Below are 71,854 nucleotides of genomic sequence, written 5' to 3'. Positions count from 1 at the left end.
TTGTTTCTAAGGTCAATCATCCTCTCTACATTTTATTTTCTGCAGAGGGAGAGGGAGGGGGATGACTAATATCCACTGGAGGTGTGAGGCCTAGTATGGGGATAGATAAGACAGTATATCTAAATTTATGGGTTCCCCAGGTGCCTCAGAATAACATTTGTGGATAACTAACAGCCACTTAATGTATGAGGCCTACACCCCTCTGAAACCTTGAGCCTAAGATAGTAGTTTTCAACTTTCCTAATGCTGAGACCCTTTAATAGAGTTCTTCATGCTATGATGACTCCCAACCATAACATTAGTTCATTGTTACTTCATAACTTTAAGTTAGCTACTGTTATGAATCACAGTGCAAATATGCAGGATATCTGATATGTGACCCATGTGAAAAGGTCATTTAACCCCCAAAGGAGTCATGACCTCATCCTTGAGCTAGGACCAAATGAACTGCAAGCTTTCCCAGAGGGATCCTGAGGGATGGCAAACACAGGGGCCATGACCATCCCTGGAGGCCTAGGATCTTCAGATGACAGGAGTCTACAGCCAGGCCAGTGTTTCAGGCCCATATTTAGCTGTATGGGTTAATATCTCTAGGGAAAGAAGTCTCTCAGCTAGGGAGGTGGGAGCAGGAAGAGTGTGTGAGGTAGAAGGAATCAGTAAGCTCAGAGAACAGAAGAAACTGAACACACCTCAGGTAACCTGAGCAACCAAAGAATTTTGCTTAAGTTTTTGTGAATTTCCTTAGTTTTGTTTATACAGCTTCCCTACTTCAGATATTAAACATTTAAGCAGTGGTGCACCTTTAAAAAAATTCAAATAAGGTCTGTGAGATGGCTTTGAGTAAAAGCAGCCATTGGCAAGGCTGATGACCTCAGTTCAGTTCCTGGGACCTACACGATGGAAGGAGAGGACAGCTCTTGAAGGTTGACCACTCATTGTTGCCCATGTGCACCCAGCCTCCCCACAATGATTAAAATATGTTAAAAAATCAAATCATGTGTAGAAGGATCCAGGAAGAAGTAGTTAGGGGTTGGCATAAATTTATTCCTAAAATGAACATGAACTTGGAATGAGCTGGCTCGCTGGCCTTTTCCAGGTGAGTCATTTGGTGAAGCTAAAGGAATTTTCCCTTTTCAACCTGAGGTGCCAGTGGAAACTCAGAGTCATTTTTGGAACCCAGAATGGATCTCACAGTATTGGGGCTTCACATTTAAGCTTGTATTTGAAACCCCACTTTGTCATCTCTCTCTATGACATCTTGACATGCATGTAAGTCACATGTGTCTCCATCATAGACCCTTGAGGGGGGTGAGGTACAAAGAGTCACCGTCAATCCCTTTGGCATGTCCTTCAGGTACCCTCCTGGTTTCCCAAAGTACATGCTGAGAATATCTCATCTGTGAGTTTAGGTCACATTATTCCAACACTGATTGCAAAGTTCAGAGAAAATATCAATTTTCTTGTGATGCAGTAACAAGGACAGTTATACTTATTGCCACAAGTTAGTGTTTTGGCAATGCATAGAATTAAAATGAGCAGGCATTATAGGGGAAGGACTTGGTCCTGCCTCAATTAAATGTGCCAGGCTGTGTTGACTCCCCATGGAAGACCTTACCCTTTCTGAGGAGTGGATGGGGGTAGGTTGGAGGTAGGTGTGGGGTCTGAGAAGAGGGCTGGGTGGGGAAACTGTAGTGGTATGTAAAATGAATAAAACATTTAAAAATGTACATTGACATACACAAAAGAATTAAAATAAGAAATAATGAAAATGATCACAGGTTCCTACTAGTCACAATGCCTGCAACTGACCCCTATGCTCCTTCACTACAAGTCTGGGTTGGGGGATGTTCTGGCAAGCAGACATGACACCATGGACTCCCTGAAGAGTTGGAGGCTTAGTTACATGATTGTTGAGGTTTTGCCACAGTAGTCACTGACCATCTCAGGCCAAGACTAGCACCAAGTATGGCCTTTAAGAATCTGAGCTAACACTGTTGGGTTACATTTAGGGAAGCTTGTTTCTAACTTCTAGACTGAGCATCCAGTAGGGAGGTCAATTTCAATTGTCAACTTGAAATAGCCTAGAATCACTTGGGATGAGAGTCTCCAGAGACAAAGTGGGCATGCCTGTGGGGGACTTTCCTGATGACTTTAATGGTGGGAGAAGACTCTACCCTGCAAGTAGAAAGTCCCAGTTCTAGTTTGGGGACCCAGACTGTATAAGAGAAGAGAACATTGGTTGAGTACTAAGAGAGCAGACATTTGTTTATCTCTGTATTTCGATGTGATGTGACTAGGTTTCTTGAGTTCCTCACAATTATTGAGTACAACCTGGAATTGTAAGTCAAATAAACCTTTCTCCCCAAAGCTGCTTTTTGTTAATATATTTTGTCACAGCCACAGAAATGAAACTATGACACGTGGCTTAGTGAGGCAGGAGTAGGGGTTGATGACTAGGGATTCTGGGATCTGAAGATGAATGTCAATGATATTTGTCTGAGAAGAGACTCTTCAGTGTTCCCACATGGCCAAGTGGCTGCCACTTGCATGATGAGAAAAACCTATTACTTCTGTGCATTGAGGGTTAGGATGACCTAAGCAGAGAAGGCGAGAGAAGAATAGAGGGGCAAGGGAGAAAGAAGGTGGAGGAAAAAGAAGCTCGCTGTAATTAATAGGTAGCCTCAGTCCTCAACTTGACCTCCATCAGATTGGTTTGTGGGTGTGTCTGTGAGGCATTTTCTAGATTTCTAATTGATTTGGGAGGGCCCAGTACACTATGGGTGGTACCATCTCTGGGCAGGTGGGCCAGAGGGAGCAAGTCAGTAAGCAATGTTCCTCCATGTCCTCTACTTCAGTTCCTGCCTCTAGGTTTCTGTCATGAGTTCCTGTCCTGACTTCCTTTCATGGTGGACTGTAAACTGTAAGCAGAAATAGACCCTTTCCTCACCTAGGTGTATTGGCTATGGTGTGTAACACACCAACAGAAAATAGACTCTACTCAGCAGGAACCAGAGGCGGCTTCACTGTCTCTCAGGAGCCATATGTCCAGGGACAAACTGACTCCCTTCAAGGTCTGCTCCCTATTATGAAATGCAGACAGATTGAGCACAGTTGGGAAATTTTAGGTCAGGTTAATTGCTTGTGTTCCCTGGGATATAAGATTTGGTTCCAGAGGATTTGGGTCTCAGGCTTTAGGCTATAGCAACACCCAATAGATGTGTATGCGGCTTGTTTCTCTGCTCCAGGCCTCAGGAGACAGGGCTTCTGTGTCTTGTTCTGAGACTTATTTCTTGTTCATTTCATCTTGTTTGGCCTGTATGTTAGGGGACTGATGGTCTGGCTTTCTACAGTTCTGCCACCACAACTACAGCCTGGTATGTTCTTTAGGATATGAATTGTTAGCACACATACACACACACACACACACACACACACACACACACTATAATCAACATTACAAAAATCTCATGGCTTAAAGCAATAATAAGCACACTGTTTCTCTATCACAATATAGAGTGGTTCCATCTTAACTATCATGAGCAGCAGCTGAGACACCAGTGGATAGGCGCCATCATCTAAAGGTTTGGCTGGGCCTCCTCACAGGGGTGTGTACTGGCTCTCTGCTGTAGGCCTTGGTTTCTCCCGGCACAGACATGTCCATAGGTCAGCTTGAGTGTCTTCATGACATGATGGATTACTTCAGAGTAGAGAATTAAAGAAAGAATGATAACAGGTTATGACCTGGCCTCAGGAATCACACTGTCACTTCACCATGTGCTGTTGGTCTTGGTCTAATGTGTTAGCCCCAGTGCATTGTGGGGATGCACAAGTCTCTGGAGCTAGGGTCCTTAGAGGCCATTGTGAGGCTGGCTATATAGGGTCATCTCAGGTATGAAAGTCTTTGATCAACTTGCTCTTTAGGATGTAAACTCCTCTTAAAGCACAGCCAAAATCATTTGCCTTTGTGTTTCATTCAGGGAACAACTCTCAACATAGTTTCTAAGTCAGGAAAAATATTAAGGTGAAGATTCAGAAAGACTTAAAAAACTTGTAGACTAGTAGAAGCAATGCCTTGCCTGAAGACTATAGGAGTAGCAATGGTGACCTTGGCAGGGCAAGAAGGGGCCAGCATAGGCAGTGACAGCTTCACAGCACACTCAGGGAAGGCTGTTTCAGAAGAGCAAGGGTCAGCAGATCACCAGATAGTGGGAAAGAGAGAAGTGGTAGAGATGGCTTCCAGGCTGGAGCAACAGAATGAGAAAAACTATAGGCCATCACCACACTGACCCTGGCTGGAGTTACCAGTCTATGACTCTAGAATCATTTTAAACAATACATTTGTCATCCTGTGAAGCCAGCCGCTGCTCTTGTCTGTTATTGCAAACCAGAAATGCATCAGAAAGTTCTGGAGTGATTCCACTGTGGTGGACCTGCCTGTCATGTTAGAACAAAAGGGAACGTCAAAAACAGTTTCCATTGTGGAAATGACAGTCTCATGCTCCTTGGCTGGAGGCAAATGTAATTCCATAATTTTGGACCCCTCCCCACTTGCTTTCAGAGAGAGAGTGCATATATGTGTATTTATAGGCCCAATAATTATTTTCCTTTGTTTTGGAAGAGGCCTCTACCTGCTGGGACCAGTGAAGGTCTGAAAAGAACACACAGGACTCCCAGGCCTGCTGGAACCAGACAGTTTAAAAGCAGTTTTGGATTCCAGCCACCTCAGAAGTGCAAATTCTACATGCCTTTGATTGGATGGGGAAATAACATGTTGCATGCTTGTTCTAATACACAATCTGTAAGCCTGCTCAAGGCTCGCCTTGTGGCCTGCTTTGTTGCTCTCTTAGCTTATACTTTCCTTCAGGGAAGTGACTCCACTGAACCTCTTCCCTCTGTCCCATGTGCTGAGGGCACTTAACACACATCTGAGATGAGATAGAAAAGGGGAAGCAAATGCAGGCCACGGTCTGCTGCCCCACACCTACTTCCCTATGGTCTGGAGCCAGCCCAACCTAACTGCTTCTCTCTCTTTCATGATTTATTTACATTGTTTTCCTCATCCTTATTCTTCACAGAATATCCATGGCCCCCAGGATGGGGAGCTGAAGAGCAGAGAGCTGAGCTCACACCTGGCAGTCCCCCAGGATAGATACTTGTTCAGGCTTGAGCCTTGGGTGGAGAAATGTGGGGACCAACCAGCAGGCCTGCACTCCTGAGGTTGGCAGAGGTAAATAATGTCAGATAACAGATGGCCTTTTTTTCCAGCCTTGCAGCATTCCCCATAGGTGCAGAGAGGCCTGATCCTGTTGCCAACCTCCATCACATTCAACTGACAGGTGAGGTTTGAAGTGCTGAGAGAGAGGCCTGGCAGGAAGAGATGAATCCAACCACAGGCAGACTGCTGCCTCATGACCTCACCATGCAGGCCTTTTACTACAGGACAGGGCTGTGTTGCTGATCTAGTCCAGTCCCAAAGGGTGCCCTTGACCTCAGTGAGATGGCTGCCTCCCTCTCCCCTCACAGGCAGGGAAGAGAAGGGAGACACAAAAGCAGACACAAAAGCCAGAACAGTTCTGTCAGAAACAGAAAGGGCACAACTCCTGTTAGACATCACTGGAGGAGGATGAAAGGGGTGAGTGTCCTCACCCAGATGGGATGCTGTTCTGAGACTCTCAGGAAACCTGTCTCCTCCCCTCCCCAGGTTGTTCTGTCCTCTATCTTGAAGAACAAGTCCAGTAGGATGATCAGTGCCTGCTGGCTGTTCTCTCAGACACTTTGCCTGGGTTAGGCCCTGGGGTTCTGATCCTTTGGACAGATTTCTTTTGGGAGCCATGAGAGGGTGAAGGCTAGGATCCAGACATCCAGGACAGGTTCAGATCACCTTTGCTGAGCACTGACACTTGGCTTCTGCCTGTAGAGCTTATGTAGTCTCATTCCAGCTTGTGAATATTAGTTGAAGGAAGTACAGACATGGTTTTTGAGTCGGGATAACTGAGTCTGAATAGACTATCTTTTGGGGGCAGAGGAGGTGGCTTAGTGGGTAAAATGTTCATTGTACAAGTATGAAGACATGAGTTCAATCCCCAACACCCATGTAAAGGGAGTGGTGGCACATGTCTGCAGTCCCAGTGCTAGAGGGGCACAGAGAGGTGATACACTGGGCTTACTGGCCACCCAGACCAGCAAGCCAGTGAGCTTCAGTGTCAATGAAAGATCATTTCTCAGAAAATAAAGTGGAGTGATAGAGGAAGACACTCGGCATCCATCTGGGGACAAGGACACACACACACACACACACACACACACACACACTCACACACACACACACAATTATGTTTCAAGAACAGGTTTATAATCACATCTGAGTTGTGTGCCAAGTATAGGGAATTCCCATATGTTCCTGCCCACATATATGCACAGCTTCCTAGGCACTATAGAAGTGATTTATCTTATTTTATTAATGTTATCTAGAGTCCATGGTTTACATGAGGGTCCATTCGATGAAGAGCGTCCCACATGCTTTGACTAATTCGACAAGTTCTATATCAACCATTGCAAATAAGTCATGTAGAACACTGTTACTGTCCTATAAATTGCCTATTCTCTGCCTAGTTCCCTTCCCTCTCCAAACAACCACTAATCTACTGTCTCCATAGTTTTGCCTCGTCTGCTGTGTGATAGAATTGAAATCTGTCAGTAACCTTTTCCAGTTGGCTTCAGGCCTCTGATATATCACACTTTATGTTCCTGTTTGTGCTTTCTTATCTTGCTAGCTTATTTCTTTTTAGTGCTGGATAATATTGTCTAGATGCCCTATAGTTTACACATTTACTCACTTCATTTGTACTGCTGTTACAAAATGCCAGAAATTGTATAATTTAGAAAGAACACAAATTTGTTTCTTATCATTCTGGTGGCTGTTGACAAAGTGCAAACAGATCTGATGCTCCAGAGGGCTGCTGTGTGCTTTCAAAGTGTCCCCACATGGGAATAAGTACATGACAGGAGTACAAAAGTGAACAACTAACTCCTTCAAACTGTGTGTGTGTGTGTGTGTGTGTGTGTGTGTTGGTCAGACGTCAACTTGGGGTATTGTTTCTCAGGAATGGTTCAGCTAATTTTACAAGGTAGACTCTTTCATTGGGCCCTGGGGATCACCAGTTAGGCCAGGCTAGCTGGCTAGTGAGCATCATGGATTCTCTTGTCTCCTCCTCCCCTCTGCTCACTCAGGTACATCACCACACATGACCTTTTTACATGGACAATGGGGATATGAACTCGGGTCTTCATGCTTGCCTGACAAGTACTTTTTTGTCTTAGCTATCTTCCCAAACTCTTATTACAAGCTTTTTTTTTTTTTTTTTTTTTTTTTTTTTTTTTTTAAATTTGGAAATTTAAGTGTTTTGCGCACGCGTGCACGCGTGCACGTGTGTGTGTGTGTGTGTGTGTGTGTGTGTGTGTGTGTTTGTGTGTGTGAGTGGATTCTCTTCTTCTACCATGATGGTCTTAGAGATCAAATTCAGGTCAGGAGTCTTTGCCCATTGAACCAGCTCTCTGGCTCATAAGCTTTTAAGTAATTATCTGAATCACCCTGTAAAGGCCATGGTTATCAAACTGGCCTTTAAGTTTTAGCACATGAATACCAAAAGATAAGTTCACAAAAGAGGACAAGAAAAGGTGCTTGGGGAGGAAGGACTCAGAATATGCGAGCACAAAAGACAAGAAAGCTTTCCACAAAGAATGCTGCTGGAAGATTGGAGCTGAGGAACTCTCTTTGGAAGCTTGTAAGCTTCTGGAGTGCGAGGCATGGTGAGATTCCACCAAGTGTAGAGGTAGCTGGAGAGTTAGAACGCAGGAGTTGGGGCACTTGGACACAGATGGGATAGCAGTATAGTTGTAAAAGCTCAAGATGGTGGGGCTGAGGGTGATGGAAGAGGAAGACACACAGATTTAGGGGGCTAACCCATTAAGTCCTGAGAGGTGGCAACAGAGAAGATGCCGGGTGGGATATGATTGTCTCTAGAGCTAGTGCCAGGATGGGGCTCACCTAATAGGCCAGTTGCTGGTTATCTATTTGGACACAGTAGAGAAGGGTTGGGAGGAGACCTCACAATGGAAACTTGCCATAGACTTCACACAGCAGGACAGGCTAGGGAGAGTGTAGGGTCTGAAAGGGTGACCAGGCAGCAGCAGAATTTTGGGGACCTAATCTTGAGAATTTGGTCTCCATCAGTGGCCAGTGTATAATGGGGCCAGAAAAACCACCTTGCCAGGCTTGTTGACTGACAGTGAAAGACTCCGAACCACTCAAATGGAGATTACGGGGTCATACTGAAAGCCTTCAATGTTTCAAAAATTTGATTTAGTTCCAGATAAGGAACTGCATTGTAATTGTTTGATGTTTTCTTCAGTCTCCGATTTACTGCCCACTTCCCCACCCACCCCATCTCTGTTTTGTTGAAGAAACCGTTTTTTAGTTTTCTTGGGACTCAACTTAGGCTCGGTCTCAGCAGGACTGCTTCGATGCTGTGCACTGTTTGCCTGTGTCTGCCCTTTATTCACAAGCTACATTGAGATCCATTACTCATGAAGATGCTAGATGGTGAGATTAACTTTACTTAGCCAGCTAGGCTCCTGCTGTGCAAATCTTCCCTGCCTTAACCATTGGTTACCTTGAGTGACAGTTTGCATAGGAAAAGCCAGGAGAGATGCTCCATTGTTTTCTTTTACTAAACCGTTGTGTTTAGTAAAAGAAACAAATAAATCGGCCCATTGAAATATTCAACATGGAATAAAACATCTAACTAAAATTTACATTTATTTTTATTGCGTGTATGTACATGTGTATGTATCTGAGCACACATGCCTTGGTGCATGTGTGGAGGTCAGATCATAACTTGTGGGAGTCAGTTCTCTCCTCACATCACATGGGTTTGAGGGATTAAAACTCAGGTTGTCAGACTTGGTGGCAGGTGCCTTTCCTCACTGGGCCATTTCCTTGGTCCCAGATTCACTTTTGAATAAATCATGAAGCCGTGGACGTTGATGTGTTCTCATCCACCATGATTTCATACTAACTGATGTTTTAAATCAGTTCCTGCTCACCACGACAGTAACTACTCTTGTTGTTGCCAGACTGTGGCTCATGGTGGCCGTGGTGAGCTTCATATCCACATTTATCACCTCCAGCAGCCTATCTGCTGCAAAAGCAGAGGGAGGACACTGGTGTCAAATTCAGTTTTACAAAATAAGAAAAATGTCTTTCTATTTTTATGTTATCTTTGAGAAAATTCTATCTAGAACAGTCAAATGTGTTACAAATGACTTAGAGGCCAGGTTTGTCTAAGGAAGATTTCAAACAATTATTAATAAAGTGAAGGTTGGACATTGCTTTGAAAACCATGGGAAAAACAAGTCCTCACTCTATAGGTTACCAGAGCCCTATCAGGACAGACATGGGCAGATCTGAATGTGAGTTCAGAGGGATTTTGGGGAATACTCAAAGCTCTTAAGTTGTGTGGGTGTGTATTTATGGCTACAGTTTTCCTGGAGGAAGGGTTAAGATAAACAGGTTCTAAGTGATTTTTAAGTTATTACTGCATTTGAGTAACCATGTGGAGGTTAGCTTCTGTCAACTTGACACAAACTAGAGTTGCCTAGTAAGAGGGAACCTCAATTGAAGAACTGTCACCATCAGATTAGCTTGTTGGGCATTTCTTGATTAATGATGGCCGTGGGAGGGCCCAGCCAACTGTGTGTGTGGTGCTACCTGAGCAGGTGGCCTGGGTTATGTAAGAAAGCAGGATGAGCAAGTCATGGAAGCAAGGCAGTAAGCAAGCAGGAGTCCTCTATGTCTTCTGCTTCAGTACCTGCTTCCAGTAGATGTGGCCTCCTGGTCTGGTTTCCCATGATAGTGGACTGTAACTTGTAAGGAACTCCAAGTTGCTTTTGATCATGGTGCTGATCATAGCGACAGAGAAGCAAACTAGAACACCATATGCACACGAGGTTTTGTTTTGTGGTTGGTTGGAGATGGCTTAGATGTGTAGACATTAAAACCCTGTATTCATAAATTCTAACCTCCTTCAGATGTAGGGAGATTCATATTCATATTCTAGAATATTGCTCTCATGGGAACTAGGTTCTTTAGACAAAGGGACAATAGGTTTGTAGGTTAAGCTATCACTTTGTTTATACATCAGAAAGTAAGTATTGTGTTGGATTTGCATACTCAAAACATTAAACACAAAATAGCCTTAGGTAGAACAAAAGTCACCCAATACCCATCAGGTCAGTAAAAAAGTCTTAATTGATTCCTGGATGACCTGGTGATGCTGTGATCACAACTGCTGCTGGGTAACTGGTTTCCATTACCATTTTGTGCCCATACCCTGACAGAGTGCTGAGCACCTAGGAAGGGGTCATTCTTACAGTAAGAGAACTCACCAGAAGCAGCTAAAAGGTAATGCAAGAGGACATATACATTGAGATATTATTTATCATTCAAGTTTAGGGGTTGGCTAGGTCATCTCAGTATCAGCATTACTAGGAGGGAACATTTGAAAACATACATGATCAGAGTGAGGTGTTGTGGCATGCACCCTTAATTCCAACACTTGGGAAACAGGCAAGAGAACAATCAGAAGCTTAAAAGCAGCATGGGTACCTATTGGGTTCTTAGCCAGCTAGGGGTACCCAGAAACACTGTCTGGGAAACAATTTCATATACTTGAAGGAAAATGGCCTTAAAATTATATAACCATAAAAATCCATGGTCAGCTCCCTCTTCTAACATCTGGATCTTGTGAAATGGTGTGAGTGAGAGCTAGAGTGAGACCTAGTCACTTTTTATTTCTGAAAGCATCCCTGAAGGTGACCTCCTGACGAATCTGAGGACCCAGATGAGGTCACTGAATGCTGCCCAACAGAGAGGCTGCTCCTGAAGAATCCTCAGCCCACATTAATACTTTCTTTCCTCCTCCAAGGGAACCAAAGCCAGACTCCTTTAGGCAAAACATCATTCCATTTACACCATTTAAACCATTTGCTTCTGTAACTCTGGAAGTAAAATCACTCTGACAGGAATTAAACTCCACAATACCCCAGATGGGACCAGTGCCTTGCTTTTGGGTGTTACAGACCACACTACAGGTATGAGAGACACTTCTGAATTTGAATTTCCAAAATGAGGAGGCTAAGATACCTGTATCAGAATTTGGTATTAACAAAATTAATGAAGACATTGGCTCTTTGCTTTACTACTATATCCAGAAGATGGGCATATGGTGATCTGCCTGCAATATTATGGTGACTTCTGGACTCTGTCCTTTAAGATCACATGATCCACAAGATTTAAACTACTGTCTTTTCTTATCAATGAATTTCAAAAGGGTAAATTATTTGGGATTTTCTTAATCATTATAAGGTTTGCATGATCTACCCACCTTAGCTAAATTCTCCAGTGGATGCCCCTGCCCCCCCATATCAACCAGGCAAGAAATGTTTTGGGTTATTATGTGTGTGCTTTTTTTTTAATTGTATAATTCATTTATACAAAGAAATCACTTGATCGATCTATTTACAGCCTTTTCCAATTTTCATTTCCACTGGAGATATATTTCACATAATGGGTAACAATTATTTGAACTGATGGCCAGTATAAATGTGGGTTGACACAGGGCCTCAGTCCTCCTCCCTCCTTTAAAGGGCATGACCCCATTTCTAACACAAACATCTTGCAGCGAAGAATCACCAGCCTTTTGTTTTAAATGAAGAAAACCAACCAGAATTAACCTAATATGTTCAAATTCCCAACACATTTACGGTTTCTTTTCAAATTCAGTATCTGCAGGTATGAGAAACCAAACAAATACAGTTCACCCTCTCTGACCTTCTACAACTTACTACACACCCTCCGGTCAGGCTTCCCGATCTCCACTCCTCTGGTTCAGCCAGACATATTTACTTCAGACAAACTCCGTTTTCCCTTCCCTTCCCTTCTGTATTCCAGTCTCCTGCCTTCTCTCGCTTTCCAGACAACACAAAAGCTTTCACCAAAGTCCTTCTTGTGGTTTCTTTCAGTAGTCTAGAAAATGCTAAGTCATTTCATGGGTCTTCACTACCCTGACATGATACACTGTAAAAACTGCAGTTTTCTTAATTGGCTCAACAGTATGGCTTGGTTTCACTTAGTAAAATTAATACGATTAACACACACACACACACACACACACACACACACACACACACACACACACACACTCTTTAATCAGGAAGAAAAACTTTAAGGACATGCCAATTAAAAAAAGGCATCAACGTAAAAAAATAAAAGCAAATACTAAAACCTACTTTACAATAAAAAAAATTAAATAGTTGGCAGAATAAATGACTGAAAAATGAGGAATGTACAGTGAAAAACCAATATAAGGCATTCCAGTTGATAAAAATGGAAAACACACCAAGCTTTATGATTGTTTTCCAAGGAAGTGGTGCTTCACTGAAAACATTGACGTCTTTCAAACTCAAAAATCTTCCGTAGATTGTAGATGTCATTATTAAAATTTCATTCATCATTTGAGGTTTAACAAGGAACACTGATAGAATTTCAGCATTTACAAAACTTTAAGTTTGGGAAATACTGCAAATATCACATTTGGTTGGAAATGGAAAATCATGGTGAACCCAATCAGGACAATGCTAGTTTCACACATATTTCCTCTGATAAAAAATACCAGTGGGTATGTTCCAAATAGTCTATGAAAATATAGCTCTTTAAAGCCTGCAATTTAACAGTAATCTGTATATCTTTAGCTGCCATTAACAACAACGACGACGATGACAATAACGGGGAGGGGAGAGGGGAGGGAGAGAATAAGAGAGAAACCCAAACCATGAACACATTACAGCTGGTACAGAGTAACCCTAGGATGCTCCCATTACAAGAAAAAAAACTGTACAAATTTATAAATAAACAGCCTCCCACCACAGAACACACATTTACACCAGAGTCTCTTTCCTGTTGCCACCTTTGTCCCTTGCTCTTCGTAAGCCAGGCTGCACTCGATGTGCCTTCGCACTCTTGGTGTCTTCTGCTGTCTGTACACTGGAGCCACACTCCACTGCACTCTCATCATCTCCCTGAGCAAACCCGGGAGCCATGGATGACCTTCGCTGGGCTCGGAGGCTCCCAGCACAGGGGTTGTTCTCATACTCTTCGTGGAGCTCTGGTAAGCCCTGCAGCTCTAGGGGGCTGGCAGCCCGCTGGAAAGGGGCGATGGCATTACGAATACAGTTGAACCACTGCTGCTTGTGGAACACGTCATTGGCTTGTAGTGTGTGTGACTGGCCTGGAGAGGGGTCTTGGAAGCGGACTCTAAAGATATTTTTAGCTGAAGGGAGATAAAAAGGAATCAAGACTAAGAAAGTGCTCATTCAGTCTCAGTATTTTTGTGACACACAAACTCTCTTAAAGACAGTCATTAGCCAGAGGTTCCTGACCAACTCAATTTTGTGCCAGCCCATGACTGGGGAGTGGTTTTATTCTTAAAATTCTTAAGGGTCAAGTCTGATTTCATTTAGGTATGCTTGTTTCTTCTCTTTGGTGTTGTTTTTGAGCTGGGGGAATCTCACTCTGTAGCCCAGGTTGGCTTCAAATGTGTGATAATTAATTCTGCTTCAACCCTTTTTCTCTCCATCTACTCTGGCTCCTTTGTGTAACTATTCTAGAATTTACATCTTACCTTTGTCTGAGTTGCCAAAAGCTCCTCGGAAGGAACCACCCATGCGCACATCCCCATCCTGCAGGTCTTCCAACACCAGCTCCTGCACTGGGATTGGCTGCCGGTAAACCTGGTAGGAGTGGCGCTCATTTCGTGTCACAGGCCGAGTCAAAACCAAGATGTCTTGAAACAGGAAAATATACAGTTTCTGCAGAAATGAAGAAAAAAAACCCCAAACTTCCTAAATAAGGACCTCGATTGTTAAAAAACTGGATTTGACATTTAGAGTTCTGACTTCTGCTTATAAATGGCATCATAAAATAATGGCTTCAAGACTATGCAGGTTTTCTTGGAACATTCAAGCTCAGGCTACCTAAGCTCTTTTCTTTCATTGGCCACACTACCAGGTTAGCAGCAGCCGAGTAAACAGGATGTATCTCGAAGACCTGAAATCAGCAGAAACAGGTTTGAAATTCCAATACTGGATTCATGCTGCTACAATGTCCACGGCTCCACTCTGTCTACACAAGCATAAGCCTTTACTTCACAGAGCAATTAGGCCCTGTGTTAGAAATCAGATAGGCTAGGTCAACTTGTTCTTAAACAACTCCCAACTTATAAATGGAACTTTTGGAAAGCACATCTAAAACAAAAATACCATTCCTGACTCCTTATCCAAAAGGTTCTTTTGTAATTAATGTTTTTAAAAAATTGCTTTTATTTAACCTGCTGCAAAATTTGAGCGGTGCTAAAACCACTACCGTCCTGAGGTGCATGTTTATGAAACATTATGTAGTGTGGACAGGAGAATCCAGCCACACACCTGGTTTACAGTTTACAACTGGACATGAGGATGACTGGCTGAGGCGTTTAGTCCTCTTATTCTGCAACTACAGAAATCAAGTGTTTACCACAGCCGGTCACATAAACAAGCAGGCTGATTGTTACAAACCTGCCTCATAATTTATGTGCAGAAATCTAAGCAGGCTGGGAAAAGGAAAGTCATGGCTCCCTTGTGGTTCACATTCAGATTCACTCACGTGGCCACTTTTATTCTTCAGCTCCCCATGGCACAGCAGCACCTTGCTTGCTTCGATCCTAGGGTCCTTCTGCTTCTCATCCAGATACTCTAGCTTGTCGATGTAATACTGACACTCGGATTCACCTTTTTTCAAGTTGATATCAGAAAGAACTCCCTGTATTATCAATACCTAAAAATGATAAAAGAAAACAAAAACAGATGAAGCAATGGCTGTATATCAACCTCCCTCTCTCCAGAGCAAACATTCACACCAAGATAGAACCTGAAGCCTGAAGGGACTAAGTCAATCCAGCCAGTCTCTTCATTATACAATGTGAGCAATCAGTCCCAGCCACACTAGGTGACTGGTCCAAGGCCAGCAGACAGAGGGAGGAACCAAATTAAAACCCAGTCTCTTGATGACGAGATCTGAGTACCATTCCATGCTTTTCTAAGGTTATTGATGCTAAACTTGAAAACCTCATTTATTACTTACTGCTTCCTCCAGCAGCTGGACATCAGGGTGGTCTTTTGGAGTATGTCTAAGGATTTCTTTTAACAGTAAAGGGTATTTGACGAGGCGACTACGAGGGATATCTAGGAAACTCCAAAGATCTAGTTTTCGACTGAAAGGAGACTCCAGACAGCGCTGAAGGAAGTCTTGGACTCTTGGATCTTGTTTCTTCTGATCCAGAAGAGCCTTGGCTGCCAGTTGGTTACTACAGTAGCCCTTGTAGGCATTCAGTCCTGGTAACTAAGAGAGTGAAGGTGACACATGGCACAATTCTGTTATGAGTGGGTATATTAACAAGTGATGAGCACAGACCATAAACGACAGTATAGCTACAAGTGTGTTTAATAGGCTGGGGACATTTTCCTGGCTCAACTGATTACCAAGTTTCACTAAGATGTTAGCTATTTTTTTCCCCAGATACCCAAGTTGCTTCTATCACACTCCTCACAATTCTGACACTCTATGGGCCTGCTCTTTCTCCTGTAAAGACATAAACGTAGAAATGGCCTTCATTACTGAGTCCCCAGGAATTCTCCTTGAATAGAGCCTGGCATATAGCAGGCACTCAAGTATGCACAGAAGAGACTGCAACAGATGATAAGCAGCACAGCATTATAGGAATCCTGCTCAATCAGGGATGTTAGTTGTAAGCAGGCCTGTAACAGTCAAGCCCTGTATGTATGTATATTTGTGTGTGTGTGTGTGTGTATATGTTTTATTTATTTGTTTGTTTGTTTGTTTATTTATTTATTTATTTGGATTATAAGATCTTACCATCCTAACTTTAATGTTGCATTGTTTTTAGAATCTAGTGGTGTGACCAAACTGCTATGAGTGACATTGTGGTTTGCAGCAGTGTCTGTTACATATGATGACTTGCTTACATACCCAGTTCACGAGAATATGACCGATCTGTTCCACTGTCCCATCAGGCTTGGTTGCTTCTCCTATTCTTGCCAACAAATCTGAAGTGTACAAGAGCAAAGAGAACAATACACTTATTGAAAAAGACCTGGTGAGTACCACATTCTTATTAATTTGAAATTACTTGTGTTGGTTTTATTCAGAGATGAACAAAAATGAAAAGCAAAGCTGACCTTCATGCAGCGGTATGTAAGCATCCAAATCACCAAATATATGTGTGAGTTCCTCTTCTGACATGATGGACAACTTTAACATGGGGTCATGGTAGGCCTATGAGAGGGGAAGAAATACATCACACAAAGATTGAGCAAAGAAAACACTCGAGCAACCTGTCGGTGAGTGCACCCTAGTAACTACACAGCAAGGACATAGATTTGAGAGAAATTACAGTTACATTCACCCTTAAAGGGTTACTAGTGGTCATACTTGAAAAGCTGTTTCATCTTGAGTCAAGGATGTGCTCATCAGTAAAATGCTTTTAATTTCTACTTCAAAGGTTTAGACACCACTCCTGAGAAGCTGTGACATGTCATTTTAAGGACTAGCAGTGACACTGACCTTTCTAGCAAGCTTGAGATCCTCGATTAAGTCCTGCTCACCTCGGGACAATTCATATATTGCCTAAAAAACATCCAGAAATGCCACAAGTCAGAAATGAAAATGACATAATTGATATTTACTTGATGTTTGGAACAACTTTTTTTTTTTTTTTTTTTAAAGAGATTTGGCCTGAAAATTCTCAAGTAAGTTTGCAATTTTTTTCTATCATTTATTTACCCACTAGACTGGTTGAACCTGATAATCACCACCCACTACGAATTGTTATAGACTAGGTGGCTTTAAATAATTGTTTAAATAAAAAAATTAGGCATTAGTTTCTATTTCTGGCAAGACATTTAAAAACTCTTTTCTTTCTCAGTATAAGTCGATGAATATGGATTGGGTACTGAATGCCAGCATACCTCCTGACGTTTGATCTCTCGAGTGGTCAAGGACTCCTTCATACTGATGTCTAGCATCTCTGACCATAGCACACTACTTCTTCTCTTGGTGGGGGTTGGGACTGTAGACCTGCTGAAAGACTTCTGGGCAGAGGCTGGGGATCTGTGGTCACCACGAAGGGTAAATGACTTTAAAGAAGCAAACAAAAGAGAAAATGAGATTTGGAGGCTAACAACAATTATCCTGTATTTGAAAAAACACATTATAACAAACTGAAACACATTTTTGAGAATTTCTCATTATGTAAAGTAATCATTTAAGTTTTAATCTAACAGGCAAAACTACTTATCAACTCCAGTTAGTTTTGGGGATTGAATCTAAGAGGAGCCCCTGACAAAGGATCCAAGTGAACAAGGCTCATGCAAATACTGCTCTGGAAAGATATTCCTTACCAGCAGATTCCAAAACCAAACACTAGTATAACAACGCAAACATGTTTGTACAGCTCAAAGGAAAACAAATTTTAGGCGTCTATAAAAAGCTTCTTAAATATACCCCTCCTTCCCTCCTTTTTACCTGTATGGTTTGACCAAAGCGCCTGACTGCTCCATTTCTGACGGGGGAGATTAAGTTTGCCAAGGATGTGACCCGAGCTAGAGGCCGAACTCTTTTATTGCTTGGCTCCTGAAAAACAAAACCAGAGTATAATAAATATGTGTTGAGGTGTAATGATTTCATACAAGCCCAGACAAAATTAAACCCTCTTACAAAACAGTGTTTGTATAACACAGGGAGACAGGCAACTACAAAAATGACTGTTGTTCCTCACATTATACTACAACAATACCAGATAACAATAGCTTAAGAAAGCCAGTGTTTCATCCCCACCCCAGCACTGTGATGATCCCACTCTTCACTGCAGAGTAACCTTCAAACATGCCTGACACTGAAATGGGTCAAAAAGTGCTCAAGCCCAGGCAGAGAGGACGTTCAGAGGACTCCGAGGCTTGGACAGGTGACAATCCTGGCTCCAGCTCTTGTAATGGCACAGCCGGAGCTCTCTTGTCTGGGCTAAGAATCAGCAGAGCTCTTAAAATAGCAATAGCATAGCAAACATACATTAATATTCATGGATTGCAAAACTTCACAAAGTTAGTGAGAGACACTTGGGACACATCATCAGATGACTTCAGTTACCAAAATAAAGAACTCTAGATAAGTGGATCTGCAGGGGAAGCATAAACTGTTTGCATCTGGTGCCTCTGCTAAGTGTCACATAGGATAAGATAATTCTGATGAGAATTCAGAAGGATATATAATTGAAAATTATATTGAGATCACCAAGCCAGGTATGGTGGTATACACCTTCAATCCTAACACCTGGGAGGCAGACTTAGGCAGATCTCTGAGTTCAAGGCAAATTTGGTCTACAAAGGGAGTTCTAGGCCAACCAGGCCTACAGAGACCCTGTCTCATCTTTAAATTCAAAAGTAACTGAAGAACACCCCCCCACCTGAAAATTCTGTGATAAGAGTAAATTATTTTCAAAGGAAGGAGAATAAAAATAAGCCTTAAAACTTAGGAACTAATTGGGAGACAAGTTCCAAAGCAGGTAGAAATGTGAATGAGCCAAACAGCCCAAGCAACACGTGGCTTCTAAGACCCTGACGCACAACTGATGCATACACCCACCAAAAAGGACCACAATGATTGGAGACTTCAAAGAGATCTCAGCGTTGGAGGCTGTAGGAGACAGAGTTGTAAACCACTCCCTTCTTCCTCCAAATAACTAACTGTGAAGCAAAACTTAAAACTACTAAACCAAGATGAGTGAAAAAGAAGCCTTTGAGGTATGTAGTAAAATGGTACACGCTGTATGACAAAGGACATGTGTGAATGCCTTCACCACACATCTGTGCAGACTGAGTGACACGAGGGTGTGCAGGGGCAGCTTGAGGCATTCCTTTCCATTTAGTAAAGACAGCACAAAGAGTCTCCTGTTTGAGTGGAGATAGAATTACCTCACAAAGCAAGATATGCCAACATTAACTAGACACAAAGCAGCTGCCACGACTCTCTTGTGCTTCCGGAAGCAGAGGTTAGCACCTCTTCCCTGTTCAAAGCATAAAAATTTCACTTCCCAGTAAATCACCAAATATTTAATTTCCATTTGAAGGTTTTTAGAAAGGTGCACCTCCCAGGGAGTTAGAAAGTAAAAGTCAGTTTAGTGAAGAGAGAGGGGATTTGGATACTATTGTACTAAATAAAACTATTGACAGATTCTTATCTTTGTAATATTAGTTATTGTAAGATTACAAATTCTTGTATGTCATGTTTAAAATGGAAAAGGAATTATTATCATCATGATTATTACTGTGCTGAGGACTAACTCCGGCCCCTGTGAGTGTCAGGCAGGCATTCTCTCACTAAAGACTCAGGTAACTAAATATTGGTTTATATAAAAACATTTTTCTAGCACTAATATAGATTTTGCTTATGCATTTCTTTAGGCTGCACTTGGTGGCTAAACACATTTCTAGTTTTTAAAATTAACTACAGTCTCACTTCTTTACAAAAGATGTCATTATTCAGTCTGTCAAGTTGGTAAAATGGTTGGTAAGAGAGTACATTAGACTTGGTGGGTTTGGACACAGGACTGCCAAGAGTCCTAGGACAGTCTGGTCTCTGAGTGACCTGAGAAACAAAACAAAATAAAATATACAAACAAAAATGGCAAATGTGGTACAACAATCATTTCAGAACTCCTATTCAAATAATGAAAAATTTTAATGACAGGTATAAAAAAGTGTAGCATTGAAATGCTACTGTCAATTTCAGGACACAGATACTATTTGAAGAAAAGATCACACATACATGTTTTTGTGGAGAAGTGAAATGGATTAGGCACTCAAGAATCACGAAAAAGGTAGGGGGAAAAAAAACCTGTATCTTTAGGAATTTGGGCGGTATAAATTACAAGCAAATGTAGTTTTTCTTTTATGGGTCCAAGTGAATCACTTTAGTTATGTGGATTAATTAGGGACAGAACATCTGTACCATAAGACTGTTGTTACACCCACATTCACCTCTCTCCATAGACAGGGCTCAGCTGGAGATGTCTGGGAAGTACACACCCACAGGCACCCACACACATCTCCAAAGGTAAGGCTTAATTATATAATGGCAGTGGTGGTGACTTGCTTAGAATGCTAGAAGCTTGTTATAGTAAACATAAACAGCTTAAAAGACACCATATACCCTTCCCTAAAGAAAAGCAGTTAATGAGGGACTCCAAGAACGCTAACAAGGCTTACCCTCAAGGAACTTCTGTAGGCAACCTTTTATGAGGGCTAAGTTCAGGTGGAAGGAAAACACAGACTCTGAAGTCTATGCTGTTTACTCAGGTTAATCTTTAATCTGACTATCTAGTTTTTAATCTGACTATCTAGTTTAGACAGCCAGTACATCCATCACCTGAGGGAACCTGCCTGACCCTGAATTTTCACAATTCGCTTCCACTCATTTTATGCCCTAAAATATTTTCTGAATTTCTATAAAAAGAAAATTAAGTCTACTTTGAAGCTGGGATGTATCTCATTAACAAACAAAACAGCCTGGATGAAACTGTCTGGTAAATTTAGCTTTTTGTGAAGTTTTTTCCTAATGATGCCATTATAGGGCATATTTTAGAGGCAATCAAATAATATGTGTCTTAGCCAGGTGGTGGTGGCACATGCCTTCCACCTTTAATCCCAGCACTAGGGAGACAGAGGCAGGTGGATCTCTGTGAGTTCGAGGCCAGCCTGGTCTACAGAGTGAGTTCCAGGACAGCCAAGGCTACTCAGAGAAACCCTGTCTCAAAAAACAACAAAACAAAAAGTATGTGTCTCCGGCTTATTCCTTTTGAATTGTTTATACATATTTTCTCATTTGACAAGAACTTTAAAACTAGAAAAACAAGAATAAAAAGGTTTCTTCTTTTTTCTTTCTCTTGAGAAAGACAAGTTTTGATCACACAGTATTCTCTTTTACACTCAAGCCATTAAGGCTGTGTTGATAGTTCTAGAGGCTAGTGATTTTAATGCTCCAATTAAAGGGGCCAGGAAAACTGCCCATGTCTCACACTAACCAAAAAGGCTCAAAAGACAGCTACTTTGAGCATTTATAGTCATAGCATTGTATGAAGCATCCTCTTCCAAGAAAATGCTTATTCATCTTATGAAACATAACTACGTTAAGAAATTCAGTATCAACCCCCAAATAATGGCACACTTCGTGAGGATGGCAGTTTAATAACCCAAACCTATATACAACACAAAGCTTCCCTGAGACATACAACAAACTGCCCATGTTTTAAATGGACAATCACATATATTTTGGCAAAACCCACCACTATCATGAAGAGATTTGGTTAGTGAACCCACAACCATTTCTACCACGTAAGCAATCGATCAGGCAGCAAGACACAAGGCAGCCCCAATCAACTGCTGAGATTACATAAACAGGCATACATTTTTTTTTCATAAATGTTCATAAAGACTTTTGAAAGCCAAAATTATTTCCAAGCAAGGCAGGCTGAGCGTCAGTGTTCCACTGGCTTAAATCCTCTTTCAGAAGAAGAAAGGGCACAGGGCAAACTTAACTACATGTGGGAAGAAAAATGAACATGTATCCTGGGTCAGGCTTTACTCACACTCATTAGCACTGAGAGGAAATATTCTTATTTTTACTTCCTCTGCTAAAACAGTCCCTCAGACTCAGTAATATAAGGAAAACAAACAAAAAACCAAAAAACAAAACACAAAAATCACAACCATATCAAACATGAGAAATATGTTGACCCAGAGACTCATATATATTTTAAATCTTTGTATTTAAGCTGTATAGAATCTAGCTATGCTACGTACAACCCCCCTCCCCCCAAAAAAAACCCAAAAACCTGATTAAATTTAGACCACAGTTCTAAACACATTTCAGGCTTGCTTAAAAAGTTACCCATTTTAAGATTCAATACGAGTAAAAGTTTAAAAGTGAAATTTTAAAGTCTTAGAAGTTCTGCCGAGTTGGAAAATAGTCCTTTGGTCTGTTTGTCTTACCTCCTGCTCCCTGAAGGGCTGGTTATTAACATCTAAGACTCGGATCGTCCTTTTAATGGGCAGGAGACCTCCGATCTCATCATGAGCCACCATGCTTTACAAGTGTCCCTTCGAACCTTTCGGGTTAGTCTTCCTGCGAGTCAGCCCCACAGGGCAGCACCGCCAAGGCGCCCCAGCTTTTCTTCCCAGAGCTCAGCCTGGCCCGGCAGCCATGCGCCCATGCCTCCTACCCGCCCTGGAGCTCTGTGCTTCTGCAAAGGCAGTGAGCACGCACGCAGACCTCAGGACTCCGGGGCGGGGCCAGGCCCCACGTGACTTCAGATAAGTGCCCAGAGGGGCGCACCTAGGCTGCGAGGGTGAGCAGCAGCTGCCTGAGTCGTGCAGGTTGCTCTGAATCGAAAAGGCCCTGGAACTTGTACAGGAAGAGCCCACAGGAGGCCCGGTGGACGCCAGAGGAACTTTTTACCTCAGTTACTCCCCTAGCACTTAGTTTACAGACAGGGACCCTTTTCTCTAAAACGAGTCCTTGGAAAGAACTGAGTATAGGTTTAAAAACTATGTAGAAAAGAGTCTAGTTACCCAGCAGTGCAGGCGTATGCACAACTGTAAGATTACCTACCTCTTAAAACATGGTTCCCATGGGGGTCAGAGGGTGGGGGCATGGGGGATAAAAGAGTAATGGGAGAGGCCTGTATGAAAATGTCAGTGAATCCATTACTTTGTGCAGTGAAGATGTGCTAATGAAAATCAACTGAAAAGCTAAACTAGTTCCTGCCACCCCGGGTCCCCGCCTCCAATCATCAGGACTGACAAGGGAGTAAATACAGCAGGCACCATAGTTCACTCTTCCTGCTGGAATGCCCGGGTCCTAGGTAAACTGGCCTAGTTAAGATTTTTCAGGCTCAGAATGTTTATCACCAGATATTTCTGTTTTAAAATTTTAAGCACTCAGTGTGAGGTATTTTACCTCTTTTCTAAACTTATCTTGATGTGGCTCTGTAGGGTCAAAAGAACTGCTCACAAAACCTTGCATTTGACAAGGGAAGAAATGGGCTCCTCCTGGAGGTGAAGTCACCAGGAGAGGCAAGCCTTTGACTTTGCAAGGACTTTTTTTTTTTTTTTTTAATGGGAGGGCACTATTTCTGTTGGATTTAAGATGAAGTAGACTTTCTTCTGTATTTGTTTTGTAGAGTAGGCTCATCTTAAGTGTGCTAATATTATATGCTAGTAACTTGCAAGCCTATTTTCTCTTAGTATTTACCAGCATAAAATAAGCCTTGTATGAAACAGGCACTATTCTAGATACTATGGTGATGAAATGGAGGCTTTGTGGCTGAGACCCCATTGTGTAAAGGCAGGTCACATGAGGTGGCACAGATAAAAGGAAGCTTTTGCAAGTTCCAAGAAAGCTGTGCAGCTAGCAAGTGTGACCTGTGGCAACCCTCAGACCTGACACGTGGGTGGGAAAGCTCCCAGGGAAAAGTTTTAAGGTAGTGTTTCTGTGGGGCCTTGAATGCCATGTTGCTTCACACAGGTTTGAGCAAGAGTATAATGATGAGGGGACAGACTCCTACAAGGCCACAGGCTGATGACAGATACTGCAGATGCCTTTGCTATGAGCCAGGCTACTAATGTCTGGGTGGCTGGTGTTGAAGGTGGCTAAAAGTTGACTGGGAAAACAAGGCAAAACTCCTAAGACAGTGCCAAAAACTCTGCCCAAAGCTGGGGCAGTGGGAAAAGATACGTGCAAGATGTCAAAGATTTATACACAGGAGCAACTGTTTCACAAGTAAAACACTGATTTCCCATGAAAATCCTAAATTTCATTTGGATGGATACACTGCATCTGAAGAACAGTGAACACACAAGTATTCACAAGAACAGAAGAGCACACAAGTGAGGTTATTCAGCTAGTATTTTGGACTTAGAAAAGAGGTTTGCATATTTACTTTGGAAAATATGAAAAAAAAAAAAAAAAAAAAAAAAAAAAACCAACAACCCAGCCCAAGTGGTGTAACACCAGAGGAATGAACAGTGAATTCCCCAAATGGAAGAGAGAGAAAACAAGAAGCCAGGGGAATAAATGATGTTAACCATAGCAGAGGTTAAACAAGAAAGGAAAAGATCCACAGCTCTTCACTGAGGCTCTCAAGGCATCTGTCAATGGGGACAGAGGTAAATCCTGGGAGGTGAAAAATGGGCGGGAAATAGTGAGTACTGCTAGTAACCATTTCTAAAGTATGACGTACCAATTTACAGCCTATTGCCACCTCATCCAGGAAGGGCTATTGTTATCCCTGAGGCTACCAATGTGGTTTTTCTGAGATAGGGTCTCACTATGCAGCCATGGCTGGCCTGGAACACACTGTGTGATCAGGCTTTGCCTCCTCCTCCTGAGTGCCAGATCACAGGCCTACGCTACCACATCCAGGCAACCACGAGTTTCTCACAAGGTGATGCATCTTGCTGTTTTGAACTTTTAAACTTTTGAGTGGTGGAGACTGTTATATTCTGTCATCCACTCTTTGTTACTTGGTTACATCTGGATGACATGTGGGATATGCTTGGCTTTAAAGCTGGATTACTTTTTGTTTAAGATGCTTCTAGACAGCACTACTCAGAGGTGCCTGGAGATTGTGGTCTTTCAGGTAAGGTCAAAGGTCTGCTTAAGTTCTTGAGCTGATACAAATTGTATAGGCCAGGACCCACTGAGTAGTCTGGCCCTGTTAGCTTCTTCTTCATTTTAAAATCAATGCAAGTGAGGCCAATACTTTGACCACACAGTCTCATGAGGGAATAGAGGATGAAGTGCAGTGTTAGGAAACAGAGTGCCAGGGAGTTCTCATGGCTCTCTTACCCAATGTCTTCTCGAAACTGTTTTCCCATTTGGTTTTGTTTGAAGTATGGCCAAGGTAAGGAGGGGAAAGGATAGATTTCATTTCCCTCTTCCAGCTGGGGACCCAAGAGGTAAGGGCAGAAGTCTCAACCAGAAAGTCTACATAAAACAAATAGGATCTAGCAGAAATAGACCAGTTTAAAAACAAAACAACAACCACAACAAAAACCCTTGGCTTACTCTTACTCTCATTTTAAATGTGCAAGACAACTAGGTAACCTTCCCAAAGGCACAGGGTGGACATGTTCACTTGGCACAGACTACTAACCCACTCTTTTCAGTTTACTTAGGGGGAAACTGAAAGGGATGATTAAGGACAGGTGGGGCCTGTGTGGTGCTACCCTGTGCTACAGCTCTATGCATGTGACTTTATTCAATAATGCTACCAAATACCAAGCACTGCCAGCATCTTAAAAACTGGGAAGATGGGAATTCAAATATAAGAAATTTGTTAAAAGGTGTGTAGTGACTCAGTGCCTGGACAGAGTTGACGTGTTTAACTTTGTTATGGTATACCTTTCAGATAAGGGAACAGACATATGTTCTGGTACCTACTAAGTGCCCAGAAAGCAAAAGCTGCAATTCATCCCATGGTCGTTTAATAGTTGCCAATATCTTACAGAGAAAGAAACCATAGGCAAAGGCCAGCATATTAGGCATCTTACAATAACAGGACAGGCACAGGAAATTCTAGTTGTTTAATTTTAGGAGAGGTCTTACTTCAATCAATGCTCATGCCTTATCAGGCTTCCAACAGCAAGTATTTCACAGCTCTTGACTGATGGCACCATGGAGTTACAAACTGGTTGAATTTCCTTGTATGGAAAGACATGTAAACTTACAACTTATCATTGAGTTGTCTAAAAGTAATAAAGCAGTATAGTAAACAGTATCAAGTTTCTGATAAAATTACTGGTTCCCAAAGCCCTGGTTTAGTTATAGTCTTTGTCCTGCCTGGATGGATAGAGAAAAGAGAAAGGTCACACTGTGTCCTCTCTCTACAGAAAAGGGACTGTTAGGCTGTGCTTACACCCCTCCCACATTTAATGTTAAAAACAGTCAAGAAGTAAACTCAACCTTAAAAGTAACCACTACTTTTTATTGTGGATAATGTTTCCATTTTCTTTTATCTGAAGCAAGCAATTGGAAAGTTGGCCAGCAGTCACAGGCTAGCCAGACCAACTAAGTTCTCTTGCTGCCCTCTACAGGAAATATTGTGAAACGCAGGGGCAACCTACTTTTCTGAACTAGGTAATCATACATAAACAAGTTTTTCATTTGAAGAAAAATATGGATGACAAATTTATACCTTTGGCCTTCATGTCGCTTTGTTGTTTACATTTCTAAACTAAATACATTCCATAGGTCACAAGAAATACTTTAGGACATTTTTTAAACTCTAGAGTGAAAATCACAAATATCTATTCTTTAACTAAAATAGATAAGTTAAAAATAATATTAAAATCTTACTTAAAAAGGAAGCACTGGTCAAGAAATGGGAACTTTTGAGAAACCAGTGTTCCAAAGTATGAATAAACTACAAACAAAAAAGGGCAGATGTATTATGAAAGAAATGAGTAATGAAGTTATTTGTGGATTTGTTTAAAAAAAAATCACTGGATTAAAAAATTGAGTGTATCCAAGCTTTAGTAAGAATTTTGGTTAAGGAACACTCTCAGTTGAAATCAATTAAATGCTATTAAACAAAACAGTCCAAAAATAATTAGTTTGTATCTTGTTCTTTGCAATGACAACACAAATAGCAAATGAAATGGGTATATATGCTGTTAGCAGTGACTTTGTCTCAAATACACGGGATAATAACAATGCCCAGTAAAATGTGTCATCTCTTGCTCTTGTTTTTTATAATTCTGTATGTATGATACTTGTGTGCTTAAGTGTGAGTGCAGAAGTCAGGACAACTTTAGCATTTGGTTCTGTCCTTCCATCACAGGTTCAGGGGATCAAACTTTGGTTATCTATCTTGAGTGGCAAGGGCCTTTACTTCCTGAGTCATCTTGCTGGCCCAGGATCTCTTCTTCTGCACCAGGATATTGGATTCCTCCTATTTTCTCTGAGCCTAGCTCTAGGGTTCCAAATTGGCCCAGGCTGCTGTCTTCAGCCCAGATTCTTGACTCTCCGCACTCCATCTCACAGCATCATGCCTTACCACCAATGCATATTGCTTGTTGTCCATTTGTGCTTACTAAATGCTGCTGTGTGCAATTTGTGCATGGGCTATGAGGGACAGATGACACAGAGGGCATTGGTAGCTAATGGTACAACAGGAGCTGGGGGATAATAAGCATCCCTCTTTAGTCCCCCGAGAAAACAATTCTGTGGTGCATTTTACATGGCTCTTCAGTGTGTCCCAGCAAGAGCAACTCTGACTAGTATGGTCATTAGCTTAATTACACACATTGCATGCACAGTCTCCTGTTTCACTGCCCCATCCTATTACCTGTGAACACATCTCAAGACACACCATCTGCCATTGAGTGCTCATTTCATGGAGAGATCCCAGGCTAGGATACCTAGGGATCATTCAATGATACAGTGGCGATAAGGACTATAGGGCTGGATTGAGATGAGTACTACTGATGCAGAGGCAAGATCATGATTTATGAAAAGCAGTGACAAATGAATAGAGGGGCAATGGTAGTTTTAAGAGTTGCAGAACTGGATTTTACTCATTTTTAAAAGCCCTGAATAAATATGTGGTACATCCTTCCTAATGTCTCAGAATCATAGTGGTAATAGCCAACTTCAGAGACCTGGACACCTCAATCCCTACATTTAGGCTAAGATCTGAAGCAGTACTGCATAATAGGAATGGCCACAGAGAATAGCTATTAGCTAAGTAACTAACTGTGAGCATGGTGGTCTCCTCAATAAGCATTCAACTTACAAGTGCTTCCTGTGGGACTGTGGGAAATGACAGTAAACTTATGTGGGATTTCTTACTCCATCCACTGTGCAAAGTGCTCAATAATACTGGGACAGATCCTTTGACATTTGGTCTATGACTATTAATGTGGTCCGTGTTTTTAGAACTTCCATTTGTACGGAAGACCACAAGTAGTTAGTTTTTATGAGGGAAGCAGTCCATATTTTCTTTCATGTTCTGAGGTTATTAACTGTTCTTTTGCTTGCACAGACTTTGCAATGACCTCGATAGTCCACAAAACATTGTTAGTATACTATGCCAACAGTATCAATACTAAAAAAAGCTTAGTGGTCACCTGTGGCAGGTGGGGAGAGCTAACCCTGAATCTTGTCTGGGCAGCATATTAGAGCTGGTCCCATTGGTGGGTTGCAGGTGAGCTGGCCCTGAGGAAGTGAGGGCAGGAGAGCTTATTCCACCCTTCCCTCATATGCCATGAGGTGGCATGGGCGAGGGAAAGATGCACCCCCCTGCCTCCCGAGGCAGGCAGGAGAGCTGGCCTCAGGAGCCTGGGAACAGGAGAGTTAGCCCTGTCCCTCACCAACTGCAGCACTCAGCACCTCACCTGGGCAAACAGCAGAGCTGGCCCTGGTGGTGAGGACTCTAGTGAGCCAGACCCAAGAGTATGAGAGTAGGAGAAGTGACACCACCTCTTGCTGCCTGCTGTGTTGGGTGAGCTAGCTAGGGCAGTGCTGGAGAGCTCATCCAGGTGGTGGTGACAAGGGAAAGTTGGTGGGATGATCAACTCATCTTCCATCCACGCCAGAACCAAGGCTATGAGTTAGCTCACCCCAATATCCACCTCATCTATGAACTGCTTGAGCATGTGAAGGGGATGGACTTGCAGATGACACTAGGCAACAATAGGACATCTAAGAGTCCTGGTGAGGGCCCAGTATCCATAGTACCAGAGGCCAGAGGCCTTGAACCAGACCAATGAATGCTTGCAACAAACACAAGTAAAAATGTATCAAGTAGGCTAAAGGGTATACTATGTGACTCATTGGTCCACACTACAGCTTCCACAAAGAGATTTGCTTTTGTTTTTTGTTTCTTAGTATTTCTTTTAAATTTTTTTGGGGCACAGGGAGATATGAAAAGATGGGGAGATGAATGGGATCATGGTGCATGCTGTGAAATCCACAAAGAATCAATAAAAAGTAATAATAATAATAATGATGATGATAATAATAATAACAACACTAATAATAATAATAATAGGCTTAGTAAGCAGTAAGTACTTGGATGCCCCAGGAAATCAAATGCATGCCATGAAAATTCAGAGGCTGCCACATCTGGGAGTTTAAATAAAGCCAATGGCATGAGGCTTTCTGCACTCTCTCCTTTGAAGGACAGGCATGGCAAATTGCATCCACCACTAAATGGAACATAGCAGCAGGCAGGACCCAACATATTTTGGAGGGGCATCTGCTCTATCCAGGAATTCTCTCATCCAAAGGCTCTTTCAAAGTCTTGAGGTTTCAGTGGGACTCTAAGCAAAATGAATCTCTGTAGCAGGCCAAGGCTGTGGTTTAAGCTATAGGCCGCTAAGGCCATATAACCCAGCACAAGTGATCTAGTCTGATATGTTAATGGCCGACAAGAATGCTGTGTGATACCTCTGGCAATATCAGGAGCAGTTCCAGAATGCAGAGCCCTAGGATGTTAGAGCAAGGCTAATGATATCTTTCATGATAGAAAACTGATGCTTAAAACAGCTCCTGGTGTGCTGGTGGACCAAGTAAGGATTCAACACCCTCTTACAAATAGCATGTGATGACATCAGAGCTGCCCCAAATCAACAGTGTCAGACAGGTGAAATTACGCCTCAGCAAGAGTACAGGACATTGGTATGTTATATTAATCATGATCCAGACTAACATGCTACTCAGTATATTGATACTTTAACTATAATTGGCAATGGGCTAGCTATTTTCCATAACAAATCGGCAGAAGATAAAAGCTTGGGTGTCAGCTTCACATGCTACTGTGAGCAGAAAATGAACCACTACTGCCCTGTATAGATTGAAGCAATTTCCTAAGGAGATGGGTATAAGAATGCACTTCCAGGAGATAGTGGTGGTTTGAATAAAATGGCCCCCATAGGTCCACAGGGAATAGTACTATTAGGAGGTGTGGCCTTGCTGGAGTAGGTGTGGCTTTGTTGGAGGAGGGGTATCACTAGGGGGTGGGTTTTGAGGTCTCAGAAGCTCAAACCAGGACTAGTGGCTCCCTGCTGATCCGGATATAGAACTCTTAGCTCCTTCTTCAGCATCATGTTTGCCTGCATGCTGTCTTGTTTCCCGCCATGATGATAATGGACTAAACCTCTGAAACTGTAAGCTAGCCCCAATGAAATGTTTTCCTTTATAAGACTTGTGATAAGTGTGATAAGACTTGTTATAAGAGTGATAAGATGTATACTCAGTTGTTCATCTTACAGGACAGGTTGGGGACAGAGGCACAAGAGCAGGTTTTTACAGGCTCCTGAGCAGTAGCAAACACTTTAGCTAATTGGTCAGGAGCTTGAGGAGCCATATTGAAAAACTAGAAATAGGAAACTGTGCTAATCAGGGCCAGGGAGTAATTTGGCTTATGGATTCTAGCCCGGATGCAATGATCCATAATACTAAAAACTGAACATATAGCCCCATTCTAAACAGGAACATTAGCTTATTCCCTTAGGATACTGTCTTCAAGGTTTGCCTGTGCTGTAGCATGTGTCCTATGTACCTTCATTTTTAAGTTTGAATAATGTTCTATTGTGTTTATATATCATTTATTTATCCTTTCTATTCACTGCAGTGAGTAGCAACTGGAAGGCATTAGATAATGCACCCTCTCCCCTTCACTCTGTTAACTTAGTGTGTTCACTGACTGCTTTTCATTTATTGAACCTACTTTGTACTCTAGGAGTGATCCCACAGTTATTCCATATAACCCTTTTACTATGTGACTGAACCTACTTTGTTGCTGAGTGGCTATAGATCATATTTATAAGATACTGGTTTATCATTTTTTTCTCGTACCATCTTTAGCTTTGGAATCAGGGTGATTGTGGCTTCAGAATGAATTTGGGAGTATTCCCTTCCTCTCTCTTTCAGTTTTTCTTTTTTTCTGAAGAGTGTGAGAAGGACCTGTGGTAATTCTTGAAACACTGAGCATAATTTATCAGCGGCTGTCTTGTTCTGGGCTTTTGGCTTAATCTCCTTACTGATCATAGGTGTACCCAGCTCTTCTCACCGCTGCTCATGTTGCTATGTCTCTAAGCAGCTGTCATTTGTCTAGCTGGTGCAACACGTTGGTGTAGTTTCTCATGGCACCACTTTAATAATGCGTCTGTTTTTCTATAACTGGTAGTAATGTTGGCATCGCAATGGTTTCTCAGAATATTATCATATTTTATTTAACTCCTTTTTGGCTAAGAACCACCACTTTCTTGTACCTAATTCCAAATTTTTCTTTACTTTCATCACTGGTACCAGAAGTTAGCTTTACTATATGGACCTTATCACAGGGAAATAATAGTCTATATTTTAGAAAATGGCAGAGATAGACCAGTTATATCAAAAGGGAGATAGCACACACTTACCTGTGGTTAAATCATTAGTTTTTGTATGCCAGCTACTTCAAATTATCCACGTAAGCCTAGGAATATTATCAAATGACTTAGCGTGTTTTCAAGAGGTCACTTATCAAAAGAAGTGTCTGGAATGTTAAGTCAAAAGCTGCCAAAACTTTATTTCCATTCAAAATAATCCTGATACTTTAAAAATAATTCTCATTTATGTATTATTTTGTCATGAATAAAGCATATAATTCATTATGCTTAATTCCAAAATGGCAGAGTATACCAATACTCAGAATGTAATCCCTGACACACCTTTTAACTTTTAAAAGAGCTGAGCTCCATATATATATGAGCATCACAAAAAGAACTGAACAGTCACATAGTTAAAAAAATGTTTTTAATCATCTCTTCTGCTGAAAGAACACTTCCATAAAAATAGTTCAGCACTGCTCACCCTAAAGCCTTCCTTAGTAAAAATTCAATGGCCACTTTTGACTATGTCAGAAGAAAAATGCCAGTTTATAGTTGGTAGCAATACAGAGGTGAGAAGTGACTTTAAAAAAAAAAACAAAGCATGGGGCTGGGTGGTGGGTAGTAGGGGTGGGTGGTGCAGAGGTTGAGAACTCTGGCTGCTCTTCCAGATGTCATGAGTTCAATTCCTAGCAATCACACGGTGGCTCATAACCATTTGGTGCCCTCTTCTGGCCTGCAGGCATATATGCAGACAGAACTCTGTATATATATATTAAGTACATCTTAAAAAACAAACTCCAAAACAAAGTATGTATCCCTTTACATATAATATAGACAAGTAAAGCTCTTTAGTAACACATGTGCGCGCGTGCGTGCACACACACACACACACACACACACACACACACACACACACACACACGGTATTTTACTTGAAGAAGCATACAACAATCACATTTACAGAACAAAATAGACAATTCCAACATGAAAATTCAACTACCATCAATATTAAATTCTTAATACAAGATATTCAAAATCAAAACACATAACCCAATGATCATACTATCTACTTAAGAGCATGGTCTTATATCATTCATCTGACCTTTATTACTCCATACATTCATCTGTCAGTTGTTTTCTGATCATTGACTCACATCAGGCCATGCTGCTTGGTTACTGAACATAAAGGTAACTAAAGTAATACAGATCCCAGCAACAGGACAGGTATCAAATAATACAAACTGATTACATTTAGCAAAGACAAAAAGCAGGGAGCTGCTGGCAGAATACCATTTTTAATGTGTTTTTCTAGAGAGCCAATTTTGAGAATGCCATATTCCAACCCAGTGGTTTCCTATTCTGGCAACTTAAAAAAAAAAATCATTTGGATAGACAAAAAGAAAAGCAAACCTCATTCCCCAAAAGGCAGGTCCATGTCACCCATCCTTACTCTCTACCCACACCCTAGCATTTACTGAGGACAGAAACTGGTTTATTCCAAGGACACAGGCTTTGGACCTAATAACAGTTTTACATTAAAAGAGTACCCGAGTACTTCATACAGTATTGGCATTGAGTTTCAGTTTACCAGAGGCTGCACATCTGAAGCCCATGGGGTGCCTCTGACTTATAGACTTGCTTAGTTTTTGCTTTAAAGGAAAAACAAACAAACAAAAAACCCAACATTTAACATTTGGAAAGTTTCCCATAGAAGTTTCCACTCTGGTGAGTCTTGTACACACAACCAACCGCTTGCTTGTTCCTTCTAGAGGGGCTTGGCGCTTCTTATGACTAGCCCTACTGCTACCTCTTTTCTTTGCACAGATCTTTACACTCACTCACTCACTCACTCACTCACTCACTCACTCACTCACAGATTACTGCTGTTTTGAGAACGGTATTCCTTTCATTCTTAACCAAGAAGAATCACAAAAAGAGGGTGTCTTAGGGTTCTATTGCTGTGAGGAGATACCATGTCCCCAGGCCACTCTTATGAATGAAGCATTTAACTGCTTGCTTACAGGTATAGAGGGTTAGTCCATTGTCATCATGGTGAGCAACAGGGTGGTAAGCAGGCAGGCATGGTGCTGAGAGCTTTCCAACCTGACCAGCAAGCGGGGGAGAAGGGGGATTGCTGGGCCTGGTGTGGGCTTTTGAAGCCTCAAAGCCCACTCCCAGTGATATGCCTCCTCTAACAAAGCCACACTTTAATTTAAGCCTTTCAAACTGTTCATCAACTGGGGATTAAGAATGTATATTAGCCTATGGGGGCATTCTCATTCAAACAACTACAGAGGTTATCTGTAGCCAATACTGTTCAGTTTGTACTTCAAAAAATGCAACAAATGCCTTTTCCCCTTCCAAACCAACACTCAGCATTCCCACAGCACAGGAATAAAGTACTATTTGTACAATTAAAATGCTTTTCTTAACATGGCAGCAGGGCTTACCTTCAGATCGAGGCTGCTAAGGCTTACAACATCATCATCTTTTTCTCTTCGCTTTCTTTTCTATAAAGGGGAAAAAAGATTTGATTCATACATACAACAAAATGTTACTGCATTAAACAAAGATTCACCACAACTATAAAAAAAAAATCATTGCAAGGAGCTGGAGCAGTGAATAGTGCTGGCTGCTCTTTCATTGGACAGGAGCTCTGGCTCCAGCATCTATGTCAGCAGCCCACAATCACCTGTAACCACAGCTCCACACTAGACGGACGGATGGACAGACAGACGGACAGACACACACACACACACACACACACACACACACAAATAAAATAAATTATTTTAAAAAGAAATTATTTTGATTAGGGAGATTTACAAATTATCTCTGGAATATGCATTGCCTAAACAGTACCCTCTGACTAAATGCTCTCTTGCTGAAGTGAATGTACACCACTAAATACCTTACTTCTGTGGCATTGTCAGACTAGAACTCATGTAATTTATGAGCCATTTCTGCTATTATGGGAAAAGGAAACTACTTTATATACAAATGCAGCAGGTTTTATGTTGTTTGCTTTTTTAAAGGAACTTACTGCTTACCAAGATGTGATGGGAATCTTTTTTTGGGTGGGGGCATCCTTTTCTCATAGCCCAAACTCAGATTTATTGCCCGAAGCAGGATTTATCAAATGGAACAGGACAAGCTATGTCCTGGAGTGATCTGGGTAATCATTCAGCTATGCTTGGTGCCAGTGACAGCATAATGTGTACATATCTATCATTTACAGTTCCTAGTCAATTATGAATAAGTACCATTAAGTAGCATTTTATCATTCCACATCTCAAAATAACACATTTCCTTGTGACTCATACTACCTCTTCCAAAAGCCTAAAACTAACCATCTAGGGCTCTTTTCAGTTCTTGGCCCCATGAGAAGAAAAGGCTTAGAGTCCAAATAGAACTGAGCAGAGTAGTTGAAAGAGAAAACACCTGGATAGATTTAGGGGAGATAAGAGAGCCAGAAAGCAGAGAAAGCACGCCACCGTGAAAATGAGAGGAAGTCTGTGAAGCTAGAAAAGCCACCTAACCCCACCCCAAAAGGGGAAACAAACATAAAAAAAAATCCCAAATTCAAATCCTACAAAAATCATCCCTTCAGAGCTGGAGAGATGGCTCAGTTGACAAGAAAACTTGTGGCTCTTGCAAGGGACCCAGGACCCAGGTTTGATTCCTAGTACCCATGTGTTATTTTACAGCCATCCATAATTCCAGTTCCAGGGGATCCAACACCCTCTTCTGACCTCCAGAGGTACCAGGAAGCAATATGGTACATATGTGGTACATGCAAACAAAACACACATAAAACAAAAGGAATAAATACAATTTAAAAATTAAAGTAACCCCCCATCCAAAATTACCCCACTACTAGGGAATGAAGGCACACCAGAAAGAAATTCTCAAGTGGACAAAACTGCAACACACCATTCCCAACTGAGCTTAAAAGGCACTGAGAAAATGATATAAGAAATGAAGGAACAATATAAATAAATCAGAACTGGGAAAAAACTTCAAAACCAAAGTGACAGATTTTAAGAAACCTTCATTGATTCAAAGGTCATGTTAAAGAAGTACAGGAAGGTATGAATAATAGGATCATGACTGTGATGTCAGCTAACCCCAAGTCCTAAGTATTTCTACCTGTTTGGAAACCTGTATACTAATAGGCAGACAATAGGAGCAAAATCTAGAACAATACATGTGGAGTTGCTGACATGGGTCAGAAGAGGCTATAGAAGGACCAGCCTACATGGGCGAGGGAGGTACAACTATGAAGCAAAGGAAGTGTAAGGGTAAGAGCATGCATGATCTTTTGCAGTTGCAAATACAGGGCTGCTCACAGGAACAGAGAAAGCTAACAGGATCTAAGACTGTGTACTGTTGCTCCTTTCAAATACCTTCAGGCTTTATTTATATCCATCCACCTAGAAGTTCCTTTTGTTAATATGCAGTATGTGGCCAGACAATTAGATGCCTCCTCCCACCCTAACACTGTTTGCCAAGAACCCAACTCATTTATCATACCAGTGGATAGAGTAAGTTCTCAAACACGTGTGGGTGTTGTGGAGTGAATATGAAGTGTTCTTTGCAAACTTCTCATGAATTGAAGGTTTGGTCCTGAAACAAGCAGTGTTCAAAGGGGCGGGAGGTATAAAAAGAACCAATATTCTTCATCATATCACAGAAAATTAAATGCCTCTGTAATGTCTTGTCCTAGGTCTGGAGAGATGGCTCTAGGTTTAAGAGCACTGGTTGCTCTTCCAGGACACAAGTTTGATTCCCAGCACCTACATGACAGCAAACAACTACATGTAACTCCAGTCTCAGGGAATACTAGCTTCAACTGACAATGTATGCACATGGTACACAGACATACATAAATGTAGGCAAAACACCCATACACATAAAATAAAAATAAATAAATCTTTAAAAAAAAAAAAAAAAAAAAAAAAAAAAAAAACTTGCCCTAAAAAATGGTTAGGCAGTTTCTCTGTTGTGAGGAAACCAACAGCAGATAATCATTTCCTCTCTATCTCTACCTATCTACCTATCTATCCATCCATCCATCCATGGTACACATATGTATGTACATATATATGTACATGTAATCTAAGACAAGCATTCATATATCTTTAAACATAGTATAAAAAGTTGTCAAAGATTGTACATAAAATGATGCCTTACTTTTTTACCACTCAAAGGAACAGAAGGTTAAGCGTTGAAGGTGAATTCATAAGAGTGCTTTGAAAAATGCTTTATTTACTTGAAATAAAACTTTCAGCTTTTGGCAATAAAGGACTAAATAAATCAGGTCTGCTTCATGAGATAGTAAGTAGCACAACTGAGTTGTACAGCAGAATGAAAGACAGCCCAGGAATGGATCCCAATGTTTTGAAAATCCAGGTATCTACTCACCAAAGTGAAGTCCCAGTGAGGGCCAGGTGTTAAAAATGTGAAGGAGCTGCCTCTCCGAAGGGAGCATCTATGACAGAAGAGTCAGATAATAGAGTAAGTTCAGCATAGTAAGGTGCTTGACAGATAAAAAGCCATCATGTCTGCAGTCTCAAAATTAGTTAAAATAGTGATCCAGTGTCAGCAACTGGATAGAGCAACGTCCTTCTGGACAGTGCACAAACATAACAGGGCAGATGCTGTCCCCAGAATCCTTACACTGAAAAGAGACTATAAAATTAGTGGAGAGATTACTATTTAAAAACAACTCTCCAAAACAAAGAGTTAATCTTGGGAATATATACACAGCTCAACAATACAAAATCTAACAACAGCTTTAATAATTATTTTTATTATTATTAATAATAAATAGCAACTGAACTTATAACTACATTTAGTACAATTCAAAACTTATGCCCAATATTTTTAAGTAAACAAAAATTAACACAATAAAACAAAAATCATGTTACTTACATTAATGCAAATCTCTTGATTTTTAACAATTACAATTAAAGCAAGAGAGTCCTGTTACAGAATCTGCCTTCACCTTTCTAAAACATAGGCCTGTACATACACAAATAGAAATGTCTATTTAAAAATATGTAAAAAAACAATCAGAACACAGCACATGTGATACCCATCAGCTATACTGTCCATCACTTAAGATGTATATAGAACATGGGACAGAGATTTTCTCTCTCATGTGGTTAAATACAGCCAAACATGGAGAGCAGAATCAGTCCCAAGCTGTGAAGAAAAGGAATTAAGTTGTCATCACCTGCCCTTTGGCAGAGGCTCAAATAGGTAAAAGGAGTATGACCTTTATAATGGGACAAGACAGGGGAGGAGGGCTCCAGTATAACCCGGATGGAGCTGTCACATGGAGGCTATTGATAGGTTAGCCAGAAGAGGAAGACATGGAGTGGTAACCTATCGTGACGAAAGAGAAGATATGCATTTGGCCTTTCCTGGTTGAATCTAAGATGTAAGTGTCCGGCTGAAGAGATGGCATACTGGTTAAGAGCATTTGCTGCTTTCTTTTTATAAGAGTTGCCTTGAGAGGACTCAGAGAGAGGTAGGAGGAGAGTCAATATGTAAGATCAAGAGATCAGAGGTCCTGGCCCTCTCTCCGGTAAGATGAGACCAAGTGGAAATACTTAGATTAATAGAAATCGGTTAAGACAGAGCTAGCTGATAAGAAACTAGTAACTTAGTAACTGGCCAACAGCATAATATCTTAAAAAAAAAAAAAAAGTTGCCTTGATCATGATGTCTCTTCACAGCAATAGAACAGTGACTAGGATACCTAGGCATGGGGCTCACTCTGGAGTGTGGTTGATATATCACTCCATTGGAAAAAACCAATTTCCCTTTCCCAGCAGGTTATCAACTGCAAATAGCCTCTTGGTTCTGGGTGAGAATTTGTGTCTACTTCCCGTTTTCAGTGCTGGGACTTTTGCCTGGTTTGAACCTGTTGCAAGTCTTGTGCATGCTCTCAGTCTCTGTGAGTTCAGATGTGTGTCACTCATTTTGTATCAGAATATGCTATTTCCTTGGAGTCATCCATCAACCCTGGCTCCTATAATCTTTCTGTCTTTTCTGCACAGAATCCCAGATGTTGATTAACAACATCTCACTCAGGGCTGAGTGCTCCAAAGTACCTTACTCTCTGTACACTGTCAACTTGACTGGCTCATTTGGAAAAAGGAACCTCAAGTGAGAAAATGCCTCCATCAGATTGGCCTGTAGCAAGTCTGTGGGAGCATTTTTTTCCATTAATAATCGATGTGGGAGGGCCCATTTCCCTGTGGGTGGTGGTACTGCTGGGCAGGTGGTCCTGGGTGGTATAAGAATGACAGCTGAACACAAGCTGGAGAACAAGCCAAGCCATGTTCCTCCATGGTTTTAGCATCAGTTCTTGCCTCCAAGTTCCTGCCTTGAGTTCCTACCCGGATAGTCCTGGATGATGGATGACAAGCTGTGAGCTGAAAAAACCCTTTCTTCCCCAAGTTGCTTTTGGTCATACTGTTTATCACAGCAATAGAAGCAAAGTAGGAAAAGTATGTAAAACTAAGGCTATAATTAATTACATAAAAATTATTAACTAACCATAGAATTTGATGTCTGACACTTGGAAACAAAAACTAGCTCTTGAGAATCTTTTAAAAAAACAACCCCCCCAAAACCCTAACAGAAAATACATCCAGTCTGATGACAAGATTCTTTTAAGCACTATCAACAGTTTACAGTAGTAGCTTCCTCCTCCCATTCTAATAACAAGTTTCTATTTATTTTAAACATCATGGAAAAAATAAATTGAAAGAATAAACTGTGCCCAGAAAATACTCGTGATGGTGCCAACTTGTAAAATTTTTCAGAAAGGCATACTCTTTTATTTTCCCTTTTTAATAAGAGTTAGACTCAAAATATAATCAAAAGTGTTATGGGGAAAAAAATCAGTTTCATAAAGCATTAAGATCACATGTGGCTTTTCTAGAAAAAACACTGGACAACTCATTTCCAAAGGGGGGGACTGGAATATGCAACACACTGGTAATGCTATCCAAATAGACATAATTTTCTTTTATATACCAAAGTAATTAAAGCGTTTAAGGTCTAAGATAAACTAACACTTTAAGGTGCCAGTTTGGTTCATTGTAAAAATGTCCTCTTTAACGCCAGGGTGACTTCTACTGAGCCCCCAACATTCTTTTCCTATGATGCGCTCCTGAGCCCAGTAAATTTCCATTAGACTACATTAGTTTTAGGAGAAATGAAGCATAAATGAGTGTTTTGCCTGTCTGTGTATGTTAAGTGCATCACATGCACGAAGTGACTATTGAGGTCAGAGGGCATCAGATCCCCTCGAACAGGAGTTAAGAGTGTTGTGAGCTGTCATACCAGAATGGGAATCCAAACCTGATCTTCTGCAAGAACAACAAACACTCTTTAACAGCTGAATCATCTCTCTAGTGTTCCCCATCCCCACTGGCACACTACGTTTTATCCTTTCTTGTCCTTGGGATCCTTGACTCCTTTTTCTCCTAACCTTGCCTTCTCTTTGCTTACATATCTGCTTATTCTTGCATATGAGTTTCTTCCCAAGTTGTGGCTCTTTGATTATTCGTGACAGTCCTTAAAAATGTAAAACACAGCTGGTACTCATTCTTCAACCAGTGCTAACCATTAGATTAAATGCTCACCATTTTCCATCTAGGTTGCTAAAGATTGTGTAAACACTAGGCTTTAATCTGAAATATTTTGTATATAATCACTTTTTAAGGAAACAAGTTTCTATAAGATTTAGAGTGCCATGAACCCCAAATGTTATTTATTTCTTTTAATGAAAGACTGGGGTTTAAAAAATATAAACATGATTGTGTCACTTGTTTGTTTAAAGTCTTCCAGTATTTCTCCTTATCTATCATGACATACTGGACCTTTCACAATAAAGCATCTGTCTAAGTATACTTTCTCATTACTTCCTCTTCCATAGCTTTATTTTGGGTTCTTCAGCTACAATAAATGAGTACATACACGTAGCACTGACCATGCCCATTTGCTTCAGGGTCTTTTTATATGAGTGAAGTTATAAATCTATTTACTTGCTTGTTTACTAATCTGTTTAGTGTGGTAAAGTTTCATCTAAGATAACCTTGAACTTCTGATCCTCCTACCTCTACTTTCAGGGTGCTGAGACATTTGCCAGCATGCCCAATACCATGAGGTGCTGTAGATCAAGCCCAGGGCCTTATGTATGCCAGGCAAGCACTCTGCTTACTGGGATATATCTCCAGTCTTATAGCTATACACCCCATTCATTATACACCCCAACCAAGAATCCTCCAGGACTCAGGGGTTACAACAGGGAATTACTTCCTGCCTTCTCTACTCAGGATGGAGTATTCCTTTTTATTTGCACCTATGCTGCTACTCTATCACTAGAAGCTCTTACCAAATACTATTTAACTTGCTCATCCGTTCCTACTAGATTACTTCCTATTTTTATATACTTGGTATGTGGCATTCATTTATTTTCTTTCTTCTTTTTTCTGAATAAATCCCACTTTTTTTTTTTTTTCAACTCACTGCAAGCTACTCTCAGCTCAATATTCAAAGAAAGACAGGGTTAAAGCCCGATAAAGTCTTATTTGAAAGGGTTAAAACTTGCTAATCAATGGTGGTGTACACCTGTAACCCCCAGCACTCCCGAGGAGAGGCAGGAGGATCAACAGTTCAAGGTTATCCTTGGTGACATATTGAATCCCAGGCCATTCTGGTGAGACTTGGCCTCAAAACAAGTGAATGAACAAAAAGCTGAAAAATGTGTAAACAAATTTAGTACACTCAACAAATTTAACACTCAGAAATACAAATGGATGAAAATCTTCTCACATAGCGTTGAGTATGAATACCTGTATGAAAAGCCACTAGCAACATATCCCATAATACACGAGCATGTGTGACTATACCATTCCTCTAATTTCCTAATTCACTAAATCAAATTCGAAATTCTTTCAAAATTTTTACATGTGTGTATGTATGTGTTTGCATGTCAGAGAACAACTTGGGGGTGGGCTCTCTCATTCCATTGTGTGGGTCCTGAAGGTCAAACTCAGGTCAGCCTTGTCAGCAAATGCCTTGACCTGCATTTGAAGTTCTTACAATGAATGCCCACCAGGTACTGTACTACAAGATCACCTGTCGCTTCATTTCCACCATTCCTCACTTGCTTTACTTCATGTTCTTCACCTGTCTTGAAGTTCCCTGAAGATACCCAGTAAGGTTCCTCTTCCCAGAGAAGCACTTGCTGCACCTCTATGCTTAGGAAAGTTTCTTCCAAATTCCCACATCTCCATCCCTCCCTTCTCTCCAACTGCATGATTGTCAAGAAACTTTCCCTGTGATCTCTTAAAAATGGGGACGATCTCTATGCCCCTCACCAGGCTTTCACTTAACTTCATGAGGAGATCCACCCTCCCCAAGAGAATTTCAGCTTCTAGGAGCAAGAGCTCCAGCTAGAATCCCCATTATCAACACAGGTCTGATGTTTGGGCAGGTACAATGGTATTATAATCTGAATGAGTGTAGAACTGATCCATCCATCTTTTAGAATCCTCCTTTTTCTCTTAGTTTTTTTGATTCTCCTAATTCTTAGTCTCAAGGATGACTTCCTTTTGCACATTGACTTCTTAAAATAGGACAAGAAGAAGTTTCAGAAGGCAAGAACTCAGGTAAATATTACCTTAAACTTCAAACTAACAAAACTCAGCACCAGATAAAAGAATCAAGCTCTTAATACATTGGGTTTACCCATGCCTTGTTAATGAAAGTAAGGTGTCTGCTTAGTCCTTAAAACCCCATGACTAGACTATAAATTATATAAAAGATTAGTTTAAAATGGTATCAAGTGATCTGGGTGTGGTGGTACATACTGTAATCCTAGCACTGGGGAGGCCAAGGAAGAAAGACCAGTTTTAGGCAGAAAGGTTTGGTGCCTACTCAGGTGACAATTCCTCTCTTCACCACAGGTTCCATGAGATTTGCTGTGGACACCTGAAGCCTGCTAGTTTCAGTAGAGAACAGCTCTGGTCAGAAATATGGTGTGAGTTTCTGGCCAGCTTCTATACATAGTGAGTTCTGGAATGACCAACTTACATAATGAGAACCTGTCTCAGAAAAACCATCAACAAACAACCTAAAATCATGTCAAGTGGGGCAGGGACTTCTAAAAGATGGAGCAGATACAGGATTATTACTTTTACAGATAAAAACTGACAAGATTTATGTGGAGAGTTCTTTGCCCTGGCCCATCCTAAGCACTGAAGTTCAAAACGCCTTATTTTAAGCAGACACTATCACATACTACAGGACACAGAACTCAAAAAGTTATAAGATCTGTAACTTCAACAGGTCCCATCATTATGATGGGAACCTCTATATACAGCATTTTCAAACAATTTTTCATATTTCACATGTCAAAAAAATTACAGAGCAGTACAGACAAACATCATTCCAATTTCCTATTTGGCAATAACACTGTGATTTCCACGGTCTCTCTTCCAGACACAGATTTCTGAAATCAGCCTAGTGTTCACCTTTTCCAGACGTACAGAAATTAAGACAACAACACAGAATATGAAATGTGCTAATAGTCAAAAAGCCTGAGAGTGTCTTTCTCTGATCTCTTCGTTCCGGGGGGCCTGGCCTACTCTGGTCTGGAAAAAAAAAATCATTTCAACAGCCACATTTAGGCTTAAAGGGCTGGTGCCTGCTCAGGTGACAATTACTTCCCATCATCACAGGTTCCATGACAGTTTTGGTCTAAGCACCTGCAGTCCACAGCCAGATTCCCGTAGAGAACAGCTCCGGTGCAGAAAAGTCTGGTTCCCCAGGAAGGGGTTAAAGGAGACTGTCAACAAGTCCAGTGAGTCCGCCCCTTCCTTCTCAGCAGGGCCGAGCAGTCGCTGTTTCGGCCTCAGGGTGAAGCTGGCCTTCGGAGCCTCCGGCCTGGCCAGCACACTTTCCTCCCGCGGGTTCCGGCGTGTCTGCCCGGCCTTCCCGCACCTCCCCTGCTCCACTCCCAGTCCGCGGTGAGCTGCCGGCCCTCCCACCCACTCTCTTCCCGAGTCTCCGGACTCCACTCCTGGAGCTCCCCATCCACCCACTTGCCGGGTCTGCAGGCTCCGCGCCTGGCTCTCGCCAGCCACCTCCTGCCACACTCACCTCCCGTCCGCCGCTGGCCCGGGGGTGTCAGCCGGAGGCTCTGCAGCTCGCTCCTCGATGAGCACGGAGGCCCTGCGGCTTCTCCTCCGCGGCCGGGGCTGCTTCTGAGCTGCCGGCTCTGGCTCCATGGCCGGGGGTGGGGGGTGGGGCGGTGGCCCAGTGCCCGGGAGACCGACCGTGGCGGGCACAGTGCCCGCCAGCGTCTGTGAGGCAGCAAGTTGCCTTCTAGCACAGAGCCGCTACCGCCATCATCCGGGGATTTGAAAATGGCGGCGGCCCAGCGATCAGCCAATCAGAGACCAGGTAGTGGTTGCTAGGATATGTGGAGTCCCGCCCCAGTCTAGAGGACCTCAGCACACTTCTGGAAGCATGAGGGGAAATGGGAGAGAAAGTAGCAGGTGAAAATTAGGGGTTTGGAGCTTGATTCTAACTCCTCTCCTGAATTTCCCAAAGGCAGTCTCTATTCACCACAACTTTTGCTGCAGGCCAGGCAAATGTGGGAGTTGTGTTCATTCCGTTGTGGAGTTGCTATTTAACTACTCACACATATGTATTGAATATCTACAATAAAATACTAAGCCTTCGGCTAGGTTTTAGCACAAGAAAGGAAATTGAAGACATTTTTGTTTTTGTTTGTTTGTTTTGTTTTTCGAGACAGGGTTTCTCTGTATTGTTTTGGAGCCTGTCCTGGAACTCCCTCTATAGACCAGGCTGGTCTCCAACTCACAGAGGGATCCACCTACCTCTGCCTCCAGAGTGCTGGGATTAAAGGCATGGGCCACCAATGCCCGGCTTGAAGACAAATTTTAATCAGAGAACTGCCATGGTTTATTGAAGCAAATGGAAGGAAACTGGACTATTGTATTAGTTTCTATTCTGTTGTGATAAAATACCATGACTAAAGCAACTTTCAGAAGGAAGAGTTTATTTGGGCTTATGGTTCCAGAGGGGTAAGAGTTCATCATGGTGGGGAGACATGGCAGCAAGGCACGGTGTCAGGAGCAGAAAGCTGGGAGATTACGTCTCTTGACTGCAAATATGAGGCAGAGAAAGCAAACTGGAAGTGGAGTAAGGCTACAGACTCCCAAAGTCAGCCCCCAGTGGCATACTTCCTCAACTTAAGGCTCCACCATACAAACATCCCAAGAACATCACCATCTGGGGATCAGGTGTTTGTAGACTTGAGCCATGAGGGACATTTCTCACACAAACCATCATAACCGCATACCGAGAGTTGATCATGCAAACCCAGGAAAAGGCTGTTGGTGGATAGTTTTGTGTTAACTTGACATAACCAGAGTCAACAGAGAGAAGGGAACCTCAACTGAGAAAATGCCACCAAAAGATCAGGCTGTAGGCAAGCCTGTAGGGCATTTCCTTAATTCGTGATTGATGGGGGAGGGCCCAGCCCATTATGGGAGGTGCCATCTTTGGGCTGGTGGTCCTGGGTTCTATAATAAAGAAGGCTGAGAAAGACATAAGGAGCAAGCCAGCAAGCAGCAACCCTCGTCCATGGACTCTGCTCAGCTCCTGCTTCCAGGTTGCTGCCTTGCTTGAGTTCCTGTCCTGACTTCTTTTGGTGACGAACTGTGATGTGGAAGCATAAAAATTAACACTTTACTCTCCAACTTTGTCTCAAAAAACCAAAACCAGCTCTTTACAGAAAATGATGTTTTCTTTTCCTTTCTTAGGGGGAAGCCACAAAGGGATGTGGGTAGTGTGTGGAGCTGGGAAGACAGGGAAGGAAGTGAATGTGATCCCAGTGCATTATGTAAAACTCCCAAATAATCAATAAACGTGTTATGTTGAAAAAAAAATAGAACCAGGGCTTAGAGAGATGGCTCATCAATTAAGAATATTTGTTGATCTTATAGAAGATATGGTTGGATCTCAGTACCCACATCGGACAGCTTACAGCTGCTTGTATATCCAGTTCCAGCTTAATCCAATGCCTTCTTACCTACATGGGTACCCACACACATAGGGTACATGGCCACACCCACCCACACAGTATGCCCACTGAAATCTGAAATCCCATTTATTGAAAACTATATAAGAAAGGAATGGAAAAGTAAGGCAATTATAGTAGTAAGCATCAGGATTTTACTTTTTTTTTTTTCATTCTTTCAAGACCTAAGCATAGCTATGAAGTGTGTCCAAACCAGTACTGTATGGATATATAATTTCTTTCAAGGTCCTGTTTGGTGTGATTGTTGGGGCTTTGAGATCTGCCAAGAGTAGATGGACTGTGGGCTGGAACTTTAGACTAAGAGCTGGTACAGATACTTATGCTGTCACCTACAGCAGAGATGTCTTTTTTCACTTGAAAGCCCCAATTTTAGCCTATGGCCTTTCAACTAATTGCATAAGGAAAGCACACTTGGAGGATTGTAGTAGTTTGTATAAGAAATGTTCCCCTAAAGGCTTATGAGTTTGATCTTGCTTCCCAAAGGAAATAAATATATAAAAGACTACTGTACTAACAACATAATAGCAAAAGTATAGAAAATCCCCTCATGTCTAGGAGTTTTGTTGGATGAGGTGCCTGTGTGGGAGGTAATGGTAAAAAGATGCATCTGACCAAGCGTGATGATACATAGCTTTGATCTCAGCACTTAGAGGCCAAGGTAGGATGACTATGAACTTGAGTTTCACATGATCTACATAGTAAGATCTCAATAAAAGAGAGAAGAAAACAAAGCAAAACGATTCTTTGTTTCCCCTAAGATTTTAAGACTGATCCATGTCCACACCGCATTGAATGGGTCTAGTTTTGTCTGTATTTAAAATGGTGTGAACATTATTCAAGTAGAAGATACTTGTGAAATACATATGAAATAGAAAGTGCTGATTTGGGGCTGGATAGATGGATTAGGGGTTAAGAGCTTTGGTTGCTCTTGCAGATGACCAAAGTTTGGTTCCCAACACCTTTCAGACTGATTTCCTATTGCAGCAAGTGGTATTCATATGTTTTCATTTTCCTCATTAATGCTGGCTCAATTCTTAATATCAGAGAAAAAATTTTGGAAGACATGTGTGAGGGCTGGGAGGATAATAAGGAGAGTGCTTGTTTACTGCACAAGCATGAGAGAGTCCTAGTTGCATCCCCCTCAAACTTGTTATACCAGAGTGCTGGTTTGAACAAGAATGGCCCCCACAGGCTTATGGATTTGAATACTTGGTCACCAGGGGATGGCACTATTTGAAAGGATTGGGAGATATGGCCCTGTCAGAGGAAGTGTGTCACTGAAGTTTCAAAAAGCCCATTCCAAGCCCAGAGTTTCTCTCTTCTTGCTGCCTGTGGATCTGGATGTAGAGCTCGTGGGTACTTCTCTAGCACCACGTTTGCCCATGTACCACCATTCTTCCCACCATGATAATGGACTGAACCTATGAAACTGTAAGCAAGCCCCAGTTAAATGCTTTCTAACACTTACCTTGGCCATGGGGTCTCTTTCCAGCAATAGAACACTGACTAAGATAACCAGTGATGAAAATGTGGAGGCAAGTGGATCTCTAGGCCTCACTAGCCAATCAGTCTAGCATAATCAGCCAGAACCAGGCCAATGGGAGTCCCTGTAACAAAACCAAGGTGGGTGGCTCCTGACCAATACCTGAGATTGTCCTCCGACCTCCACACATGTGCACATACACATGAATGTGCATCCACACCCACAAAAACACACATGTGCATGTGGACACATACACACAGTAATTTGTTATATTCAGCATACATATAGTTTAGAAGAAATTGAGGATAAGCTGTCACCAGTTTAGGAGACTAAATTGTAGATGGCACAAACTTTAGCACAGCTAGTTCAGGACCAATATGGCTACGTTGCCATCAGAGAACTGAAAAATTAAAAATTAGGTGTGTCACTTTAAGAAAAGAATGTTTTCAGCCCTCAGGTGTAGTCATTTCCGGGCCCAGAGATAAGGCTGAGCTAGATATGACTGCTCCTCAATCATTACCTTAGGGTTGTAGGGGCACCTTCAGATCAGCATGGTAAGTGGGTACAGTATGCAATTAAGAGTGTTGATTTGGGATGGTGGCAGATTTCGTAGATTGTATTTAGGCAGTTTCCTCTACCCTAACTTCTTAATAAATCACAAATGTGTGGTAGATAAAGGGCACAGCATTTTCTTTACCCTCTCTTTAGTTCTGTGTGAGAAGGAATATATTATTTCTAGCAGTTCTGCTTTGGGATTACCTTTTTAAGAACCACTTACCCTTTAATTTTTTCCCCTATGTGGAAATCACAATAGTTTTCTGTATCTTAGAATTTTGTATTCTTCAATGGAAGCAACCTTTCAAACTGCTTTTTCTTCTTTGTCTTTCCCCAGTGGATTTTCTCTCCAGCATTAAGATTGTTTAAGTTGTATTTTCCCTAAGAACCATGGCTTCCAACATGAAAGATACTTGTAGTAGAAAGTTCTGTGTCTTTACTGAATCAATGCCAGAATTTTGGGTGTGAGATCATCTTGCAAGATATTTCCCCTAAAAGCAAATGAGTAAAGGGTATGGAAGGTCTTTTGCTTATTTCTTGGACTTGTATACATCTACCTTTATATTAAAAGCTTAACTGGAACTTATTCTTTCTCAGTAACTCCAATCAGTTTTGGAATGGCATTTATTAGTGTGCTGTGACTTATTGATGTTGACATTTAGTGGATAGTTTACAATCTTGGACTATTTAACACTACGGCTAATGTTCTAAGAGAGAGCTTTGAAAGATGGCAGAGGCTAAGAGGAGAATAAGGTCAATCTACTTCGCTATACCATCAGATGCACCTATTTTGTAAAGTTGGATGCTTCTACAGTCAAGAACTCAAGAACAAGACTTGTCAGGCCAACTTATGCTGTGTTGAGAAAGAATGGTACTACTTGTCTGAGCACATGAAGGACAGCAATTTATTTCTGTTGGTGACTGCTTTTTACTGTGACTTACTGTCAGTGAATATGCCTCTCAACAGAGTTCCTGGTGTGGCAACTGACAGCTGGAGAAAGGAGTTACTGGGAGCTGTCTACATGTGAATTTTGCAGATTAAGAGGTTCTTTCAGGTGCTATGAACAACCCTCCTTTCGAAACTGATCTTAAACATAGAGGACAAAGGTCTGGTTTGGTTAATTTATTTACAGCTCTTAAAGTCCAAGAGGAGGGGTGAGGAATGAAATTGTTCTTTGCAGATAAGGATTTATAAAGCTTGTTCAAAATGGAATGTACTGTTTTGAATGTCATATGCCAATAGATGTAGGGCTATTAGTTTCTTCTAAGTGATGTTGAGGTTAAGTTCACAGCCATTGTCACAAGAAATTGAGAGCCCCACAAAGATACAAGATGAAGTTCAAAGTATTGAACCTGAAGCAAAGAAGTCTACGGTATTGCCATGTTAATCAAGATGAAGGACAAGTTTCTGATGTTGCTGAGCATGGCAGAGTCCAGATCAGATTGCTGGGGTGGGGCAGGTCAGGGCTCTTGACCTCATCCTCTGTCTTCTCACTGACACAGGCCTGGCCAGCAATTGGGTGGTCTGAGGTCTGTAGTTCAGTTCAGACTTTGAGGCAGACATTTGTGCTTGTCTCTCAGCTTACAAGGCCAAGCAGCTTGAGAGACTTGAGGAAGTAGAAGGCAGTGCAGGTTAGGGCAGATTTGGTCTAGGACAACTGGCAATCAAAATGCAGCAGCTTAATGTCAGATATTGCTGTAGATTTCTAGGATTTAACTTTCTCTTTCTCTCTGTTAAAAAGTAGTTAATATATTGTACTGGTAGTTTTGTGTATCAACACAAACTGGAGCCTGAGGAAATGCATTCTTGAGATCCAGCTGTAAGCCATTTTCTCATTTAGTAATCAATGAGGGAGGACCCAGCCCATGGTGGATGGTGCCATCCCTGGGCTGGTGGTCCTGAGTTCCATAAGAAGGCATTGGTTTGGGGTCAGAGAGCAACTTGAAATACTTCTGATTCTCTCTTTCAACCATGCAGATCTGGAGATAAAACTCTGTTCTTCAGGCTTGGTGACAAGCACCTTAACCCATTCAGTTTCCTCTTTGACTTCTAATTTTTATGAACAACGACTTGCTTGTTTTGAAAAATAAGTAAAAATTTCTAATAGTTTTAACCTTAGAATATTCTTCTTTGAGGAGAGCACATATGAATAACAAAATTTCAAGGCATGAAGAGATAACATCTTTAGTTTTTCTTCAATGAGTTTTACTATTTCACTAAGTTAGTCAATTTAAAATTTATTCTTTTCTAATAACTTTTTTTCTGGGTAAATTATCCTAATGTAAACACCCACTTATGACACCCACACTTTACCCTTAATTATAGTTATGCGTATGTTATATAAGCCTATACATATACAGTCTTAACTTAATTCTTCATCCAGCACACAGTATTAGGCACTTTATTTATAAGGTAGAAAAACTTTCAAGACATTTTTTATCTTGTTTATTATGACTGTGTGTATGCATGTATGTATGTGTATAATGTGGATATATGAGGGTGTGTCTGTCACCAGCCATGTGTGGAGGTCAAAGTGTAGCTTTGTGGAGTCTGTTCTCTCAATCTATATTCACCTGGGTTCCAGGGATTCAACTCAGGTCATCTGGATTCCAAGGCAAATGGTTTCCTCACCAAGCTGACTCACCAGCATGAAAGAATTTAAAGTACTATTTTAGTCCTTGGTTCAGTTTTCCATGAAACATGGCTGCTCCTTGGAATTTGGTTTTCATGGAACACTTTTGTGGAGATGGTTATATTCTTCCACTTGTACGTGTGTTCTAAGGATTATATTTGGAGTGTCAGGCTTATGTGGCTGTCAATTGCTTTTACCTGCTGAGATACCTAGCTGGCCCCTTTGAGGACACTTTAGATCAGTGGTTCTCAAGCTGTGGGTTGTGACCCCTTTGGGGAGGGGGCAGTGAATGGCCCTTTCATAGAGGTCACCTAAAACCATTAGAAGACACATATACTTAGGTTATGATTCATAAAAGTAGCAAAATTACTGTTATGAAGTAACAACATGGTGGGGGGGTTCATTATAGCATGAGGAATTGTATTAAAGGGTCACAGCATTAGGAGTGTTGAGAACCACTGCTTTAGATTACAATGAATTTCCCTTGTGATTCCTAAGCTAGTTTGGCCTTTGTCATTCCTAATGACAGTAGTAACACAATAGTGCTTGTGTTGCCTAAGCTTCTTTCTACTCTACTCTAACTCACTGTGGTTTATTCCAGAGGGAGTGTCTCTCCATTCACATTGGTCAAGCTGGTGTCCAGATTGGGGATGCTTGCTGGGAACTGTATTGCCTGGAACATGGAATCCAGCCAGATGGCTTCATTCTGGACAGTCAACAGGATCATTTGGAAAATGCTAAGACTGAACATAGGAATGCATCTTTAGATACTTTCTTTCATGAGACAAGAGCTGGAAAGCATGTGCCCCGAGCGCTTTTCATGGACCTAGAACCAACAGTTATAGGTAATCTAAATTTGACTTGCTAGTGCCTTAACCAAGTCCCAACTCAGACAAACCAAGCAGGTGAGATTAAGGGAGTGTGCTCATCTATATGAATGGGATCATGTAGACCTTTCCCAACCTCAGTACCATGACAAACATACCCAAATGGATGTTAGTTCCTAATTTTTTATTCATCCACATACTTCAGCAGAATATTAAATCCTTTTCCTGGGTCTGAGAGCAAAGCTAGAAGCTTTTGCAAAGAACCTGTAAACTTGTCATTATATTCTACAAAAGTTGAGTATTTGAAAAATTATTCCACATAAACAAGGTACCATATAAATCTTAAAATTTTGGGGAAGATAATGCTATTTAAAAATTTTGCATTTATTTATTCTCTCTCCTTCTTCCTCTTTCTTCCCTTCCGTTTCTCCTTCTAGCACCCTCTCCCCTCTTCCACCTACATGTGCAAGGGCCATTGTGGTGCTTGTGTGGGGGTCAGAAGTCACTTTGAAACAGTAGTCTCTCCCCTTCTGCCATGTAGATTCCAGGGATCCAGCTCAAGCTGCCAGGTTTTGTAACAAGTTTTTAACCCCACTTCATCAACTTGGTAGCCCAAATGCTATTTTATAATTAACAGTGGCGGACTTCTCAATATCCTGTCCTACAACTTCTAAAATGGAGCTAGAGAAACATTGGAGATAGAAAGGAGGCACTGTCTTCAGAGAGCAGCTGGAGAGGAGGGTAGGTTCAGATCTGATGTATATTAGTTATCCATTCCTACATAACAAACTCCCTTCAAATGCAGTGGTGTAAGAAAGTAGCAACCATTGTTTTGTTCATGAATTTGTAATCTGTGTGGGGTTCAGAATATACAAATTCTTACTTTTCCACATGATTCCAGATTCAAAGATTCAGGTGGGAGCCAGGGAACTGACATGTCAAGTTGGTGTTCTGAGTCCTGAGCCATGGGTGCTGCTGGGGCTTCGGGCTCTCTTCACAGGGCTGTCTTAAGATACTTTGACCTCATCATAGCATGGTGGTCAGGTGCCAAGGCCAAGTATCCCATGGATATAAGGCGTTCATGGCATTTGTCATCCAGCTCTGTGAGTTACATAGTTCCATTTTACCTGTTCTTAATGAGTCAAGGTACTTATGAAGATGCAAGGGAAGGGCTATGGACCCCACTATACCTTTTAATGTATAATAGGAAATGTTTTGTAACCATCTTTGGAAAACAGTCTGCTCTACTAGAAAAATGCAATCTGTCTATATGAGTTGATATCCTTATTAGAATAGAGTTAGAACACACAACAAATTAATGGGACAAAGTGGATCGATGCTAATAAATATTAATATAGTGGAAATATTAAAAACTTTATTTAAATGGATAGAGTAAAAAGGGTAATTCAAAAGATTCTTATATACAGGTTAAGTACTGCTCTGCAAGGTGTCAGGAACAAATAAACGCTAAGCAACTATTGGGGATGTAGCTAAGTTTTTTACAATGCTTGCCTAACATGCAGGAATCCTGTAATCAGTTTTTAAGCTCAATATTAAAGCAGATATAGTGGTGTACATCTGTAATTCCATCCCCCCAAGAAGTGGAGGCAGGAGGATGAAAAGATCAACATCTTTTGGAATACATAGTACCTGCCTACCAACATCAGCAAAAAGATTTCTTCGTTTTACTAAACTAAGAAAAACCATTTCTGCAGAATAAATTGCATTCCTTTGCTGTAACCTGGGAAAAGGACAGGGACCTCAGGGTTAGACAGGGCCAGCAGTTAAAGTGAATGCAAGCACTGACCACACCTCCCTCTCTGCAGATGGAATCCGTGTGGGAAAGTACCACTCACTCTTCCACCCAGAACAGCTTGTGAATGGAAAGGAGGATGCTGCAAACAACTACGCTCGAGGTCGCTACTCTGTGGGCTCAGAGGCCATCGAGCTTGTGCTAGAAAGAATCCGAAAGCTGGCAAGTAGCTCTTCTCCAGCTATGGATGGGTCCTGTTGGATACTTGTGATCGTGTGGTAGTATTCACCAGCCTGACTTGCTGCCACCTCCCCTCCCCTCCCCTCTCACCCTGGGCCTCATGGGATACTTGAGGGGAGGGTGTCCTGATGTTGGCTTTGGTTACACTGTTACATGGGAATCCTTTACAACTGTCAGGTGACTCCCCTTTTCTCTTGTTTCTACTTTTGCAGCGTATGTCTCTTTCTCTCTCTCTCTCTGCATTAGCATACACTTTCAAAGCTCTCTAAAATGTATTATTTTCCAATAGTCACTACCACTTGTGAAGATGACAAGGGCAAACCTTTTGTGACGGATACTTACTGCTCTTTCTAATAGCTCTGTAAAAGTTTGAACTTGTAGATCATTTGTTAAGTAAGTGGTTTGGTGTAATCACCAGTAACACAATGCCTTTCATATCATCCTGGATATAGTGTATAATAGTGTGAGCTTAAGAAGGTCCTTTGTCTACTATGGAGGGGATTTTATTTTTTCTTCTTTTCTTTTCTTTACTATTGACAAAACCTTCAGATCATATGTAGATAAATTCATGGAAAACAATTAAAGATAGCCAATGGCTTCTATAGGCTGAGCCTCCCTTATCTGAATGATTGGGACTAAAACTGCTAGGATGGGTATTTTCCCCAGGTTTTGGAATATTTACATTTATATGGATGTGTGTGTGTGTACATATATGCATACAGAATTTCATTCATATATAATATATGAATTTTAGAGGATCCAATAAGTCTAATGTAAAATTCATTTACATTTTGAATAACCCTTGTAGTCATAGGCTTCGGGCAATTTTATGCAGTACTTTCAGTGTGTCTGTGTGTTGACTGTTACCCATTGTTATGAGCACTGACATGTAAGAGGATTTTGGAGCATTTTGAAGTTTGAAATTAGAACTGCTCAAGCAGTGGTGAAGCTCTAAAGCCTTCCCCAACTGCAGAAGGATCATTCAGGTATATTTCACAGTAGCTATGTTTGTCGTGAGCTGACAATGCAAAAGAGGCCAGTCCGAATAACTTCCTGTCTGTATTTGTATACACAGGTACATGTGGGGACCAGGGAACCCCTTGCCTGTTGTTTCTCAGATTCCATCTACTTTGTTGTTTGTCTGAGACAGGGTATTGTGTGACCTGGTCCCGGCCATCCAGGATTGGATGTATAGTCATCAAACCCTGGTGACCTGACTACATCAATTCATGACCACTTCCCCCCCCCCCCCTTGTTTACAATGTAGCTTCTGAGGATCAGACTCAGACCTGCATGCTTATAAGGCAAGCCCTTTCCCAGCCTGCTTTCTGAATCTTTTGTTCTTGGGAACTTCTCTTCTACCATTACTATCTAGTTCACTAACTCTGAATGTATCTGGTGGAATTTTCACCTTGTGTGTTCTTTCTACAGGCAGAACAATGCAGTGGACTTCAGGGATTTTTGATTTACCGAAGCTTTGGAGGAGGCACAGGGTCAGGATTTACATCTCTCTTGATGGAGCGACTATCGGTAGAGTATTGCAGGAAGACAAAATTGGAGTTCTCTGTCTACCCATCTCCTAAAATCTCCACTGCTGTAGTAGAACCTTACAACACCATCCTCACCACTCATTCTACCATAGAACACTCAGACTGTACCTTCATGGTGGACAATGAGGCTGTATATGACATCTGTCATCATAAACTTGGTGTTGAACGGCCTTCCTATGCTAGTATCAATAGGTTGTTAGCACAGGTGTTATCTTCCATTACTGCTTCACTCCGCTTTGAGGGGCCTTTGAATGTGGACTTAATTGAATTCCAGACCAACCTAGTACCTTATCCCAGAATACATTTCCCCATCACAACCCTTGCCCCCATCATCTCTGCTGACAAAGCCTACCAAGAGCAGCTCTCTGTGCCTGACATCACTGCTGCTTGCTTTGAGTACTCCAACCAGTTGGTCAAGTGTGATCCTCGGCTTGGGAAGTACATGGCTTGCTGCCTGCTATACAGAGGAGATGTGGTCCCTAAGGATGTGAATACAGCAATTACAGCCATGAAGTCAAGGACTTCTGTTCAGTTTGTTGATTGGTGTCCAACTGGTTTCAAGGTGGGCATCAATCATCAGCCACCTACAGTGATGCCAGGAGGGGATCTAGCCAGGGTTCAGCGGGCTGTGTGTATGCTGAGCAATACCACAGCCATTGTGGAAGCCTGGGCCCGCCTGGACCACAAATTTGATCTCATGTATGCCAAGAAGGCATTTCTGCACTGGTACATCACAGAAGGCATGGAACAAGGGGAGTTTATAGAGGCTAGGGAAGATCTGGCTGCTCTGGAAAAAGATTATGAGGAAGTAGGGCTGACCTTTTGATATAAAGATGACCATGCAAATGAGTGCTGCTGAGTTAAAATGGCATGTTTTGTTCTCAAGCTATTATATGCCTAATGAATAAAAGGAAAGCAACAATCAAAACAGCAAGATCCCAAAATCTGCATTAAATTAAATACATCAATATCAACAGTATAGTCATTTTCTTGTGTAGAGTAGAATTCAGCTCTGCTAACTGAGAACCTTCTGAGGATTACAGTCATTTGAACTACTAGGTCTCTCCTAGGTAGAGCTATTTTGTTACCAGTTTTTATGTCACAGCAAAAGCCTGACTTTATTCTTTGCCCCTCTACCTTAAAAAACACAAAACACCAAGCAAGTGTGGAACCTTAATGTTTCTGTTTTTCTTTTCCTGTATCTAAGCTGGAAAACACAGATTATGAATGCTATTTCTGTATTATCTATGTATTATACATCAATTAAATCACAAATGCTCTCAGATATTTCTTTTTCTTTCTCCAAGTATAGGCTTTAATTCATTAGTTTGCTTTTCAAACAAATGAACAAGCAAGCAAACAAATAAACAAGAATACTGTTGGCATTTTTAGAATTTGGGTATGAGTATCCTGCAGGTAAGAAACTATGTAATCCCCTCTTCAGTTGACCTGTACAGGATGAGGGTTGTACTTGTTTTTCATGTGTATGTGTGTGTGTCATATGTACATGTGTATGTGTGCATGTCTGTATGTCTGCAAGGAATATGGGTGTGTGGGCATGTTCATGTGGCAGCCAGAAGCTGATGTCATGTCTTTCCCAATTTCTCTTCACTTTATTTGCTAAGGTCAAGTCTCCCCATGAACTGGAAGCTTAGCAATTTAGCTAGTCTAGCCCTGTTTTTGCTCTCAGGCGCTGGACTACAGGTGGGCAATTGTGACCACTTGATATTTCTGTGGATACTGGAGATTTGAACTCTGTTCCTCACACTTGTCCTGCAAAGCCCTTTATCCACTCAACCATCTCTCCAACCCCAGAAGGCTTTATTAGCTCCTTTTATTATTGCTATGAGGACATATTTGACAAAAGCAACTTAAAGGAAGGGTTCATTTTGGCTCACGGTTTAAGGGGATAAAGTCTATCACAGTAGAGAAAGCAACTGTAATCCTTGTTTCATGCATAGAGGGTGGCATTCTGCAGCCCTTCTCCCTCTCTTCCTGCTTTTATATTTACCTGCTCACTCATCTGTGGTACTACCTGAGCCTTAAAGGGGGTGGCATGAATGTCTTGTTTAGCATCAAGTGTTCCATCAGACGCCTCTTCACACTGTCTTTCCCCATTGGAGACCTTTCTGGCTCTCTCTTGCTTTTTATTTCACAGACACATGATCTGAAATGTGACTGTCCACACTCTTATCTCTAAGTTGTATTTCTCTGTTAAGTCTTACACAGACTTTACTTTCTAGACACATTCCCCGAGATGCTCTGTGTACACTTAAATGCTTTCTTCCTAAAATATCTACTATTTTCCTGAAACATGTTTTTCCTTTAGTGATCCCTATGTCTCGTTGTGCCATTATCTTGCAACTGACACAGATTCTAAACAACACTGTTAGTTTTTACTACCTTCCCTGATTTTCTAATATTATAGATAGAACCAGCTACTGTTGTTTCTGCTTCGGTAATTTTTTCAGAGTCTATCTTTTCTTATTTGAACCATTAAATGCCCTCCTCTTGAGAGTTTTCTTGTCTTCCTAACCCGCCTCCCACTGCTCCATGGCTGAGCGTTCTGAAGCACAGCTTGCATGATCTTGCTTCCTTGCCCCAGGATTTAATGACTTACCATTTCTTAGACATACAGTACAAACTTCTACACATGACAGGTTGTGTCTTTCCCAACTCATACCAACTACATTTCCACCCCTGTCTGTTCCAGTAGTCTCATACGTTCCAACCAAGACAGTTTCTACCCATTTTTATATACTTGATGTAACTCATACTTTAGACTAACTACAATTCAAATGTCACTTGTTCCCTGCAACCTTGGAATTCTGCTGTCTTGTGTCTTCTTTGAATAAACAGAGCAATCTAGAGCCTTCATTCACTCTGATCCAGGATTTAGGGATAGCAGGTTATACTATGGAATCTCTCTTCATTTACTATAGAGTGCTTTACAGTTTACTTTTTTTTTCTTTAATGCACCTGTTAGCTTTTTTTCTTTAGCCACTGGAGGGCACTAGTGAAGTACATTCTCTTCTCTTCTCTTCTCTTCTCTTCTCTTCTCTTCTCTTCTCTTCTCTTCTCTTCTCTTCTCTCTCTCTCTGTCTGTCTGTCTGTCTTGTCTGTATCTCTCTCTGTGTATCACTCTCCCTACCTCTCTCTCTTCCTCATTTCTTCCTTCCCATGGAAGAACATTTGTAGATTTTATCTTGTTTTAAAATTTAACAACATAGCAATATTCAAATGAATACTCTTTCTTAAGTTTTTAAACAAAACTTGTGAATCCCACTATTTGTAAATCTGGTTTGCCCTTTCTCATGTGTATGTATGTGGCATGTGTGCTTATATGCATATGCAACACTCATGTGGGAAAATGTGTGTGTGCAAGTGATGTTCCTATGTGTGCACACGTATGTGGAGGATGGATGCTGTATGTGCCTTCCTTAATCACTCTCTCCATTATTTATTGAGGTAAGGTCTCTTAGATGAAATTTCATGCTTGTGTGTGCGCACATGCACACAATAAATGGAATTAAACTAGAAAGAGTGTTATACAGCATAATGAATGAATTGCACCCAACTTAGTGGCCCCTCTCAACACTTTTTCATATGTCCATGTCACCGTTGCACATTTTTGAACCAGACATAGTAACCAAAACCTGCTCATAAAGAGGAGGCCTGAAACCTTTGTGCATTTCTACATTGATTAGTAATTTCCTTCTGCTTGATGGAAGAAACCCTAAGTGACCCCCTTCAAACTATTATCCCTAAGAGGGTACATGACCATTATTAGAGAGTGACACCATCTCTGAAAGGACACAGACACTGGGTAATTTGTGGAGCTTCCTTACCAGTTAATTGAATTTTCATGTACATCTGTTTTAGAGAATAATTAAAATACTGTGTCTTAGGAACATGGCAAGTTATTATCTGTCAGGAGCTCATAGAATTTTTGGGCACTCAAAGCTCCCATTGCCACCGACTGATCACCAAGGCTGCTAGAGTAGTTAAAAGCTCTTTAGCCATATAGCAGCTTGCCACTGAGTTGAATTGCTATGTTCTTGCAGCTGGCGAGGCTATTCCTTACCCATGTATCTGTTTTCCTTGAACTGGGGAGAAATCAGGAGGACCAGGGGACTTCCTCCTGTTAAGACAATTGTTGATGCCTGTCCTCCAAAGTTACCCAGCGCAAAAGTGAAATTTGCCATGATAAAAGTGATGGTGGTCTATGGATATGGCCAGTTCTTACTCCCCTCACCCCCATGCATTGAAGGCATTGGGACCAGCATGCTTAGAGGCATTATTTAATCTCAAGTCAGGGTTTGAGTGTGCAGGCAGACAGAACTCTGGAATAGGAGCTCTCCAAAAGGGAATCTTGTGATGAGTTTCAAACTTGGACAACCCTCCGAGTTCATGAATTATCTGCACATTTTCATCATCTGTAAACTCACATGTTGGGGACATACTACTAATCCCCAGTTCCTATATGCGGCTCTTTTTGATGCCCCTACATTTATAGTTCATTTGAGTCTCGTGATGGCGCTGTGAGGTGCAGGGATGGCTAGTGTTTCTAGTGCTTCTAATACTTTCTCTGGAAAGTTCATGGACAAATGAATGTGACTCTGCACTTCACAGAGGCCTTATGACATAACTTCAATCTTCTAATGGTATTTTCTACTTGTGTGTCTCTATGTCCAACATCTCCCCTCATAGGACACTGGTCATACTGAATTAGGGCTCATGCTACTCCGGTATGACCTCATCTTAAGTAATTATATCTGTACTGATTGAGGAGCTAAGGGATCAGGGATTCCAAATGTCAACAGGGTAAATAAGAGCCACAGTTCAACGATTAGAGTGAGAAAACTTGACAGCCTAAACATTTGATAAAATTCATTTAAATGCTGAAACCTCAAAGAAACCACACAGTGGGCCATGCCTAAACCATTCAGCCACATTTCTAAGCTGATTTACTTCTTTATTTTATTTTATTCTTTGTATGTCTTTCACATCATGCCTCTTGATCTCATTTATCTCCTGCCCCACCCAAAAATGAAACAAAATAAAATTAAGAGGAAAAAGGGGGGGGTGTAAGAAATGAAAAAAGGAAGAAGGGGAAATATTGTCATGGAAACTGTAGTGTGATTAAGTGAGTAAATCCCCTTATCTATAGATTTTTACATGTGGGTGTTTATCAGAAAGGATCACTGGTTTGGTTCGAGGCCCCTGGTCTCTACTGCACTGTCAATGCTGGATCCTGACTGGGATTCTTCCTGGACATCCTATTGCTGCCCTGTGTCTTAGAGATCCTGCAGCCCTGGGTCTACAGGACTGACTTGTCTTTGTCTTTCTCTCTCTGTGCATGTATTGGACATTTAATCAAGGGCCTTGCACATAACTAAGTAACCATTGAACTACAACCCCAGCTTCATTTTTATTTCAACTTTACCTCTGGTAGTGGTGTTGATGTTTGGGGTGTGTGTGTGTGTGTGTGTGTGTGTGTGTGTGTGTGTGTGTTATGTTTTGTCACTCAGAAATTCATTTTACATATTAACGATTTGTCACTATGTGGAAGTCAATAGAATAAGTCTCTTTTCTGAGAATCTGACCATTGAGTCTTACTGCAAGGAAACCACAGAGTTTTTAGTGTAGTCCAGTTTTGGGAATATTTCGTTTATATTAAATATTCCCATTTTTGAATCCTTCATATAAATCCATGAATATGTATTATTTTACACAACTGCTCTCACTCTCAAGTTCACCATTAGTAGCACTGAAGAACATTGCCTTCTTTCCAAATTTGCTTCTGTTATTCACTTAGTCTCTTGGCTTTCAGATAGCAGAAGCCTCCCTTTCCATCACAGAAACATCGGGATCTGCTGCAGTGCCCTGCACAGTACTGGGCAGGCGGGTTCAATGAGAGTCCAATGAAGGGGTCAGGGATGGCTCAGTGAGTAAAGGACTTGTCATGTGTGGTGGTTGGAGTTAGAAAGGCTCTTATGCTCATATGTTTGAACACTTGGTGCCCAGTTAGTAGAACTGGTTGGAAAGGATTAGAAGATGTGACCTGACTGGGAAAAGTGTGTCACTGGGGGCAAGCTTTCAGGTTTCAAAACACATTTTGTCACACACTGTCTCTGCCTCCTGGTTCTGTCTCAGGTATTGCTCCAGTGCTAAGCCTGCCTGCTGGCATGCTCCCCACGATGACTTCTTACCTTTTGAAACTGTAAGCACCAAATAGACTTTCTTTTATAAGTTGCCATGAGCACAGTGTCTTATCACAACAACAGAAAGTAACTAAGACACCATGCAAGCTTAAGGACAAGACTTTAGATCCCCAGTGCCAACATAAAAATGCTGGGTGGGCATGGTGGCCTATAATCTCAGATTCTGGTAGATGGAGACAGGATCCCCAGAGCAAGCTGGATACTTTTACTATCTGTGTCAGTGAGCTCTGGATTCACATAAGGGATCCAACCTCAGTATATAAGGTGCAGAGTTATTCAGGAAGACAACTATATCAACCTTTACCTTCACCATGCACACACACATGTGGGTACAGCCACCAATACACAGGTGCCCCCTCAATGCTAACTTGCTTAAATATATGCACGTATACCACACACACACACACACACACACACACACACACACACACACACACACACATAAATCTCAACAGGGAAATTAGTGGCTCTGTGCTCTAGTGGACTGTGGAGGAATTCGGAATGCTATGGTCTCCTGCTCATCCACAGCCTGATGCCCACTCTGAGACAAATCCCAAATTATGCTTCTTCCGTGGGACCAGCTTACAGAGATGGCTTGAGATGGAACTACAAAAGCTGACCCTGCTCCTGGGAGGGACGGCTGATTGACCTCTTAGCCTAACCTAATTGACCTCTTAGGCTAACATCCCTCATTAGCAGTTCCTGTTCCAAGATCAGTTTGAAAGAAGAGAAGTAGAGACAAACAGAATTTCAAGAAGCCATTGACTTTAATCCAGATGGGGACAGAGGGCATATATTTGGTGGCACGAGGATGAGCTGTGACTCTTCTTGTACCTGCCTAGGCATGGGTGGATCGGGGTTGGGGGTGGGGCTCAACTGTCTTTCATTACGCCTGTGGACAACAGGAAGGAGCTTGGAGAGGAGGGGCACTGTGTGAAATTAGCCTGTTGCCCCAGGGAACGAGAAAGCACATGATATAGGGAGAGACACTAACCTCCATCATCTGCACAGGCTGAACAATACTGAACTTAAGTGAATATGTACAAGGGGAGAAGGGAAAGCAGCTTGGAAGCAAGAGTGGATCAGAGGGGCACAGCAGTCCTTTGAGATCCCTCATCCTCTCCTCTGGAGCTCTTGTCTCCATGCGCTGCCCTCACTCCTGGCCTGTGCTTTACTTCTTCCCGATCTGTGCCATCAGCTGAGCATTGGCAGCTGCCTTGGCTCGCAAATTCCTGGCCTTGTCGATGTTGAAGAGGATGTTCATGATGTTAGTGGGAACATCAAGCGACAGAGTGAACTTGGTGCCCCTGTCGCTTTTGGCCTTGTCCTGGTACAGCTTCCCCTTGTGCTGCGCTTGAGACTGGTATCTATACCGCGTGCTCCCAGCTCCACCTGTGCCTGCCGCCACTGCTGCGAAAGTTCTTTTGTTCTTGCCATGCTTCTGTTCCCCCTCTTCTCCCAAAGGGTCTTGTGGGGGCAGGTGGTCAAAGCTCTTCTTGCTCAGCAAAGGTACATCCTCCAGCTTGTTCTTCTTGACCTCAGACAGGGCTGTGTTGAGGCAGCTGAAGACTGGTCCAGCATTATAGAACTTGTGGGAGAGGCTTGTCCCTGGGGCCCCGAGAAGCAGCAGTAGGAGCAGCAGGAAGTAAGTGGGCATCAGCATTGCTCCCTGTGGTAGAAAAGAAGGACGTGGAGATAGGTGTGAGAGGGACTTAGGCCTGAGAAGGACATGGGTAAGGCCCAATAAATCATTTCTAATGTTCTTCTGAGAGGTTTCTCAAAGTTGACCCTCAAGACAGGTTCTTCCTCCTTAGAACCAGGGAATCAAAATAAAGAGCCTAGCCCTGTGTGTTTTAGCACAGCCTTCTGACACGGTATGTATTATGTCCTAGACGCTTGTAGATCTGAATGCTTGGTCTCCTGATTGAGGTGCTTTTTTTGGGGTGGGAGCGGGGGCGGGGGCGGGGGCGGGAGTTCTGGAAACTTAGGAGAAAATAGGTCACTGGGGGATAGGAGTGTTCCTAGGAAGTATGTCATGCCTGATTGCTTCCTGTCTTGCTGTCTGAATTCTCTCCATCCTGATGGAAGCTTCTCTATTCTGCCCTGTCATGAAACATCTGGGGCTGTGAGCCCAGATAAACCTTTCTTCCCTTCAGTTGCTCGCATCAGGAGTTTTGTCAGAGCAATGTAGAACAGTTTGCCCTCTACAATGGTCTCTACAAGCTCAGAATTTGCCAGTCTGGTATTTCTATCTTGTTTAGTTCAGCTTTGCCACTGGCCCCAAAAGCTAATAATGAATGTACTAAGTAAATGTATGGCCACCTTCTCGGTCTTCAGAATTAGTCATCTTTTCTTGCTGCTCTCTGGAACAACTGGAAAGTGGCCAGGAGCTGCATCCTGTGTGTGTACAAGAGCCGGTCCCCTTTCCTCCCTAGCCCCCTTTTCATGGTCTGTGCATGTACATTCTCTCCCACCCAGAAATAAAGATATGGACTTAATTAACTTCATTATTACCCTCCATAATTCATAAGAAAAACTGAAATGGAAATGGCTGGTGCTTGTCAATGGTCAGGGTTTATCTAAACACCTCACAGGGTAACCATGGCTGCTGTTCTGCAGCCGTTGAGATGCTGATACCCAGCAGGTGTGTCTTCAATCTGTCATCAGAACACACTGTTCCCCGAGTGCATGCAGTACACATGCAGTGCAGGTTTCAACAGCTTGTATCTGGGTGTGTTCCCGAACTTTACTTTGGGCTAACTATGAAACTTGGGTAATTGTTTTCTAATGCGAGTATTTGAAAATGCAAGGAGTATCCTGTAAGTAAACAAACAACACCAGGATCCTGCCGGGCATGCAGCAGTGAGGATGGTTGGTTCGTTAGCTTCAGTTAGAGTGTACAGTGGCTGAGCTGCAGGTGTGCTGTGTAGTGGCCTAGCTGCAATTATGGTGCTCAGTGGCTTAGCTGCAGTTATGGTGTAGAGGCAGGGGACATGTAATCAGAGGCCTGAGGTCTAAATCACCTTATTGCCAGCATGACCTTGGCCATGCCCTTTATAAGTTGAGGAGTAGTAATGGACTCAAGGCCACTGCAAGCTTCCTTAGGCTGTAAAAATGAGTCTTACTCTTTAGCTCAGGCTGGTCTGGAACTCAGTATGTAGCCCAGGCTAGTTCCACATTTCTGCTTCAGACTCCCAAGTACTGAACTAATACATAAAAGCCACCATCCCCAGCTCAGACTGCATTTACCCCTGAGTCAGTTTTCTGAAGAAACCTGTAAACCCTCCACATATTCATCTCTCCTCTCTCTCTCTCTCTCTCTCTCTCTCTCTCTCTCTCTCTCTGTGTCTCTCTCTCAATATGCATCCATATAATAATACAGGTACGTTCATCCACATGCATATGTACATGTACACACATGCATGGACATATATACCCTCTGCACTCACTTCTGTTTCCTGTAAAATTTGCTCCTTTCCTAGGTGTACATTGTAGTTGCCACCTTTCTTTCCTTTTAAAGTAATTTATTGTTTGTTCCCCTTTTTTAAGCATCACAAACACTTTGAATTGGGCCATTTTGAACTCTGTATTTCTTTGGCACATCTATTTCTCCTGTGATGTGTCAGCTTTTTGTATTACAGAGGTGGTTTTTTTTTCCCTGTGGTTCTTTGGGTCTCTCAAGATCCTTGTGGTTCTTTGGGTCTCTCAAGATCCTTGGTAGCTGCTGATAGGGTCAGCAGTACTTTATATTAAATCATATCCTCAATAAATATTTGTTATATAAACTGACATGCAGATTAGCATTGAGGCACTTAGTGAAATTAATTTTCCCTAAGGTAGAACATGTTTCCAATTCTCTTTTGGGTGTATTTTCTCTGTGCAGATATATGCTATTATGTATTACTGGGGGAAAATACTCTATGAGGCACAGGGTATTTGTTGTTCTTATTTTGAAACCACACATGTGTGTTTACATGAAAAAAGTTCTGCCAACACCACTGTCTACAGTTTTACCAGGAAAAACTTTAATTTTTTTTTTCTTGCTATAGCCTGGCCTCCATGGAGCCCCTGCTGTATAGATTCACTTCTGGATTTGTGTCCTGCTCATTTCAATTACACAAGTAATTAACCTCAAGGTTGAGAGATCCCTTTTTATCTTTTTACATCCGTGTGTGTGTGTGTGTGTGTGTGTGTGTGTGTGTGTTTTGGGTAACAAAAAAAATGTCAGCCTTGACCCTGATAAAAAGTGTTACAAATGCAATTTTCCAGAATTATTGTGCATTGCAGAGAAGCCTGACTCTAGCCCCATGATATCTAAAATATAAGGTTTCTTTACCATTCTGGGTATTTTTACCATCAAAGTAGTGGTTAGGACTTGGGAGACAGAGTCACGTTTCTATTCAGGGATTTTCTTGCAATGGTTCATTCATGTCTTTCTGTGGTTTATAGAATCAAAGGAAAAAATGCTCTTTGTCAGGTATAGTGGCATATGGCTACAATCTCAGTACTGGGAGGTAGAGACAGGGTGATCAGAGTTCAAGGTCATATTTGGCTACATAGGAAGTAGTAGGCAACCTAAGATTACATGTGATTCTTCTCTGAAAAGCAGAAATAAATAAGTAACTAATCAAAGTAAAGCAAAATGACAAAAAGATGTAGTTTTTGAACACACTTCTGTTAACTTCTTTATGACCAGTCACCTTACCTGAAGCAATATGAAGTTTCAAGATGTCCCTGTTCATTCCTATGGAAACACCCAACCTCAGTTAGTTAGATTTAGGGGGTAAATCTGTACATTTTTAAAAAACCTTCAGAGGTCTAAGGCTGTTTGGGATTATTTTAGCAGTTTTTCTCTATGGGGCCTTTAAAAAAATATACAATCACGTTAGACAACTGTAACAGAATCGAGCTTAAATATGAGACAATGAAGGACCTGGCCAGACTCAGAAAAAGCACAGGGCAGAGAAACTGTGGATTCCACAGCTTCCCAAGTATAGCAATAAAGACAGAGCTGGACCTCTGGGGTCTAGAGTGTTTGCAAACACAGATAAGAAACAATGCAGAAATGAGCCAGCTAAAAACTTTTTATAAACTTGCACTGCAGGACTTAGGGAACACTCAACATTTCAAATATTATAGGATGAAGCTTTTCGATATATTTACAATTGGAACAGCTTGTGTGGAACACTTTCCAACCTAGATCTAGACCTAAGCAACTCCCCTGGACATGGAAAGCGAGGCTTCATGGATGGCAGGGTCTTCATTTCCCCCCAAAGATGGAGGAACAATTGTCATGTTATAGACTGGTCATGGGTGTGTCTTAACTGTTCCATTCCTAGAAGAGGCTTACACCCACTTTACATAGCTATGTATAAAAGGATAAAGCAAATGGAATTTTCAGGAAACTTGACCAGAAAAGGTAGACATGAAACATTTCTCTCTACCCTTGCTCTCACAAGTGGTAGTCATTGAGCTATTTTACCTTAATTCCAAAGCCCTCATGTTGCTAGCATTACATGATAGAAAGGATTCTGGGCTGGAAGAGTTCTTCACTTTTCATGTTGTATTGGCTTAATCTCTTAAGCTCTCGGGGGTTGTTGTAGTAACCACTCCCCAACCCCCAGCATGTCAGGGAAGGGAAGGGGATACCACAGGGAAGAAGCTGCTCTGAGGCAGTGTGGGATTTGGGACTCCAGTTTCTGAGGATTGGTATTCCCATCTAGCTGTAAGCTATTACCAAAGACTGCTTTCTGCACTCATGGATGGACTGTATTTAGAAACAAGAGGTGTGAGTGTGTGTGTGTGTGTGTGTGTGTGTGTGTGTGTGTGTGTGTGTGTGTATGTGTTGTGTCTGGACAAACTGCATTGGATCTGCCACCTGTTCAAAGCAGGTAGGTCTCTGTATACTAACAAAGGAGACACCCTTGGTGTTTTTGGTACCTATTTCTGCTGATTTAAAACAAGCCTGGCCATGGAGGTCACCACTCCTTTCCCATAAGCTCCCACCGAGGGCTGGTATCAACTCTTCTCTCTGCTCTCTAGCACTCAGTCCTTGTTGAGAGAAAATACATTTACACTTAGTAAGTCAGTACCTAAGAGCAGCCTTACCTGTAAGTAGACTTTTCTCTGGAGTGGAAATGCTCAGGGTGAGGGACACAGCTCCAGGGCTGGCAGGGCTGTTCCACGCAGGTCCTCTGAACTCCTGACTGCTCGGGGTCGCAGCTCTGTCTTCTCTGGTATTGTTCGTAAATGGGCTGTGATACTTCCTCTCTATGGAAACCGCTCCACTCCCCTGTGCATATATATATGTATATAAAAGTGACAGATCACGGGGTGGATTGCAATCCCAGATGTGGTATCTACTTTAGGGTGAGATTTCATTTAACTAGAGCCAGCTGTCCACGTCACAGAGATGACAGGTACTCGGGAGACTGGAACCCCTCCTGCCTCTCCCTCCTCTAGTCACCTCCTTCTTCCCCTCCTGTCCTTCCAACTTGCTTCGTTAATTAAAATACAAAAGAAGACAAACAACAACAGAGCCAGACCACAGGTAAGCGGAGAAGCAGTGTCTTTGCACAGAGTTTCATTACTGATATTAATTCTGGCTGATTCCAGCCTCTCCTACCTCTCCCTCCTGCTAACCCTCCCATTGGAAATCTGGGGCCAGAAACTGCTTTGCAAGCACAGAAGGTGGGTTGGAGTTCATCTGTTGCCCTGTGCTTTCGTGAGATCTGACAGCAGCGTTAGCCGGCTGCTCACACAGCTCATTATCATTGTTTGTGTTGGTCAAATACTCTGATGTCCAGAGTGTTTTAGTGGGAAATCACTTACATTTTACTAGTGTATGCATCCAGTGCTTACTGGACACCTACTGTGTTCCAGGTATTTTTTTCAGATTCTGGAGAACTCAATGATAAGTAAGCTATTGCTGGTCTAGAAAAACATGAGAGAGAGAGAGAGAGAGAGAGAGAGAGAGAGAGAGAGAGAGAGAGTGAGAGCGAGTGAGCGAGCTAGATTACCAGGCAGCAAAGCCATAGTTTAGAAAGTGGCAGGCCTGTTCACTTGAGAGTTCCCTGAACTCAGTGAGAGGAAAGCAGAAGTGTACACACAGGAGGACATGGTCTGGTGTGGACTGAGCTAAGGGAGGGGGTCAGTTGGGAAAGAGCCAGCAGACAGCAACAGGAAGCTAGGAGTTGGTCCACATTGAGAAGTGCTTTGGAGACATGTTTAAAGGGAAAACCTCACTTAATATGTCCTAGGAGATGTAAGGGGGGCGGGGTTCGGACAGGTGACCCTTAGTTCACAGATGAGGAAACTGAGGGCATGAGAAATAGCTTGCTGCTACCACATAGACTCTGCATCACAAAGTCAGGATGAGAACTAGCCTCACACTAGGCACAATGTTGTTTCTAGTTCACCTTAGACCTTGCATGGAGTGGATTTTAAAGGAGCCATGTGACTAGTTGGCTTCATGGTCGTCAGTTAAAACCAGAGGCCAAGACCCAGATGACTGCTCCGTAACTGAAATTCTTCTATGGCAGTGGTTCTCAACCTTCCTAATGCTGTGCTCCTTTAATACAGTTCCTCATGTTGTGGTTACTCCCCCCCCCCATTCATAAAATTATTTTATGTTGCTACTTCACAACTGTAAGTTTACTATCTGTGTTTTCTGATGGTCTTAGGTGGCCCCTGTGAAAGGGGTTTGAGAATCACTGCTCTAGGTGATGAACTAGGTGGTCTTCTTAGATAATCAAGACTCTTCAGTGTCTACTAATATTTAGAGGGAAAAGTAGTGAAGGATTCCAAGGAACCCAATCACTGCTAACATTCTAACCTCTTTGTAGAGACATGAAACCGAGGGCTGGGATGTAGCTCAGTGATAGAGCAGGCCCTGGGTCCTACCCACCAGCACCATAAGGTCCAGAGAGGTATGAAATTGGATGCCCTTCTCAGTTCTTTCCCCAGAGGTGTCTGGGCTGGGAATCTCAGGAGGTTAGATGTAAAATGCAACTAGATTTGTGTTTGATTCAGGTCCACTAGTTCTATCATCAATTAATGAATTAGTATACATTAGTCTAGGAGAAGTTTTCTTTCCCATTTGAGCTATTAGGCAGTCATGGAACTCATGTAGATGGAGAGTAGGTGGCTGAGTCTTGGACTTGACTCAATTCTCTTTTGAGTATGAGGATGACAGGGAGGAGGATGTGTGAAGATGGAAGCCATGGGCACATGCAGAGCAGGGTTTCTTAACCTTGTACTGATATTTGGGTCCTTGCTGTGGTGGTCTTTATGGGGCCCTCTATAGGATATTCGGCAGCATGTCTATAGCCTGATATCAGTGGTGACAATACCACGTCTCCATTTGTGTAACCAAAACAGTGCTGGGAGGCAAGACACTAAACCTTGGCTTCTTTACTTATGAATCCTCAGGACTTCCCAGGAACCCTCTTCCTTTGAGGACAGACCTCTGTGGAGACTCAGGCATCCTGTGTCTGTGGCTGTCCCTGAAAGCTAGGGCTCCCTTGCTATAGAGAGCAAGCATAACATTTTCCACTTGCTGATGGGAGTTGGATTTTGAATCCACCACTGACAAAGTTCTATATCTAATGGCACATAGACATGTTGTCTTAGTTTGGTTTTCTATTGCTGTGGAGAGAGACCATGGCCACAGCAACTCTTATAAAGAAAAACATTTAACTAAAGTTTCAGAGTTCCAGTCTGTTACCACCATGGTGGGGAGCATGGCGTCATGCAAGCAGACATGGTGCTGGAGCTTACCATCCTAGGTCTTGACACAGAGGCAAGTGACTGACAGCCACACTGAGGGAAGCTGGAGACAAAGGGACTTCAAAGCCAGCCCCTACAGGGGCATACTTCCTTCAAGGCCACACATTTTAATAGTGCCAGTTCCTTTGGGGGCCGTTTTCTTTCAAACCACCACACCTGGGTAGTACGGCAGGTGTAGTCTAGGTGTACACTTCTGTTAGGGATGAAAGGCTCACTAAGTAATCATTTGCTTTACAGCTTGAAGGACAGTCCTGAGCAACACAAGGATGATTAGCGAGTAAAACTCCCCAAGTGCCTCTTAGAAGTGAGGAAGCAGAGGTTTCCGTCCTCATCCTCTGTTGAAGCCTTAGCGAGGCTTGCTGCTGCGCTTGCATGTCTGTCGGGCCTCTGTGAGCCATTAGGATCTTTTATGAATTCAGCAACAACATTTAGAATGTTGTTTAAGGGTGTAAATACTCTACTGAGACTATGTGGAGGGCTGGGATGATTAGAAAAAGCTACCCACCCTCACAATATGAATAGAAATGACTTATATTTATAAAGTTAATTTTTTCCAGAGTGCTCAAAGTGCTTATGTTAACAATGTAACTATTAAAATCTGAGCTTGTCAGTAGAGAAAAAGGAACAAGACATTAGGGAGCTGTAAGAAAGTTTCACTGATACACAATATTTTTACCTTGGAGTCAGGACGGAGAAGCTTCCATCTCTGCTTCTTCTGAAACCAAGGCATAATATTTTAGCATAAAAATTATGTTGAGTTTAAGGGAATTACGAAGAGGCCCAAGAAAAGCTCTCTGCCCCACCCCACGTAATTTGCCTATTTCTTATTTTTGTCCCACAGAAATTTGAGGCTCTTATGAGCACATGCTTATTACTGATTATCTATCTTTATCAACTGACATTTTTGCCATCATAAAATGTTCTTTAACTTTGGTAACATCCCACTTCCCTTTTTCTTTTTCTTCTTAACTTCCCCCTCTCACTATTATAGTTTAGGTTTCCCTTGAACATCCCCAGAGTACTGAAACTCTAAGTGGGTACTGCCGCCATAACTCACTTGAATACTCTTTCAAATTCATTTGACTGATTTTTTTTTTAATGCTGAGCACTGCATGCATGACACAGTGTATTCCAGGTCATCTTGGGCTACAATGTGAGACTGTTGCAAACAAACAAACAAACAAACAAACAAAAAACAAAAACAAACAAAACAAAAAACAGAAATAAAACAAAACACAATCTTTTCTGATGGGTGTGACTTTCCCATGAGAACGTGCCTGTTGAAAGGATCTCACTCATCCCTCTCCTAAAAGATGAGGAAACACGAGAAGCACATGGTGCAGAGCCCCTGTTCCTTCTCCATGAATATGAAGTACCCTGGATGCTGAGAGATCATCACATCTTTGGCTGTGCACCAACTGTAGTCTTGTGTGTTGACTCTTGCATGGTCCTCTAGTAACCAACAGGAGGGAAAATGGAAGGATGTTCTTTCAGGGGAAAGTGGTACAAAAGTACCATGATTTGAGATGCCTGGGAAACCATCCCAATATGTTGTATTTTTAAGTATCTCTCCCTCCCTCCTTTTCCATTTATTTATCCACCCATCTATCTATCTATCTATCTATCTATCTATCTATCTATCTATCTATCTATCTATCCACTACTACCTACCTACTTATCAATCTATTGATCTGGTCTGTCATTTATGGTTTAATTTGTACTTGTCAAAATTTAGCCACTTAAAATTGCATTTCACCTATAATTTCTTTTGGAGAGTGCTTTTCTAGATAAATGATATATTTGGTGTGGTTATAAAACTACCATAGACACTCTGCTTTGAAATCAGACAGCCTGATTGTTTCAACAAGCTCTGTGGTAGTTTAATGTGGATGCTATTTTCCCAGTTACCTGGATTCTCTATGTCTTGAATTTTCTTCCACATCAAAAGTGAGAACCATCTCACCTAGTGGGTTCTGTTCTTGTGAGAGTTAAAGGGCATGGCCCTTTATGTCATGGCCTAGCACAGGATCTCACACGGGGGGGGGGGA

General features: G+C 41.9%; 3 protein-coding genes across 4 annotated transcripts; 1 reads left to right on the top strand and 2 right to left on the bottom strand.

The window, feature by feature from the left end:
• Positions 1–11,502: 11,502 nt before the first annotated feature.
• Positions 11,503–43,996, bottom strand: Net1 (neuroepithelial cell transforming 1). Of its 2 annotated transcripts, XM_051194792.1 has the most exons (12): positions 43,786–43,996; positions 37,024–37,090; positions 34,050–34,109; positions 17,696–17,803; positions 17,140–17,307; positions 16,736–16,798; positions 16,351–16,447; positions 16,142–16,218; positions 15,236–15,493; positions 14,759–14,929; positions 13,740–13,926; positions 11,503–13,388 (listed from the first exon to the last, which is right to left on the bottom strand). In XM_051194792.1, exons 1-12 carry the CDS (start codon positions 43,911–43,913, stop codon positions 12,997–12,999), a joined length of 1,776 nt encoding a protein of 591 aa, XP_051050749.1. In that variant the 5' UTR covers positions 43,914–43,996; the 3' UTR covers positions 11,503–12,996. The 2 variants fall into 2 exon arrangements, with proteins under 2 accessions (XP_051050749.1, XP_051050750.1); XM_051194793.1 differs by lacking the exons at positions 34,050–34,109; positions 37,024–37,090; positions 43,786–43,996 and adding an exon at positions 22,216–22,488.
• A 5,067-nt stretch (positions 43,997–49,063) lies between these two features.
• Tubal3 (tubulin alpha like 3) lies at positions 49,064–55,940 on the top strand. The gene is made up of 4 exons (XM_051194710.1): positions 49,064–49,165; positions 51,027–51,270; positions 53,079–53,231; positions 54,681–55,940. The coding sequence occupies exons 1-4, from the start codon at positions 49,064–49,066 to the stop codon at positions 55,619–55,621; spliced, it is 1,440 nt and encodes a 479-aa protein (XP_051050667.1). The 3' UTR covers positions 55,622–55,940.
• A 6,173-nt stretch (positions 55,941–62,113) lies between these two features.
• On the bottom strand, positions 62,114–62,688 carry Ucn3 (urocortin 3). The gene has a single exon (XM_051194802.1). The coding sequence runs from the start codon at positions 62,680–62,682 to the stop codon at positions 62,191–62,193; it is 492 nt and encodes a 163-aa protein (XP_051050759.1). The 5' UTR covers positions 62,683–62,688; the 3' UTR covers positions 62,114–62,190.
• Positions 62,689–71,854: the final 9,166 nt, after the last annotated feature.

This window comes from Phodopus roborovskii, unplaced genomic scaffold, assembly GCF_943737965.1.
Source record: "Phodopus roborovskii unplaced genomic scaffold, PHOROB, whole genome shotgun sequence".
Lineage (NCBI taxonomy): Eukaryota > Metazoa > Chordata > Mammalia > Rodentia > Cricetidae > Phodopus > Phodopus roborovskii.
Note: the sequence above shows the minus strand (reverse complement) of the source record. Positions and strands in the feature narration are given on the sequence as shown.

Coding starts and splice junctions, on each gene's coding strand:
- Ucn3 (XM_051194802.1), bottom strand. CDS start 62,682: ATGCTGATGCCCACTTACTTCCTGCTGCTCCTACTGCTGCTTCTCGGG.
- Tubal3 (XM_051194710.1), top strand. CDS start 49,064: ATGTTGAGGTTAAGTTCACAGCCATTGTCACAAGAAATTGAGAGCCCC. Junction 49,166..51,026: donor CTGAAGCAAAGAAGTCTACG/GTATTGCCATGT, acceptor GGTTTATTCCAG/AGGGAGTGTCTCTCCATTCA. Junction 51,271..53,078: donor CCTAGAACCAACAGTTATAG/GTAATCTAAATT, acceptor CCCTCTCTGCAG/ATGGAATCCGTGTGGGAAAG.
- Net1 (XM_051194792.1), bottom strand. CDS start 43,913: ATGGAGCCAGAGCCGGCAGCTCAGAAGCAGCCCCGGCCGCGGAGGAGA. Junction 16,219..16,350: donor TTACATACCGCTGCATGAAG/GTCAGCTTTGCT, acceptor TGTACACTTCAG/ATTTGTTGGCAAGAATAGGA. Junction 13,927..14,758: donor TGAAGAATAAAAGTGGCCAC/GTGAGTGAATCT, acceptor TCATTTCTGCAG/AAACTGTATATTTTCCTGTT.